The sequence below is a fragment of the Nomascus leucogenys genome, chromosome 21, assembly GCF_006542625.1.
Source record: "Nomascus leucogenys isolate Asia chromosome 21, Asia_NLE_v1, whole genome shotgun sequence".
Classification (NCBI taxonomy): Eukaryota; Metazoa; Chordata; class Mammalia; order Primates; family Hylobatidae; genus Nomascus; species Nomascus leucogenys.
The window spans coordinates 8712951-8785039 of record NC_044401.1 but is presented as its reverse complement, the minus strand read 5'-3'; the positions used below and the strand labels follow the sequence as shown (position 1 = coordinate 8785039).

Genomic DNA, 72089 nt, shown 5'->3' with positions numbered 1-72089 from the left:
GCCCCACTTTCATTTGTATATTTTAGTAATCTTCTCTCTTTTTGCTTAGTCCACCTACCTAAAGGTTTGTCAATTTTGTTGATCTTTTCAAAGAAACAACTTTTGTTGTTTTTCTGGATTTTTTTCCTATTTTCTATTTCATTCATCTCTGCTCAACTCCTTTCTTCTGCTAGTATTGGGTAATTTTGTTCTTTTTCTGATTCCTTAAGTTATAAAGTTAGGTTTTTCATTTCAAATCTTATTTTTTTTTTTTTTAAAATGTTTCTATAGCTATAAATGTTCTCCTTAGCATTCCTTTTATTGTATCCCATAAGTTTGGTATGTATTTCCATTATCATTCATTTCTAAATATTTTTAAATTTCCTTTGTGATTTCTTCTTTGATCCATTGGTTGAGAGTGTGTTGTCTAATTTCCTCAAATTTGTGAATTTTTCAGTTTTCCTTCTGTTATTGATTTATAACTTTGTTATGGTCAAAGAAGATACTTGTATGACATCTATCTTTTAAAATCTATTGAGACATAATTTGTGACCTATGTATGTTCTATCCTGGAAGATGCCTCATGTGCACTTCAAAAGAATTTTTATTCTGTTGTTGATATATAGAGTGTTCTGTATATGTCTGTTAAATCTAGGTAATTTATTGTGTTGTTCAAGCCCTCTATTTCCTTATCTTCTGTCTAGTTGTTCTATCCATTATTGAGAGTGGGATATTGAATTCTGCAAATATTATTGTAGATATTTCTATTTCTCCTTTCAATTCTGTCCATTTTTGCTGTATATTCTTTGATGGTCTGTTATTAGATATGTAAATGTTTATAGTTATATCTTCTTACTATATTGAACAATTTATTAATATATAATGTCCTTCTTTGTCTCTCAATCATTTTTGATTTAAACTTTTATGTCATCGGACATTAATATAGCCACCACTGCTCTCTTTTGGTTATTATTTGCATAGAATACTCTTTTTCATTCTTTCACTTTTAACCTATTTGTGCCTTTAGAACTAAAGTAAATCTGTTGTAGAAAGCAGATAGTTGGATTGTGGCTTTTAAAAAATCCATTCTGCGTATGTATGTCTTTTGTCTGTGTCTCTCCAGTTTAACCTATTACATTTAAAGTAATTGCTGATAAAGAGGGACTTACTTTTATCATTTTGCTATTTGTTTTACATATGTCTTAAAGCTGTTTTCCTCTCATTTTTTGCATTAATGTCTTCTTTTGTGTTAATTTTATTGTGGTGAAACATTTAAATTTCTTTCTCATTTCCTCTTGTCTACTGTCCTTCCTTTTCAACTTACAGAACTTCCTTTAGCACTTACTACAGGGCAGTTCTAGTGGCAACAAACTCCCTCAGCTTTTGTTCATCTGGGAATGCCTATTTCTCCCTCACTTTTGAAGGACAGTTTTGCCAGATAGAGAACTCGTGGCTGGCAGGTTTTTGGTTTTTTTTTTTTTCCTTTAACACTTTAAATATATTAGCCCACTGTCTTCTAGTCTGCAAAGTTTTTGATGACAAATCTGCTAATAATCTTACTGGGAATCCCTGTTTATAATGAGTTGCTTTTTCCTTGCTGCTCTCCAAATTCTCTTTGTCTTTGTCTTTCAACAGTTTAGATATAATGTATCCTGGTATGGGTCTCTTTGAGTTCTTGCTACTTGGATTTCATTGAGTTTCTTGGATATTTATACTCATGGCTTTTATCAGATTTGAAGAGTTTTCAGTCATTATTTTTTCAAATATTCTATGTGCCCCTCTCTCTTTTCCTTTTGAACTCTTATAATGAGTGTGTTTGTCTGCTTGAAGATGTTCCATGGGTCCCTTGGTCTCTGTTCAATTTTCTTTAGTATTTTTGTTCTCAGACTCAATAATTTTCATTGTTATGTGTTTAGGTTTCCTGATTCTTTATTCCACCTGCTCCAATCTGTCTCTGAGTTCCTCTAGTGAATTTTTTATTTCAGTTTGGGTACATTTCAGCTCCAGAAAGTTTCCCAAAAGGGAGGAAAGAGAAAAATTGAAGTGTATGGGGAGAAGGAAAAGGGCCCCAGTCTTTTAAATCCCCTAGAAGTCACTTCAATCCATGAGAAACTGGCTTAGAACAATGAGAGGAAGTGTAACACCATTAGCTGCCACCGTTGTGTCTGCTTTTGTGTGATCAGAAGCCACAATCAGTGATCAGTGCACAGATATCCAATATTTGGATGACAGGGTAATTTTTTGCAGGACGCTCTCCTGAGTCCTATACCATAAGCCATTTGCAGGCTATTTTAGGAACACAGGCATAGTTACCTGCCTCAGGGGTAAGGAGTGTTGAATGGGAAGCTGCTGCTGTGCTAAGAGCTGTAATTGACCAAAATTTAAGACAATTTACAGTCCAAGCCATCCCTTGGAAGTTGTAAGCAGTCAGTAGACTCCAGAGTTCCAAAACAGCCATATGAAACAGATTCTGTCAGTGCAGTACTGTTGTCTAAGTGGGGAGACAGATTTCCAGAGCTTCTTGCTCTGTCATCTTCCTACAATCCTCTCTTTAATTAATTCTTGCTTTATTAAAGTATATCTTGTTTTTCCTAGGGTTTATGCTCTAATGTCTTTTATGTGTAGTTGAAATACATTTTTTTCTTATTTATTAGTTTATATATTTATAACTAGTAGAATCATTGCTTGAAGTATGTATACCTTAGGCCAATCTTCAAAGACTTTGAAATATAATATTATTATTATCATTATTTTCCAACTATTCTGTTTAGAGTCAAGGGTGGTGTGTTTGAAGTTTTTATTCACAATAACCTCAATTTTTGTTAATGGTTAATTTCTGGTTTTTACATCTTTGGTTAGAGGGTGATATCTGTAGTCTACCTTTTATAGAATTATGACTATTTCCTTTATGACAAATTTTGTGACTGTTTCATGAGCATTTAAACAGAAGATATGCTCTCTGTTTCTTAGTACAAAATTTATTACAAGGTTATTGTTATTTTCTCCTCGTATTTTATTTCTGACTTTTTATTTTGTATCATTCACCATTTTTTTTTTTTTGGTGCAAAAAGCTTAATGCCAGTTATATCGTAACTGATTTATATATGTCCTTAATAATTAAAAGTTACCACTTTTTCCCATCTAATGCTATTTAATATTAAATTCTGTTTGTCAATATGATTATGGATAATATTGTTTGCATTTTTATAATGTAAATATATGACATTAATATTGTTAATGTTAATATGTTGATACTAATGTTAATATTGGTATCATTAATACTGTTATTAATTATTGTTATTTGCATTTTTTTGAATTATTAGGTGTAGTTTGGTCTATCTTTAGTACTCAATAATTTTTTTTGAGAAAGTTGATATTGGTTTGGTATTTTGAACTGGTCTGAAAGTTTTTTATAATATTTGAAATGTATTACATCTATACTCCTAGTCTGTTTTATTACTAATGAATACTTTTACATTTATTTCTTTTTTTTTTTATTATTATGCTTTAGGTTTTAGGGTACATGTGCACAATGTGCAGGTTTGTTACATATGTATACATGTGCCATGTTGGTGTGCTGCACCCATTAACTCGTCATTTAGCATTAGGTATATCTCCTAATGCTGTCCCTCCCCCCTCCCCCCACCCCACAACAGTCCCCAGAGTGTGATGTTCCCCTTCCTGTGTCCATGAGTTCTCATTGTTCAATTCCCACCTATGAGTGAGAACATGCGGTGTTTGGTTTTTTGTCCTTGCGATAGTTTACTGAGAATGATGTTTTCCAGTTTCATCCATGTCCCTACAAAGGACACGAACTCATCATTTTTTATGGCTGCATAGTATTCCATGGTGTATATGTACCACATTTTCTTAATCCAGTCTATCGTTGTTGGACATTTGGGTTGGTTCCAACTCTTTGCTATTGTGAATAGTGCCGCAATAAACATACGTGTGCATGTGTCTTTATAGCAGCATGATTTATAGTCCTTTGGGTATATACCCAGTAATGGGATGGCTGGGTCAAATGGTATTTCTAGTTCGAGATCCCTGAGGAATCGCCACACTGACTTGCACAATGGTTGAACTAGTTTACAGTCCCACCAACAGTGTAAAAGTGTTCCTATTTCTCCATATCCTCTCCAGCACCTGTTGTTTCCTGACTTTTTAATGATGGACATTCTAACTGGTGTAAGATGGTATCTCACTGTGGTTTTGATTTGCATTTCTCTGATGGCCAGTGATAATGAGCATTTTTCCATGTGTTTTTTGGCTGCATAAATGTCTTCTTTTGAGAAGTGTCTGTTCATGTCCTTTGCTCACTTTTTGATGGGGTTGTTTGTTTTTTTCTTGTAAATTTGTTTGAGTTCATTATAGATTCTGGGTATTAGCCCTTTGTCAGATGAGTAGGTTGCAAAAATTTTCTCCCATTCTGTAGGTTGCCTGTTCACTCTGATGGTAGTTTCTTTTGCTGTGCAGAAGCTCTTTAGTTTAATTAGATCCCATTTGTCAATTTTGGCTTTTGTTGCCATTGCTTTTGGTGTTTTAGACATGAAGTCCTTGCCCATGCCTATGTCCTGAATGGTATTGCCTAGGTTTTCTTGTAGGATTTTAATGGTTTTAGGTCTAACATGTAAGTCTTTAATCCATCTTGAATTAATTTTTGTATAAGGTGTAAGGAAGGGATCCAGTTTCAGCTTTCTACATATGGCTAGCCAGTTTTCCCAGCACCATTTATTAAATAGGGAATCCTTTCCCCATTTCTTGTTTTTGTCAGGCTTGTCAAAGATCAGATAGTTGTAGATATGCAGCATCATTTCTGAGGGCTCTGTTCTGTTCCATTGATCTATGTCTCTGTTGTGGTACCAGTACCATGCTGTTTTGGTTACTGTAACCTTGTAGTATAGTTTGAAGTCAGGTAGCGTGATGCCTCCAGCTTTGTTCTTTTGGCTTAGGATTGACTTGGCGATGCGGGCTCTTTTTTGGTTCCATATGAACTTTAAAGTAGTTTTTTCCAATTCTGTGAAGAAAGTCATTGGTAGCTTGATGGGGATGGCATTGAATCTAAAAATTACCTTGGGCAGTATGGCCATTTTCACGATATTGATTCTTCCAACCCATGAGCATGAAATGTTCTTCCATTTGTTTGTATCCTCTTTTATTTCATTGAGCAGTGGTTTGTAGTTCTCCTTGAAGAGGTCCTTCACGTCCCTTGTAAGTTGGATTCCTAGGTATTTTATTCTCTTTGAAGCAATTATGAATGGGAGTTCACTCATGATTTGGCTCTGTGTTTGTCTGTGATTGGTGTACAAGAATGCTTGTGATTTTTGTACACTAATTTTGTATCCTGAGACTTTGCTGAAGTTGCTAATCAGCTTAAGGAGATTTTGGGCTGAGACGATGGGGTTTTCTAGATATACAATCATGTCATCTGCAAACAGGGACAATTTGACTTCCTCTTTTCCTAATTGAATACTCTTTATTTCCTTCTCCTGCCTGATTGCTCTGGCCAGAACTTCCAGCACTATGTTGAATAGGAGTGGTGAGAGAGGGCATCCCTGTCTTGTGCCAGTTTCCAAAGGGAATGCTTTTAGTCCTGAGTGACCTACAAAGGGACTTAAACTCCCACACAATAATAATGGGAGATTTTGACACCCCACTGTCAACATTAGACAGATCAACGAGACAGAAAGTTAACAAGGATATCCAGGAATTGAACTCAGCTCTGCACAACGTGGACCTAATAGACATCTACAGAACTCTCCACCCCAAATCAACAGAATGTACATTTTTTTCGGCACCACACCACACCTACTCCAAAATTGACCACATAGTTGGAAGTAAAGCTCTCCTTAGCAAATGTAAAAGAACAGAAATTATAACAAACTGTCTCTCAGACCACAGTGCAATCAAACTAGAACTCAGGATTAAGAAACTCACTCAAAACCGCTCAACTACATGGAAACTGAACAACCTGCTCCTGAATGAGTATTGGGTACATAATGAAATGAAGGCAGAAATAAAGATGTTCTTTGAAACCAACAAGAACAAAGACACAACATACCAGAATCTCTGGGAAACATTCAAAGCAGTGTGTAGAGGGAAATTTATAGCACTAAATGCCCACAAGAGAAAGCAGGAAAGATCCAAAATTGACACCCTAACATCACAATTAAAAGAACTAGAAAAGCAAGAGCAAACACATTCAAAAGCTAGCAGAAGGCTAGGAATAACTAAAATCAGAGCAGAACTGAAGGAAATAGAGACACAACCCTTCAAAAAATTAATGAATCCAGGAGCTGGTTTTTTGAAAAGATCAACAAAACTGATAGACCGCTAGCAAGACTAATAAAGAAGAAAAGAGAGAAGAATCAAATAGATGCAATAAAAAATGAAAAAGGGGATATCACCACCGATCCCACAGAAATACAATCTACCATCAGAGAATACTACAAACACCTCTGCAAATAAACTAGAAAATCTAGAAGAAACGGATAAATTCCTCGACAAATACACCCTCCCAAGACTAAATCAGGAAGAAGTTGAATCTCTGAATAGACCAATAACAGGCTCTGAAATTGTGGCAATAATCAATAGCTTACCAACCAAAAAGAGTCCAGGACCTGATGGATTCACAGCCGAATTCTACCAGAGGTACAAGGAGGAACTGGTACCATTCCTTCTGAAACTATTCCAATCGATAGAAAAAGAGGGAATCCTCCCTAACACATTTTATGAAGCCAGCATCGTCCTGATACCAAAGCCTGGCAGAGACATAACGAAAAAAGAGAATTTCAGACCAATATCCTTGATGAACATTGATGCAAAAATCCTCAATAAAATACTGGCAAACCGAATCCAGCAGCACATCAAAAAGCTTATACACCATGATCAAGTGGGCTTCATCCCTGGGATGCAAGGCTGGTTCAACATACACAAATCAATAAATGTAATCCAGCATATAAACAGAACTAAAGACAAAAACCACATGATTATCTCAATAGATGCAGAAAAGGCCTTTGACAAAATTCAACAACCTTCATGCTAAAAACTCTCAATAAATTAGGTATTGATGGGATGTATCTCAAAATAATAAGAGCTATCTATGACAAACCCACAGCCAATATCATACTGAATGGGCAAAAACTGGAAGCATACTTTTACATTTTTAAAAGCAACTTAGAACTTTATGATGTTATCAAGTTCAAAAAATAAAATTATTAATATACTGTCTTCACTGAAAGATGAGGAACTTAGGATATGTTTCCTCCCAACTCCCAGTTTGTCTTAATAAGCTCTGGGTATTTTGTCTAGGTCTACTATCCTCTATTGCATCAATTCTAAGACTCATGTTTTAACATATTACTATCTCTGAAATTGGGATGTTTTAAACAATAGCATGTTAAAATAGCTGCTGCCTTGTGATGGTAGTGATGAAGCTGTCTTTGCCTGTGCATTCAGGTATTTGGCATGACTGAATAAGTACAACTTCTTGACATTTCAGTCAACACACCACTTAAGGACCATCTGAGGAGAGAATAGATGTGTTACTTGTCTGAAAATCTTCCTTTGATGCCTCCTTTTAAGAACAGAACATGACAGCCTCAAATTATACAGAATTGATATCAATAGCTTAGAAAAAAGTCCTGGAGACAGCAGAGAAACTCCCTTAAGAAATTAGGCATCATCATCAGTTCTTTCAATGGTGCAGAGAACTATTCTGCGTGGAAAACTTCAAACATCTACAGCAATGAATCAAATAGTGATTCAAAAGATTCTGGCTTGAAATGGGAAAATGTTTTAGGAATAGCTTTATTAATTTATTTAGCTTATTGTTTCCCTTTTATGTTATTAGAGAGTGATACATGATAAATCAGTCTTTAAGCACTCTTTAAACAAATATAAAAATTCTAAGTAATAAAAAGGCATTGTTTTTAGTTAGCAGCGTACTTTCTTAGTGGGATATAAAATTGTGGTGCCACTTGGAATTTATGCTGTCATAATTTGTTAACTTGGAAGTTCCTTTTAAAAAATATTTTACTATATATAGTTTTTTTTTCAAGAATGGTTTGCCTTTTAATTTATTAATCCCAGTTATCACAACTAATCAAACTTAATTTGTTCATGACATAACTTCCTCATTCATAACTTTTTAATGCTAATTCATCTATCAGCTGGAAGCAGTCTTAAAATGTATTTTTCTTTTTTGAAAGAGTTTTGACTGATAAATTTCCTGAGGTTTGGTATATATATATATATTCAGCATCTAATAATTATTTACTAACTCCAGATTTTTTCTATTCATCTTACTACTCAAAGAGGTTTTGCATTTTTTATTACTTTCTATGGCCATTTAATACAAGGGACAGCTTGTCTGGAAAATAATTTGAGTCACCCTTTTTTTCCATCAGAAATTAATCTTTTTTGTTTCATTACCAAGAATTACCAAGAAGTTAAAGGTTTCCCTGCTCTCTGTTAAGTGTGTGTGTGTTTTCTTTGTAGGTAAGCAATTTTTTGAGTGTTTGTATGCCTTTTATATAGGCCCTTTATTTAAGGTTCCTGTGTACTCATATTTAAACAGAGTTTAACATTCCAGTTGGGGCTAATATTTGCCAAAAAAAAATAGCATAGATCGAATCTTCCTTACCTAATCCCTCTTTTCCTGAACAATGTTTGAATGCCATCTTTAACTTATTCTGAAGGGCTGGAAGCTACTTTAAGGATATGGAAGGAAGGCAGGAGCCATAGAAAATTGCGGTGAGGGAATTTTGTGAGTGTGTGCTTTTCCTCTACATTGCTTGAAACTCCTGCTTTGAGAGCCAGTTCCACACAGATACAATTACTACTGTCTCCTGTTTGTGAGGAGGGAGTATCAGTTGAATTTTAGTCTCTTCTCTTGTTTTAGATTAAGCCCCCTAATTTGGTGAGAAATCTGGTTAAGTGAAGTTCCTTGAAAGCAGCACACAACTTTTCTCTAAAGCTGTGAAATTGGTAATTAGAATTTTTTATATTTTATACTTATAAATACTATATAATATTTTGTATGTTTTATATTTATGTCATACGTTTAACATACAATATAAACTTTTAACATTTTAGATTTAATATTTTGTATATATGTTAATATATATATTCTGCCCTGCAAAACCAGACTCCACACAGCATAATCAAATAAACCTTTTATTTATAGGCAAAGGATATAGTACAAGAAGAAAAAGAGAACACAGATGACATCAGGGGTCCAAGAGACATTCCATACTTAAGCTTCACAATGTCCTTATTTGCACACATATACCACACTGCCTTCATTTTCTCCAGCTGAGAGATTTTGTGTAAGAAATCTTGACTTCTGAGAGTTCAAAGTCATTCCCAACAGGGTCTTTATGTCTGTCTGGTCATATTATCAGCCAGGCTTACTTAATGTGTTAGGCCAGTTGGAAACCGTCATTAAAGAAACTGACCCTGGTGATCACCAGAGTACTTTCAGACTATAAACAACCCATCATAAATCCCACTGCCCTTATCTTGGCCAAGAGACAAAACTGGACATTCTGATGACCCCAGAGATTATGACAATGTTTTCTGGTCTAATTAAACCGTAGTCTTCATATACTTTTACCACACCTCCTTCCTCCGATTAGGAAGCTAAGTGGGTAAGAAAGAAAAAATAAAGGCAGAGCATAACGATGTCACCCATCTTTGGCCTCTTAGCTGGAGCTGATCCTTGCATGGGCAGTAGACTATAAGTATGTTAATTATTTTTCCTACTGCAGAGTTTCTTCACGTTGGAATGGTGAATAGGTACACATTTCCCAAAGCTCAAAGTGCAAGTCTAAGGATATTCTCTAGTTTCAGTCTTGGTGAAATATTCTTCTATGAATTCATTACTTTTTAGTTTATTTCAGGGAGGGGATGATGTTTTTTAATGAATTAATACAAGTGTCAGCATCTTTCTTGGACATGCAGACAATTTCTTAAAGATAGGAGAGGTAAAAAATCTTCAGGAAAAACTGTGCCTGAACTGTGAGTATCCCGAAGCCATTGACCATGTTAATGGTGGAGCCAATATGAAGTACTTGCTAAATCATGTGGTGCTTGAAAGGAAGAGCAATGTTATAATTCCATCCTCCTAAAGACTACATAACCATCATCACTCATCATCTCTCCCTGGTCCCTTCCACCTGCCAAACCCCTATAAAAACCCATAATTGATGATACATATTAGTTTATAATTAATGGTGTACCTAACTGTTCTCTACTAGTCTGAGCCTCTGTACAGAGAAATGTCAGTTTTGTATTCCTGGTTCCTGGAAAAGTACATATAAAATAGTATAAATACAATAAATGTTTGAATTATCATATAACTTGAGTCTAAACTTTAAATTAGTATCCTGTATTAAGAACTGGGTTGATCAAATGGTTCTTTGCACATATCAAGGCTTTCGACTATTCCCAACCAGGTCTTCCCAAATTTGGGCATATTCCTGCCTCTGCCTACCCTGTTCTAATTTGGCACTCTAAAGATAGTTCATAAGAAGCAAGCCAAAGATAGAAAAGAGAGCTAAGGCTACAGGAGGAATTTACTCCTTAACATTTGGGGGAAGGAAAATGAGGCTTGTCTACAGCAGGGACTGGCTGTCTTCCAGAAATGGTTTCCCAAGGTGTTCCGTACCTCTCTTTTTCTTGGATATCCTTTTGCATTATAGATAGCCTTGGGAAGGGTGTCACTTTTATCATATCAGTTACACCTAATCAGTTGTAGTCATCTGAGAGCCAGAATTATTACTGATAGAGGGACCTGGGAAAGGAGAAAATGACCAGGAGAGAGGAAGGTATGCTTATTGCAGAGGAGAAAAGCCAAAGAACGTTTGCCCATGGGCAGTCTTAGCTATTTAAATCACCCACTTCTTCACCCGGCTCCCTTGGCACATGTATCAACCCATGGATTGGGAGGTGTAGGACCATTCTTTTGCTTTCTGGAAGGAAAGCACTGACATTTAAGCTCTGTGCGGTCTGCTCAGGGGCTGCCCAGTTTGTCCAAGCTTTAGGATATCAGAGAGATTACGCATTTGTGGTCTCAAGTTAGGAAACTATGTTGAAGAACAAATATATGCCTTATTAGAGGGACTCTTCAGATGTTTAGGATGCTCACAATCCTTGCCAACCTGATGGCCTTGGAAGCTCCAGTCTGGCTGCAAGGAGATGATGAGGGGTTCTGTGTATTGGAGGTGATGACCTCATTGAGTCTCAGCCACAGCAGTGCATTATGCAGGAAAGAATTCAATGGAGTTATTTAATACCTTTCCCTATTCCCACAAAAATCTGGAACTAGGTTCTGAACTGAGAAGTCTGGGTTCCCTGAGAATTGGACATCAATTCAACCACAGGAAGCCTCTAATTTTAGCACTCTACTCACAGAGGGCCAACAAAAATTCACAAACATCACAAACTTTGGAACTTAGGTGTCTAGTCCTCTCTGTCATTTTGTAATGAGAAACTGAGGCCCACAGGTAAAACATCTCACCTCCAGTCACACAGGTAAGTACATGGCAGGGCAAGGACAGGCACTTAGTTTTCCCAAGTCCAGTGGGTTTTTCATGATACCCATTGATTTCTGTGACAGCTGGCCCTTTGCCCCTCATCACCAAATCTTAACTCTTTGGACTTTAATAATGTGCAAAATTAAGAGGAAGTCTGGCATCAGGAGCTTTACACAACTCAGAGAGAACTGAGGAAAGTAGTTAGCATGTTAACTGTGCCTCACCTTGACTGGAAGTGAAGAGCACTCACCAAGCCACAACCTGCTATCTGCACACCCCACACCATGAAGTAAAGGACAGCCAAGGAAGAGAAAGGAAATAAAAGCAATCTGACAGGGAGAGCAGGGAGCGAAACGAACAGAGGTTCTTTCCAAGGGCTGTCTATTTTTCTACAATCTCCACACATTCAGTACTGAGATACATTAAGAAGGGCCCACTGAGGCCATCATTCACCCTACTCTCGGGCTGCTTCCATCCTCCAGGCTTCTAGAAGTTGAGAAAGTATGAGCTTCATTATTAACTATATTACAGAAAATGGGACCAGCTGGGTTGTGCCCACTCCCGTGTCTGGACCTCCTGCCTATGTAGCAGAAAAGGATCTTTCTGCTGAATTAATATTCACCTCAGAGCCCTGGGAGATGTCTGATGAAAAGTAGTTTTTGAAGAGTCTTGTGACAACCAGTAATTTCGGCAAAGCTGTGGCCTCAAGAGTCTTCTAGATTTCCCCAACTCTACAGAATGCTTTTCTTTTTAAATACCATAATCCCATAATCTTTCTCTAAAATTATAAAACTGTATTTTATTTTTCTCATTTATTTGGGAGTTTGGTAAGAAATGTTTGGGAAGAAATGCTTTTATGGAGAAACTACTCAGATTTGAAACTACCTAGTCTATACTACCAGAAGACAGAGATTCAGGTTAGCTAGTTTGCTAATCCTCACAGTTTCAGAGATACACCTTGTATTTTTCCTGATTATAGGCTTTGAGGACATTTACCAATAGCAGCCTCCTCTGAATGTATTTTGGTCCTTTTGCTAAGCTATGGCTTATGATGATCTATGACTTCTCTGCCTGCTCATTAGAGGAAGAAAAGCTCAGATGCATTGCTAACTATTACTTCAATGCCAGTGGAACTGGAGAAATGCTTGAAAAAGTAATCTCAGGTTGTAAAAAAGTACTATCTTTTTTTGGTTGCAGGAGCTAGAACCCTATTATTCTGAGAGTAAATTTTCTATTATTCCTATCTAATTCAGTTTCTTGTGAGATGAAACTCCTTCTTTTTTTTGGTGGGGGGACAGGGTCTCACTTTGTCACCCAGGATGATGGAGTACTGTGGCGCGATCACGGCACACTGAAGCCTCGACCTCCTAGTCTCAAGCGATTCTCTCACTTCAGCCTCCTGAATAGCTGGGACCACAGACACACACCACCGTACCCAGCTAATTTTTTGTATTTTTTTGTAGAGACGGGGTTTTGCCATGTTGCCCAGGCTGGTCTCGAAGTCCTGGGCTCAAGTGATCTGCTCACCTTGGCCTCCCAAAGTGCTGGGATTACAGGTGTGAGCCCCTCACTGCTCCTGGCTCCCTCATTATTATATTTCCTGAAGTTGAGGTGATTTGGGTCCTTTACTTAGAAATTGTCATCACACAATTTCAGGAACAAAGGTAAAGAAATCCATTTTTATTGGCCACTTTGGGCTATGCTTCATCCTGGCAAAAATTTAAAAGCAGTACACTTCGACGTGGCTCACTTTCCTGCACACCTCAAGCAGCTTGTATGGACTGTCCAAGAAAAAATGAGGAGGAAAGTGCTCCATCAAGGCAGAGGGATGAGATGGGAGCATAATTCACACACTAAGAACTGAGTTCTAAAGTCACTTGAGCTTTCTGGAGCTCAGTTGCCTGTAAAACAAGGAAGAATGAATGGTCTTTATGGAAAATGAATGTCAGAATAAGTGATTTGTCAAGTTCATTGAACTATAAATTCCATTTTTACTGTCATTTATTTAAAACAAAGTTCAGATATAAAGAAAAATCTGAACATACAGTAGGCACACATAAGCCTATAGCAAATATTCACATGTGGTTTGAATGCATTTATTAATCTCTGTACTTATTAGAATTAATAATAATACTAAAATGATTTGGAGAATTAATGATTAATAATAGTGGAAAACAGCCTTCCCATTATTGTTAGAGAATGGTGCCATCATGATGCTAAATGCCTATCTGAGGGGAAGCTCATAAATATTACTTGACAATATTACTTGATAAATATTTGTTGAAAAAAGAAATGTAGTAAAGAAGCAAGGATGGCTGGGCATGGTGGAGCATGGCTGTGGTCCCAGCTAACTTGGGAGGCTGAGGTGGGAGGATTGTTTGAGGGAAGCCGAGTTTGCAGTGAGCCAAGATTGCACTACTGCCTGGGTGACAGAGTGAGACTTTCTCCAAACAAAAAAAAAAAAAGAAAAGAAAAAAGAAGAAGAAGCAACGAAAGGAGGGAGGAAGGGAGAAAGTTTACTTTGATATGCCATATGATTGAAACAAATGCTCTTTTTTCAAAGACAAGGATTATACTCCTTTGCATTCCAGCTACTTTAGTCCATTGTAACTTGGTAACCTTTGCCTTGAAAACAAAAAGAATCCCTGGATATAATCTCCTTCCTTGTAATTTTTTTATAAGATGCCAGTATGGTAATAGGTCCATTAGCAAGTAGGTACAGGCACATCTTATTTTGTTATACTTCTCAGATACTGCATTTTTTACAAATTGAAGGTTTGTGGCAACCCTGCATCAAGGAAGTCTGTTGATACCATTTTTGCAATAGCATGTACTCACTTTATGTCTCTGTGTCACATTTTGGTAATTCTTGCAATATTTCACACTGTTTCATTATTATCTCTGTTATTAAAATCTGTAGTCAACGACCTTTGATGTTACTATTATAATTACTGGGGGCACCACGAACCACACTTATATAACACAGTAAACTTAATAAATGTTGTGTATGTTCTGATTGCTCCAACAACCAACCTTTCTGCCATCTTTCTCCTTCTTCTCAGGCCTCCTTAGTCCCTGAGACACAATATTGAAAGTAGATCAATTAATAACCCTAAAATAGCCTCCAAATATTTCAAGTGGGAGGAAGTTGCAATCTTTCACTTTAAATCAAAAGCTAGAAATGAATAAGCTTAGTGAGGAAGGTGTGTCAAAAGCCGAGACAGTCTGAAAGCTAAGCCTCTTATGCCAAACAACCAAGTATAAATGCAAAGGAAAAGTTCTTGAAGGAAATTAAAAGTGCTACTTTGTGAATACATGAATGATAAGAAAGTAAAACAGCCTTATTGCTGATATGGAGAAACTTTGAGTCATCTGAATAGAAGATCAAGCCAGCCACAAAATTCCCTTAAGCCAAAGCCTAATTCAGAGCAAGGCGCTAACTCTCTTCAATCCTATGAAAGCTAAAGGGAGGTGAGGAAGCTTCAGAAAAAAAGTTTGAAGGTAGCAGAGTCTGGTTCATGAGTTTTAAGAAAAGAAGCCTTGTCCATCCATAAAAGTGCAAAGTAAAGCAGCAAATGTTGATGTAGAAGCTGCAGTAAGTTATCCAGAAGATCTAGTTAAGATAATTAATGAAAGTGGGTACACTAAACAATAGATTTTCAAAAGAGATGAAACAGCCTTATATTGGAAGAAGATGCCATCTCAGACTTACATATCTAGAGAGGAGTAGTCAATGCCTCACTTCAAAGCTTCAACCAACAGGCTTACCCCTTGTTAGAGGTTAATGCAGCTGGTGACTAAGTTGAAATCAATGCTCATTTACCATTTCCCCAAACCCTATGACTTTTCAGAATTATGCTAAATCTAATCTGCCTGTGCTCTATAAATGGAGCTACAAAGCCTGAATGACAGCATGTCTATGGACAACATGGTTTATTGGCTATTTTAAGCCCTTTTTGAGTCTTACTGCTCAGAAAAAAGAATCTTTTAAAAATATTGCTGTTCAGGCCGGGCATGGTGGCTCATGCCTGTAATCCCAGCACGTTGGGAGGCCGAGGCGGGTGGATCTCCTGAGGTCAGTAGTTTGAGACCACCCTGACTAACATGGTGAAACCCCATCTCTACTAAAAATACAAAATAAGCTGGGTGTAGTGGCGGGCGCCTGTAAATACAGCTACTCGGGGGTCTGAGGCAGGAGAATTACTTGAACTCCGGAGGCAGAGGTTGCAGTGAGCCAAGATTGCACCACTGCACTCCAGCCTGGGTGACAGAGCGAGACTCCGTCTCGAAAAAAATATATATATATATTTTATATATATATTATATATTTTATATATGTATATAAAATATATAAATGATCAGTTCCAGACCACCATAATATATATTATATATATATATATATAGCTGTTCATTGACAATATACCCAGTCACCCAAGAACTTGGATAGACATATACAAGGAGATTAATGTTTTCATGCCTGCTAACACAATATCTATTGTGCAGCACAGGAATCAAGGAGTCATTTGCACTTTTCGTAAGGCTATAGCTGTCACAGATTGTGATCCCGCTAATGGATCTGGGCAAAGCAAATTAAAAACCTTCTGGAAAGGATTCACCATTCTAGATGCTGTTAAGAACATCGTGATTCATGGGAGAAGGTCAAAATATGAAGATTAATGAGTTTGGAAGCTAATTCCATCCCTCATGGATGATTTTAAGGGGCTCAAGACTTCACTGGAGGAAGCTCTGCTATAGATATAGTGGAAATAGCAAGATAACTGGAATTAGAAGTGGAGTCTGAAGATGTTACTGAATTGCTGCAATCTCATTACAAAAGTTTAATAGATGAAGACTTGCTTCTTATGAATGAACAAAGAAAGTGATTTCTTGAGATGGAATCTACTCTTGCGTAAGTTGCTATGTACATTATTGAAATGACAACAAAGGATTTAGAATATTACATAAATTTCATTAATAAAGCAGCACCAGGGTTTGAGAGGATTGGCTCCAATTTCAAAAAAAGTTGTACTACGGGTAAAATGCTATCATACAGCATCACATGCTGCAGAGAAATCTTTCATGAAGAAAAAGTCAATCAAAGTGGCAAACTTCATTGCTGTCTTATTTTAAGAAATTGCCACCATCACCCCCAACCTTCAGTAACCACCACCCTGATCATTCAGCAGCCATCAACATCAAGGCAAAAAGATTATGATCATTAGCAATTTTTAGCAATAAAGTATTTTTAAAAGAAAATTTGTGCTTTTTTAGACATAAAGCTATTATACACTTAATAGACTACAAAAGAGTGTAAACATAACTTTTATATGCACTGAGAAACCAAAAATTTTGTGTGACTCACTTTATTGCGATATCCACTTTATTATGGTGGTCTGGAACTGATCCTGTAATATCTCCATGGTATGCCTGTGCTGTACAGGGGATAAAGTGTGAGGGGTCAAGAATTTTCATGCCAGAAATTCCATAGCAGCCTACTAGAACTCTGAAAGTATCACCTCTGGCTGCAGTGCCAGATTCTGGTGAGGATTTCCTGGATCCCGATTTATATCTGAAAAAACACTAAAAATAACAGAAACAGGGCAGGAAGTGGCTATGATAACAAAGCTGGGCTTGGTACTTTCTCTGGCTTTTGTGGCCAATATTACTGGACTCCTGCGGTATCAAGTTTCATAAAAGAAACTCATACAAAGCAGAGATATCTTAATTATTTTCAGGCTGGCATTTCAAAAAGTATCAATTTAAGTAAGTATTAAAAGTTATTTGTTCTTTGTTTTATCTTTTCAGATGTTTCCTGAAAACATTTGTGGTGTGATCTTTAACAGAGTTTTCACTTACCAATTAATACAAAAATAAGAAAAAGCTTTAAATACATATTTCATAAAATTTTGTATGCCAAATAAGGTCCTTTATATAAGAAAAGGAAAATAATATCAATTTTCAGTACCATTATTTAGCACTAGAGCCCCTCCAGTTAGAAAAACAATTCTTTTAAATGTCTTTATGATTTAAGGTTTCAATAATAACTCATGAATAGGTGAAAGTTTGCTATTTATTTAATCTTAGAAAAACACTGAAAGAAAAAGGCAGGAAATGTAGTACGCAGTGTGGAGGAATGGAGCTGGCCACATGTGGTTTTAGCAGCTGCAGAGGAAACTGGCTGAGTCTAAGGTTACATATTTCTGTTCAGTAAGGGTATCCATGGTGATAACTCTCATGATGACGGTAGTCATCCTGGTAACCATCCTGATATCCTTGGTGGTAACTATGGTAACCATAGCCTGCATACTCATCTTCTGGGCAGCGCATCCCCAGTGACTGCTGAATCGCCATTTCCTGTCTCCGAAGTTGCATCGAATCAATTAAATCGTACACAATCACCATGGACCACATTGGGGAAGGATACCAGGATTTGACATTTCCGTCTTTTCCAACTAGAAGCATGGAGAAGTACTCCGGGCTCACTTGAAAATAGTTACGAATGTCTTTCACCAAATGGGCTGGTACATCTTCTCGCTCAACAACAGAGCTCCCTAGAATAACATTGGAATAGTTATTGTTAGTGGATTAAAGAGTCAGAGCCCATGAAAACATTAAAGTGTGAGGAAATTACTGTGAGAATAGGGAGGACGCATGAGCCTCTTCTCTTTAGTTCAAAATCTAATTAAAGAAGTTTGCTGGGGCTTTTTCTACTAGAAATTAAATGTTCCTGCTATTCTGCAACATGATTAGGGTCAAACTTTGGGGCACACGATGTGTCTCTTGTAGGAATGTTACAAAGTATAAAACCAATTCCTTAATTTAATCATGGGAAGATTAATTTCTTTAAAATTTGTCACTAACAAGGATTATATAGTTTATATTTCTAAGTTTATTTCCAATTAGCTTAGTTACTTCTCTGTAACTACAGCTTTCCTTTTGACACATCTTTATAATAAAAAGCTTATTTCATTGTTAAAAGTGAAAATACCAATTCTGTTAAGATCTAGATGAATATTTAAACTATTGTGAATAGTGAAAAGAATAGAGGGGAAGGAGAAAAGGAGCTGACACTTTCAAGTCTGCTGTGTTCGGCATTCTGCCAAGTATTTTACACACATTATTTAAAGAGCTTGGTCTTGGAAGAAAGTACTGGATTTGCTTTCTGAAACCTTCAGTCAATAGTCTTTTGTTTTGTTTTGTTTTTGAGATGGAGTCTTGCTCTGTCACCCAGGCTGGAGTGCAGTGATGTGATCTCGGCTCACCACAACCTCCACCTCCGAGGTTCAAGCGTTTGTCCTATCTCAGCCTCCCAGGTAGCTGGGACTACAGGCGCATGCAACCATGCCTGGCTAATTTTTGTATTTTTAGTAGAGACGGATTTTACCATGTTAGCCAGGCTGGTTTCAAACTCCTGACCTCGTGTTCTGCCCACGTCGGCCTCCCAAAGTGCTAGGATTACAGGCGTGAGTCACCGTGCCTGGCTTCTCTGAGCCTTTTAGTGTAAGTATCTTTCAGCTTCTCTGAGTCTTTTAGTGTATGTCCTTATCTGTTGAAGGGGAATCAATGAGATATGACCTATGTGCCTCACAAAACTATTGTGAGAATTAAATGATATAAAATAGAAGAAAATGCTTTGTAAACTATAAGGGCCTATACGGACCCCCAAAAAGCATTATTTTAGTTAAGAAAAATGGATATTTTTACTGTTACTTGGAATGGTTTATATTAGAAATAATATTAGTCCCTGTACTCCACACCCCTTCCCCTACATATCCCGTGCACACACAGGCACACATGCACAAGTGCATGAAGTGGGAGGAGGATTCAATGAACTTTGTTCACCTTAGACATACACCCACTGCTTGCATATAACTTAATGTAATTTAACTGAACTTAACACTAGTTCATACTGTTTCAAGATAACAACACATTACCATTGATTGGGAACAGTTCTAACACTCCCCCAACTTCCTCTCCAACGCCTAAAAGCTTCAGAATGGTTATGTGGCGCAGACCTGAGAGAAAAAAGAAAACCATAGAATTAGAAGAAAGGATTAGAAGTCATCTTTTACTTCAAAGCGCTGATATGTGACAATTAAAAATCTCTTAAATTTAAAAATAATATAGAGCATAACCTGAAGAAGAAGAATAATCCATTTTAGATTTTCACCATAAGGAAGCAAATACTTTCAAAACCTCAAAGAAGATGAACTGTGATTCTCATTCTACTAAATGACAAAAAGAAAAGAAAAGATGAAGCCATGCCGGGCGCGGTGGCTCATGCCTGTAATCCCAGCACTTTGGGAGGCTGAGGCAGGCAGATCACGAGGTCAGGAGATCGAGACCATGCTGGCTAACATGGTGAAACCCCGTCTCTACTAACAATAAAAAAAATCAGCTGGATGTGGTGGCACGTGCCAGTAGTCCCAGCTACTCGGGACGGCGAGACAGGAGAATCGCTTGAACCCGGGAGGCGGAGGTTGCAGTGAGCGGAGATTGTGCCACTGCACTCCAGCTTGGGTGACAGAGACTTGGTCTCGAATAAAAAGAAAAGATGAAGCAATTCATTGGAACATTAAAATATCTGAGTTGATCTAAGCTAGTTAGTGTTCTGAATTTATAACAGCTTTTAGGATAACTTAACTTTCAGGGAAAAAACTACAGACTCCATCAATTGTGATGGTTAAAGAAATTGAAATAGTTCTGCTTCCTCACACAAAACTGTATTGGCTTAAACGGTATGTTTTTACCACTAATTTAGAGGATTCAAAGGGAAGACATTTAAGCAAGCACAGCTTGCCTTCATATCCTCTGCTAAGGTTTCAGGACAGGAGGGAAGGTCATGCCTTGGTAGCTTGTTGGAATTCTTTTGAAGATGAAGTGGATCTGAAGAGATTCCAGAGAAAGAAAATAGGAGGACATTTATGCAGCCAAAAAACACATGAAGAAATGCTCATCATCACTGGCCATCAGAGAAATGCATATCAAAACCACAGTGAGATACCATCTCACACCAGTTAGAATGGCCATCATTAAAAAAGCAGGAAACAACAGGTGCTGGAGAGGATGTGGAGAAAAAGGAACACTTCTACACTGTTGGTGGGACTGTAAACTAGTTCAACCATTGTGGAAGTCAGTGTGGCGATTCCTCAGGGATCTAGAACTAGAAATACCATTTGACCCAGCCATCCCATTACTGGGTATATACCCAAAGGACTATAAATCATGCTGCTATAAAGACACATGCACACGTATGTTTATTGCGGCACTATTCACAATAGCAAAGACTTGGAACCAACCCAAATGTCCAACAACAATAGACTGGATTAAGAAAATGTGGCACATATACACCATGGAATACTATGCAGCCATAAAAAATGATGAGTTCGTGTCCTTTGTAGGGACATGGATGAAACTGGAAAACATCATTCTCAGTAAACTATCGCAAGGACAAAAAACCAAACACCGCATGTTCTCACTCATAGGTGGGAATTGACCAATGAGAACTCATGGACACAGGAAGGGGAACATCACACTCCTGGGACTGTTGTGGGGTGTGGGGAGGGGGGAGGGACAGCATTAGGAGATATACCTAATGCTAAATGACGAGTTAATGGGTGCAGGAAATCAACATGGCACATGGATACATATGTAACAAACCTGCACATTGTGCACATGTACCCTAAAACCTAAAGTATGATAATAAAAAAAAAGAAAATAGGAGGACAAAGGGGCTGTCAAGCTATCATATCAAGCTTTCATAGTTTTAAATAAAGTCCCAACCTAGTCAGGATAATAACTTGGAACTAATAATAAGGTTGTTGGTGCTGTTTATTGTCCAGGAGAGAAAATTGAACACTGCCATGGGAGGGCACTTCTAAGGAGAAGCTAAAATCTAGGCAAAATGCTATTCAAAAAAAATTTTTTTTCACCTTTACTCTTTTCTCAGAGAAGTGAAGTATTCTGTTCTACATATTGGTTAGTCATGTTTTCAAAAGGGAAGATCATCAATTTAATTATTCATTAATTCATAAATGTGAACGTGACTTGTTCACATTTTGGGAATAGTACAAGAGGGTTTGCTTTCACAATGTGACATAGGATCTGTGTGCAGAGATTTAAAGATAAAGTACCACCAAATAGCTGCTACGAAAGCATCTTTGGAAAATTAAAAAACTGTGGCTTTATTTATATTTTTCTTGTAAAGGTTCTTAACTGCTGTAAGAATTTCTATCTTAACTGACCACATTGGTGGCTATAAATAATTTAAAGTGTGCTTAAGAATACTGGCACAATCAAATTTATATGTTAATATAAAGTCTTAAATTATTAACCTTGATAATAGGAGTACAAATAAAAATTTCTGAATTTTCTATTGTTCTTACTATTAATGAGCTTGGTTTTGGCCTTCCTTTGAGTTATTTCATATCTTAAAATTAAAATGTACTTATAATTTACACATACTAGGTCATAACAAAGACCTTGGCTCTGTTAATGCTTTACAAAACTTACACTCCTCCCGTTTTTTAAAAAATCAAGCACAGTTCTGTAACTAGTAGATGATTCTTCCTCCTAATAGAGGCATCAAAATAATGGTGATTCATCTATGTTCTAATGGAGAATTTTTTAATTTGTTGCCCTTAGCTACTTCCCCCTGCGCCTGCCCCTGCCCAATGAATCTCTCAAAATTCTCCTTCTGCAGAGGTATATCTCATACGAGATTTCACTCATGACTTCTACTTTTGAAATTGTAGTCATCTCCTTGATTCATCATTGAACTTAGTAGTAAGTTCTATATACTATTCATTTTACTGCCTGTATATCCATATCCAAAATGACATTAGCTCTTTCAGGACACTAGAATAAAAATGTTTGGTAAATAAAGCATATATTTTTTTTCAAAATACTGAGCGATTCACTACAAAAAAACAGTAAACTATGTTTTTCTTTGGCCTGCTTGTCTTTAAAATAAGGTTTTATTTAAGAGATCTTGCTACTTTCTTAGTGCTCAGTTATAGACAAAAATCCTTTTATTAAAAAAAATTCATTCACTAAGTCTTCTGAGTTTTGAAGATAAAAATCATTTTTAAGAGAAGGGCAATATAGTCTGCTTCAATTAATATATTATTCCCAGAGCCATTCCTATTTTAAAAAAGACATTTAATCTATGGAGTATCCAGTGATGGTATGTAAGTAGATATTCAAGTATTACCTAAGTGAATGATAATACCTAAGTGAGACAATTTAAAAAAAAACCTGAAGACAAATGATACAGATCATTAAAAGTAAATCAGAAGATATTTTCAAACACATGAATGAAGAAGAACTAGAGAGGAGAGAATATTGAGGGAAAAAAAAAATCCACAGTTGACTAAAGCTCCAGTCTAAAAGCAACTTTATACTCAATATAATAGAGTATGTGTCTGGAAACCTGAACAGTCTGAACTAGGAATCATTTTGATGATCTAAGGTTCTATGTTCCATTTTAGAATTGACCGGGAGGAGAGTGGTATGAGAAAGCAGTAATGAGGTGGCTTCCCACTCACCAAAATTGCATGCCTGACCACTGAGGGCAGAGAGCTGCTGTGAATAGGCCCAGTCTTCATCATTAGGAGCAGAGATCACCAGCAACCTCCTCCTCCACCGGAACCTGGAAAAAAAAGCAGGATACCATTACTGCTTACTGCTTCAAACAATAAAAACCAATGTAGGAAACCAGAGTGACTTAGGCTAGCAATTTTTTTCTGTGCCCAGAAAAAAAAAGAAAAAAACACATGCTTAGAACTGTCCCATAGCTTCTCAAAGCCATTAAACTGCATTGCTACACTCTTGTAGTTTTTCTGTTGTAACTTCACAGTCTTTCTGCTTTGGCATTTGCATGATGTGTCAAGCATGAGTCTGTGGTCACAATGCCTAATGAGGTCACTTGGAGAGAGACAAACTCTCAGAGGCAATGAAGACAGGCCAAAATTGTGCATTAAACTGTAGCAATGGAAATGAGAAACTCAGAGGACAACTGAAGAGAACTGGTCTTAGTAGAGTTACTGCTAAAGTTTAGAGGGGGTTAAGAAATGAATATATGGATAGGAGATAGAGTAGAAAAAGATAACTGAATTTTAAGTAGATTACAGTGACAGGAAAGAGGAAAATAGGAGCGTGGTTTAAAGGTTCAAAGAGGATTCCTGGAAAAACAAAACCCTACGTTCCTTCCTCAGTAGCCAGTGGTTCTTCCAGAGGCAAATGCAGTTTCTAAAATGTACCCTATTATTAATAAGAGCCAATGCTTACAAAGTACTTCTATGAAGTGGAATGATATTAAGCCTAGAACCATAAGATTTTAGAATATATAGTAAACTTAGTTTCTGTTTTTACCGTTCCAACACAGTAGACTAGTAGAAAAAGCTTTTGTCTTTTTGGGTGTCGTTGAGCACGTCACTCAATTCACCAAAGTCTCAGTTCTTCCTTATTTTTTTCTTTTCTTTTTTTTTTTTTTTTTTTTTTTTTTGAGACAGAGTCTCACTCTGTCACCCAGGCTGGAGTGCAGTGGCATGATCTCAGCTCACTGCCAACGTCCGCCTCCCAGGTTCAAGCGATTCTCCTGCCTCATCCTCCCAAGTAGCTGGGACTACAGGCGTGGGCCACCACACCTGGCTAATTTTTGGTATATTTAGTAGAGACGGGGTTTCACTGTGTTAGCCAGGATGGTCTCGATCTCCTGACCTGGTGATCTGCCCGCCTCGGCCTCCCAAATTGCTGGGATTACAGGCGTGAGCCACCGCGCCCGGCCTTCCTTATTTCTAAAATCAAAAACAGCAGTATGTTGTTCACAGGAATATTACAAGAATTAAACTCTCAAACCTATCATTGCAAGTTATCCACATGATGACATGGATATAGAAGATTATGTCTTAATCTGCAGGCTTCTGGGTGTAGAACTTTATCCATTAACAGACGTTGACATTATCCATCACAGCACCATCAAATAACCTATTCAGTCCTTAGTCTTGTGTATCATTTTATAGCTCACTTTCACCAGTGCAATACGGTTCTTCATTAGAGCCCAGTGAGGTTGCAGATTATTTTCCCCATTATGCAGATAACAAAACAAGGCTTAGAGAAGTGAATAACTTGCCCAACTAGTAAATCTAAGAGGCATTACCAAAATACAGACACTTCTCCGACTCCTGGTCCAGTGGTTTCCCTGATCTACTACCCTCAGACACTGATATTTTGGCTGGTGCTATCAGGGTCTGCAAGAGAGTATAAAAGAGAGAGGGTATGCATCTAATGGGGAACTGTATAGAGTTGTCTCAACTTCCATCTTCACTGGAGTTTTGCTTTTTGCCTTCAGTGCAGGTGACCGCAGGGTGTGAGTGCACTCACAGAGCTGACAGCCAGTTAATTTTATTCATGGCTTCGATCCCTGTGCCCCTTCTAGCATCAGGAGTGAACATGAGAGTTTTCAACCCCAAAGAAAATGGCCTCTTGAGGGAATAGTGGTTTAGGTGAATAAGAGAAAATGATAGTTTGATGAAATACAACCTCTGAATGGACGCCTGTCGCAAGGCTCGCCAAGTATTGCTTGCTGTGACATTACATTCACTTCCTCTGCTTGTTTTTTTTTTTTTTTAAAGGGAAAGAGAAACTAAAATCTCTACTGAGGACAGGGAGCTGAACGTGTTTGGCACAAAGGACAAGAGAGGAGCCTCTGAGACTGTCCAAGGTTTCTTACGAAAGGGAACAGTAACTACTGTCAGATCACAAACACAACAGTCTCAGGTACTTCTCCTGCTTCCTTAGGAGGCATGCCAGACCAGCGCTGGCCACCTAGCCAGCATCCAAACCAGACCAGCCTTCCTGGCCTCACACAGAGCTGTAGGGTGTCTTGGAAGGAGCTATTTTGGGTGAGGTCTATTTTGGTTTGTTTACCTATGTGCACACTGAATGCAGTCCTGATTGGAGAGGGATGGGATCTCAGACTCCCTGTCCCAGACACAACTAAGAGAAGGTCATTTCCCCAAGTCATGATTCAGCTTCCCACAGACCTTCACATTAAGATACAAGGTCCCAGCTCACGACACCGAAAGAAACTTCCAAAAGATGTAACAAGAGTTGTGAAACTGACCCAGACCCTTATTTTAGACAAATTGTTTTTCTGTCACTTTAGCTTCCCAGTAAATAAAAACTTTACAAGCTATGAATGTGTTTGCTTCTCTTAACTGGCATGCCCAAATTAGTATGCATTTGCCCACTCTTTGGGGTTTCTGTCTCAGGGAAAGGTGATTATACCCTGAACCAAATGAGTGCTATTGAAGGCTAGACTGGCTTCAGGGTCTGGTCAGCTGAAACTAGCCTGTGTAAACCCATCAACCACTCAGCAAATTTGAAGGAAAATTCCCATTTGGATACTGGTTTAATCGCAGGACTGTAATGTTTTTTTGTTTTTTTGTTTTTTCATTTCTCTTTGCCTGGGTTTCAATTCTGGAGTATTTACTAAATCTCTTTCTGGTAACTCTTCCTTGATGACAAAGTTCTCTATAGGACCAGAATAACTGACCCTAGGACTACTAATAAGTAGCATTTATTGACTACTTGCTTTGTACTGGGTCCTGGGCCATCATTATCTTTAGTATTGAATGTACCCTTCACAATAGTCTTAAACAAAAATACACTTATTATTTTCATTTTGCAAATGAGAAAACTGAAGCCCAGAGTGGTTAAGTAATTAGCTCAGGGTCACACAGCTAGTCAATAGAAGAACCTGGAATCAAACTTATTTTGTCTTGCTTGTGCCTTTAAGTAGTACACTATTCCGCTTTAATCCTTCAAATAAATTACAATTATTAGCAGAATGATTTTATGAGTTGTGACCACAAGTCAGGCACCACTATGGGACATCCAAATTGTAATTATATACATCTCTGAATATCCATAAAAGATGTACATTCCTATAGTAGTAATGAACATAAGAGCCCATAAAACTCTTACATTAGGTGGAAAATACATTTACATATCTTAGGACCCTATCTAGTTCAAAAGACTTTATAATATTTGTACTTTCTTAAGAATAAAAAAATACAAAATTTAAGTAATCAACCTACAGGAGTATTACAAGCTTTAGTGAATGAAGAAAATTGAGATAATGTCAGCTTTCCCTTTCAAATTTTGAAACCCTTGACATAGTGGTTATAAAAAGACACTCTACCTAGGGATGGTGAGAAGAATCTCTGAGGATGTCTATAGCTGCCAGTCTCATGACAGATCTCTGGTTTTAAGTAACATCAATGAATTGGATGATAACTGTCTACTTTATAGGGTGGGCAACCTGAGTTTACTGGGATAGATCACTAACCCTGGAAGATTTAGAATTAAGAAGAAAAAGTTTCCAAAGAATCAAAATTATAATAATATAGTAATAATTATATATATGTTTGTATATATATATAATTCTGGTTATATATGTATATATATAAAATATATTATTGTGAAGCTTAAGAGAATTTGGCATAATAAAATGACAACTTGAAACTCCAAATTAGAATGTGTAATTAAGTAATTGGTTTAGGCATGTGGGTAAGTTGAAATCTTACAGCGTATGCAGTTTTTAGAATATCTGAGAGAACGTTAGATTCACTGTATTTGTAAAATTAACTTATTAGCTTACAGATCTTTAAGTACTCAGAAAGATTGTTTGTTTAATTTCAAATAATTGAAAGAAATGTATTAAATGTATAACGCCTACGTGAAATGATGAAGTTGTTTAATTACTGGGTTTATAAGCAAGATCAAACATTATTCAAAGCCCTCTTAAAAGTGATGGCAAAAATTTGCTTGGTTATAAATTGGAAAATAAAATTTAGAAGCCTAATTCAGAAGTTTGGGAACTGAGGTCTTGAATTTTTAACTTGAAATGTATTTAACACTGTTAAAAAATAAACTTCTGAAGAATTTCTACCTTAAAAAGAAAAAAGAAAAGCACCTCAAGAGCAAAAGAAAAGCTCTTAGCATAAATCTTTTCAATTATCGTCATTGGGAGTGATGATCTTGGATCAGAAGTTGGTGTTTTAGTACCCCCGAGACCAGACAAAGAGCCATTGTGCAGTGAAGCTCAGAGCCCTTTCTCAGTGGAGGCTGCCCCTACGGCTGAGTTGATTTCAAGTCCTTATGAAGGTGTGTGCCTTCTATTTCCATTTCGGATACTTGTACTGCATTGAGAATTTGGATGAAGGAAGAGCCTTGGGTTCCTTTCAGGGCTGAAATTCTGTGGTTTTAAGAGTATCTTCCTTTGCTTCAAATTCTAGGCCTTTAGTTTCAGAACTAATAATAATTCACATCATATCTTCTAAAGGAGCATAAGATAAGAAGGTAGATTTGGGGAGTCAAATTTTCCCAGGGTACTGGGAATCATCCTAGAGATGACGCTAGCTCAGTGATGAGAGAAAGTTACTTAATCTCCATTGGCTTCAGTTGTCTCTCCTGCAACATGACAATAGTCACAGTATTTAGATCATGGGATTCTTGTAAGGGTAAAACTAGGGAATGAAGGTGATGTGCTTGGCACAGAGATTAGCACACAAAAAGTGTTCACAGGTATAATTGCTATGTGAAATGGAGATAGATGGAGATAGAGCTGCTTGCTATCATTTTTAATTTTATGGGTGAGAGATCTTTGAGGCAGGTTAATTGAAAAGGATCAACATAGCTAGTAAGTTAGACTCAAAACTTGGATGAATGATAAGTTCTGCACCCTTTATATATCATGATGTTACATCCTAGAAGACCTAAGCCTCACAAATCTGTAGAAATTCAGATTATCCACTTACTAATCATATCCTTCTTAATGCTCTGTCTCACATATGGAGAATGTGCTTTTAGAGACATGAGTAAAGATTCTGCTTGGAGGCTTAAGCCCTAAATGTGTATTACATGCTTGCTCGGTTTCTGGAGCCCCTTAACCACACAGTATAGTTGGAGTGGTGTTTATACTGGGACCTCTGTAAGTTTGTTGTGTATCGTTTTCTGCAGCTTTGCACCTCCTAGGGCCCCAAAGTCTCTACAGAAGTTTCATCCTACATCAGGAGAGGGGAGGAGAAGGGAGAAAAGTGGATTTGGCAGAGGCGTTTAAACCAAAGTAACTCCATCTTAAATAGGAGCTGGGTAAAATGAGGCTAAAACCTACTGGGCTGCATCCCAGACGATTAAGGCATTCTAAGTCACAGGATGAGACGGGAAGTCAGTACAAAATACAGGTCATAAAGACCTTGCTGATAAAACAGTTTCCAGTAAAGGGGCCAGCCAAAATCCACCAAAATCAAAATGGCGATGAGAGTGACCTCTGCTCGTCCTCACTGCTACACTCCCACCACCACCGTGATGGTTTACAAATGCCATGGCAACGTCAGGAAGTTACCCTATATGGTCTAAAAAGAAGAGGCACGTACAATCCACCCCTTGTTTAGCATATCATCAAGAAATAACCATAAAAATGGGCAACCAGCAGCCCTCGGGGCTGCTCTGTCTATGGAGTAGCTATTCTTTTATTCCTTTACTTTCTTAGTAAACTTGCTTTCACTTTGCACTGCAGATTTGCCCTGAATTCTTTCTTGCATGAGATCCAAGAATCCTCTCTTGGAGTCTGGATTGGGACCCCTGTCCTGTAACAGATTGAGTTGTTTTTACACTGTTCTCTAGGTATGCTCCTCCCCCATGGACACTGGGGTTGCCACAAGATGGCCTTCAATAAATGACAGTGTCGAAAAATTCATGAAACTGGGTCAAGAGGATTTCTCCTTTTGAGGTCTTAGTGGGGCTTTTGTTGTTTCCTGCAGAGTTGGAAGGAAGCGGAAAATCAAGCACAGTGTGCCAAATCCTGTTTGGAACCCAAAGGGGCCTAATAAATAAATATGTAAAATGAAAATGCTACATGCAGAGATCTCCAGATTTACTGACTGAGTAAATTAACTTTCTTGGGAGGTCAGGATTCTATTTTCTGTACCAAAGAAAGAGAAAAAAAAACAGACAAACAAAAAAAAAACAGAGAAAAGACCTATCCAGAGCCATCAAATCAACACTGATGCTTGGAGCTGAAGCCAGCCAGCCTTGTAGCCAGAGATACTTCAACAGGACAAGACTAAGCTCAGTGGCCACAGATGGGTAGGTTTTTCTCCAAGGAGGGTTACTCTCTGTAAACACATGTGAGAGATCTGTGTTTCTTTGGCATTTTCATGAGCTCACTCAGAACAAATTTGCACCTTCCTCTTTAGCGACTCCAAAGGTGATGTACCTGGATAGGAAGTTCTCCAGGGACTGCTTTTTGTCCTCTTTGCAAACAATGCCCTCCTTCTTCTGCTTCTCCATATCTTTGATTCGGGACTGGAAAGTATCGATCAGATCAAACACAGACTTCATTGTTATTGGCACCTCATAGTATTGCTGTTTAAGAAAGAACAGAATGCATTTAATGTACAAGTGCATTTCTTCTCTCTGTTCATAGGATAGAGAACCTGTGAGAATTCAGAGAAGCTCTGGGGAAATCTTTGAAATCAGAGCCTAGAAGACTCATTGCTTCATAAATGGTCTCCTGCAATAGTACCCTTTGCTGATGTTTTGAGAGTTGGAATCCATGAAACAACTGCCTCTTTTACAAGGAATTCTTAACTACGCTCCTTTTATTGGAAAGGGTCCATGCCTTCCTCACCATACAAGTCCTAGGTTCACCTCTCTACCTTTGGGACTAAGCTGGTTCTTATTTACTAACAACTGGAGAAGAACTGAGAAACACTGTACCTAACACAGGAAACTAAACGGAATGACATGTTCGAGTGTGTAACCTGAGCAATAAGAGTAGTTTTCCACCAAGGCCTGTTCTGTGGTCCCAGGGATTATTTTACTGAGTAAGCATGACTTAATATTAAGTCATGTTTGTTTACCTATTCTCAGAAATAAGTTGGGATCCAACTTAAAGACAATGAAATTCAGATTCCTGAATCACAGCTGCCTGGACCTACAAAAGCAACCTGAGATGGATTTAGGGGCTGGCTGAGTGTAATCAGCATAAACTGGAGAGCAGTCTGGACATGGCTCGAAGCTCTGCCGTCTGTGGGAATTCAGTAAATCACGGAATGTGAGAGCTGGTAAGGACCTTAGAGATTATCTGGCCCAACCTCTCTCATTAGAGATGAGACAACACATGTGCAGAATTAACTACTGATGCCATTTCTCCAGATCCAGAAATATACTGCATGTTGGGTCAGCTATTCTGATAGCATAGACAGCCTTTTTTTCCCCTGAAGATTCTCAGACAACATGGTACATGGATGACTTTTTCATGAACATTTTTTATGTTCCCCATTTCACATGGTTTCAGAAGCCTGGAATTTTAAAAGAACATTTTGATAAGTTGTTTTAAAAATTGTTTAGGGAATGCTTTAAAGAGGTATTAAGATAAACTTTAGTAAAATGTATTTTCAGTGATATAGTCCCAGTATGCCAGAATTGTTAAGACAGTGGGTTCTGGAGCCAGCCTCTGTGGGAATGAAGTTCAACACTAACAGCATGATGACCTTGGGCTAGTTACTTAACCATCTGGGCCTCTGTTTTTTCCTCTGTGAAACAAAAATAGTTAGCATTTATCTTGGACATGTGAGGTAAGGATTGCAAAGGGTTGAAGAAAGTGCCAGGCATAAGGAAAGCACTTGATAAAGTGACTATTTTTGTTATTGTTATTATTACGTGGTATAGTTTTTCATGGTTCAGAACCTTTTCTGTAAGCATAGAAAGAAAGTAGGTGTAAAACCCCAAACTTTTGGCCGGGTGTGGTGGCTCACACCTGTAATCCCAGCACTTTGGGAGGCCGAGGCAGGCAGATCACGAGGTCAGGAGATCGAGACCATCCTGGCTAACACGGTGAAACCCCGTCTCTACTAAAAATACAAAAAAAAGTTAGCCGGGCGTGGTGGCAGGCACCTGTAGTCCCAGCTACTCCAGAGGCTGAGGCAGGAGAATGGCGTGAACCTGGGAGGTGGAGCTTGCAGTGAGCCGAGATCACACCACTGCACTCCAGCTTGGGCAACAGGGCGAGACTCCGTCTCAAAAAAAAAAAAAAAAAAAAAAAACCAAAAAAACCCCAAACTCTTGTCCACATTGGATCAGGAGGCACACTTCTAGACCCCTCTGAGATAGGCCTATGTTAAATATGGGTTTCTTGAAGGCAGAGACCACTCTTCACATTTTATCTCCAGGACCTCGCACATCATAGCTATTTAACTAGTGTCTTATGAATGTAAAACATTGGTGTTAGAAAAGAATTTAGTCTGAGTCCAGTAGCTGGGCTGTGGGAAGTCACTCCAACTCAGTCTTTGTCAGAGACCGCATTTCTGGATGTAAATTCATAGAACCACATGGAAAATTTGGCCCATCTCAAAACTTTCCCATTTATAAAATAATTTATGCTTACTCGTACATTGAATGGACTCTTTAACAAAACAATTCAGATTTGCTATTCTAAGAAATAGTACTATATTATTCAAAATAAGAAACTGTACCTTGACTCTCAGATCCACGTCTGTTAGCACCATGAAGAAGTCATTGTAGGTCATTCCGTACTCTTTCCTCAGCTCGCTGATGAGATGCTGGTCTACCAAGTCTTCATCATCCACCACTCGCATGGGCTTCTCATTATCTTAAGGGAAATAAAATGTGAATGAATATGGGTGTGGCAAGGCAGAAATCATGGGAAGTGAATGGGTGAAGGCTCTGGGCCTAATCACACCAGCCTTCATTAGTTTTATATATTCAACTCACGTTGTGTTTGAACAAAAGTTTTCAGACTAAATTAATAAATGTAGAAATAAACACATGAATAAAGTTTTGAAAGCTACTTTTCTATAGATGATCAAGGCTCCATCTCTGTCCATCCTGTTCATAGCAAACAGGAATGAAGGAACAAAGTGAGAGTAGAGACTGCTGAGTCATACCTAGGAGAAGACTGCAACTCACCCAGGGAGTGAGTCTTCACCCTAACTCATTGGGGAACTGGACCTACCTAGACACTTTTGTTAAGTTCTGTTTCCATTAAACATAATTCTGAGTCTAAAACCTGTGTCTGTGCCTCTTTTTTGGTATAGAATTAACTTTGGGACCCAGTAAGCATGTCATATCTATAGAGAAAAATAGAGTTTCTGTTGAAACCTAGTCACAGGTTCATTTGGGCTCCAAAAGAAGTATTCATAATGCAAATTTTGTAAGTGAACACAGTTAAAACAAAATGTGACAATTTATGGAAATTTTAAATTACTATATGTTTTTTCAATCATCAGCCTCCCCAAATAAATCCTTATAATTCAGAATGGTTCCAGAAGATGTCGCTGGATTAATGGGAAGCATGAAAATCAAGATACCAGTGGCTTTACATGGCAACTTGTATGTCAGGAAAGCATTTTAACGTTTTCAAGGACAGGAGAGCTTTATTTACTTCTTCCCGCTCAAACAAGTCACAGTATATCTCTCAACCCTACCTAAAATAATCCCCTATATTAAAAACAAATGTGGAAAAATTCATGTTAGCAAATATATGATAACAGGAAAATTACCAATGAGAGCCTCTCACTTATTACCAACATCACTACCCAGTAAATAGCACTGTACTACAATACTATATCACAGTAAAAACAACCACAATTTTGCAAATAAGATGCTATAATTTGAGTACCACAGACATTACTCTTCATTAATAAAGGGACAATTACAATTTAACTGTTACTTTTATTTGATTAGGATTGTTGAAAGTGTATAAAGAAGGAGCTTTATTTCTCCAAAGCAAATCAAAATGAGAGGGGAAAGAATCAATCTGTTTTCCTTCCCGAAGTCATAACAGTGCTTCATGCAGGTGGTCCAAAGGAAAAGGAGCTGAGAGCCTAGATGAGAACCAAGCACTGTCTGCAACATAAAAAGTGATAGGCCTCATGCATATAAACTATTTTTCAAATGTACATTTTTGTTATTAGAAAAAATTTAAATTAATTTATAATTATTAGATATATATTTTTAAATATATCTTGTTGAGTATTAAAAACAAGTTGCAAAACAAAATGCATAGTATGACTTTATTCCTGGTTATAAGGAAATAAAAACAAAAGAAGATACATTCATATGGAAATACACATAGGAAAAAGTCCACAGGAAAAGGTGAAGTGAAAACTTTTATTGTTTACTCTGCATACCTATGTTATTCAAATTTTAGCAAGGAACATATTTTACTTTGTGAATAGTAATAATAAAGACAACCATTCAAAAACTGCTTTTTAAAAAATGTTCTTAACAACTAATGTTCTGATTCTAAGACTTTACAAACCAGATTTTATCTTGTACTTGGAAATTATAATTTTTAATTCCCAACATACATTCATTCTTGCTTTTGTTCATTCAACGAAATATTTATCACTAATGTCCAGAGTTGCTTCTGTGCTGAGTGCTAGATTCAGAAATCAATAACTCGGACAGAGTTCAAGCTCCTAATTAGAACCAGAATTAGACCACTAGCATCTACTTAATGGATAAGTCACAAAATCACTGAATGGCTCAGATGGAAGGAAGTTGACGATTGTAGTAGATTTTTAATATAATACCAATTCTTCCCCCCTCCCTATAGCTATACCCTTTGCCCAGTAACTACAGCTTCTTCATATGGGAAATGGGTTGAGCTGTCCTGCCTCTTGACTCTGAGCTCATCTATATCACTTGCTTTGGCCAATGGGATATTAGCACAATGACACAAGCAGAAGCTAGAAATGGGCTTATACATTAGGGATTGTTCTTGCTTCTGCCATTGCCATGAGAATATGCCCACATCAGCTTGCTGGAGGATTAGTCAAGCCAAGTTACCCTGTTCTCATTCTAACCAAGGCTACCCAGGTTAGCTGACAGTCCACTGACCCCCAACATGTGTACAAGCCCAGCCAAGATCAGCAGAACCTCCTACCCAACCTGTAGCTGACTGCAGATGCATGAGCAAACCTAACCAAGCCCAGCCCAGATCAGCTGAACCCTAGAAACTTGTCACTAAATGAATGTTTACTGTATGTGCCACTAAGGCTTGTGGTCTTTGCTACCTCGCCTTATTATGGCAATAGACAACTGAATATAGACATTATCTGGCTCCACCCCATCACATGATTAAGGTTGAAACTAAGGAAACTGTAGCGGACACTGTGGTGTGCTGTCCAGATGCTACCTTCACAACTAAGGTTGCTGTCAATATAAGCAGCTAGATCTCTGACAATTGATCTACTTAGAAAGGAGCCACCTTTCCCCAAGTCACACCCCTACCATGGGACAGCTCACATTCAATGGTTGATGCAGTAGAAGATGGGATAGATATAAAACCTATCCCCATTGTCTCAAAGTGGACAGTTTGGAAGGTCCAACTCTATTGCAGCTCAAATTTTCCCTGTCCAGTCTTGTATCCCTCACCCTTCATAAGTATTGTTTCTGTGTTAACTGCCTGCAGGCAAAACTCAGAGTCTCAGAATCTGTCTCTCAGAAAACCCAGTCTGTCACAGACCCTGAGAGGAGGAGTGACTTGCTCAAGTTCACATTGCAGGTTAATGATAGAGTGAGGTTAGGACTCAGGTGACATTACCTCACTCCCACCCAGTGTTCTCTCTGCTATGCCAAAATGCCTCACACTCAAGGGTAGAGAGGACCCAGGACCAAGATTAAAGGCAAACTTTGCTTTGCTAGTATATGGCAAGAAACCAATTTCAAAGCCTGTTTTCTTTCAACCAAAATATTTTCTGAAATATTTCAACCAAACATTAGAAATAAAACATTTTGCACTCCCAGATTACAGGAATATCTACATGTTTGTGCTGAGTAGGAGAATCTGCCAAAGCAAAACAATGAAAGTCCTAGTCAACACTGCATCAGACTAGGGTGGTGGCAACTCTACAGCAGGACACAGTCCACTCTAGGCCAGTATGTGTGAAGCTACATTCTGTCTCAGCTCCTGCTCCCACCACCGGTCTTTCTTGAGCTCTGCATTCTATCTAAATCAGGGCTCAGTGTTGAGGTTCTCTTTAGTCTGGAAAAGCAACATAGACTTGGCAGGTTCTTGTTAAATTTATCCAAACTCTGTTTAAGCTGACTAATGATTGTAAGGATTACAGGGCTTAGAAAGAAAAATTCTTTTTTTAAAAAAAATTACTATTATTATTATTTTTGAGATGGAGTCTTGCTCTGTCACCCAGGCTGGAGTGCAGTGGCGCAGTCTTGGCTCACTGCAACCTCTGCCTCTGAGGTTCAAGTGGTCCTTCCACCTCAGCCTCCTGAGTAGCTGGGATTACAGGCATGCGTCACCATGCCCAGCTAATTTTTTTGTGTGTATTTTTAGTAGAGACGGGGTTTCACCATGTTGGCCAGGCTGGTCTCGCACTCTTGACCTCAAGTAATTTGCCCACCTTAGCCTTCCAAAGTGCTGGGATTATAGGCATGAGCTACCATGCCCAGCCAGAAGAAAAAAATCTTTAGGAAACATTCTCTAAACTGTCTACATGCTCCTAATCCAGCTGAAATGCTTCATAGATTCAAACCCATTTGCTGGGATTTGGACCTAAGATTATTGAGGTGAGGGATTCCCAGGGAAGGTGAACTCTGTTATGTGCCGATAAGGTCTGGCCCTAGTAGTGGGATATCTGCCTAGAGTGCTATTCTTTAAAAATTCCAATCCCAAACATCAGCAGTCAAATTCAGGTGGTATTAAATTTTTTCATGTATTTGTCCTTTCGTGACTAACTATAGACAGCAATGACAATGCAGAAAATTCAGCTTCAGTTATAACATATTAAACACTAAATGTGTGCTAGGCATTATGCTTAAAGCTTCTGTCTGTAACTGCTTTCCTTGTGACATCCATGGATTCTCCTCCTCCAACCCTCTCTTGCCTAAGTTTGGGCAATTACACTAATGCCTGGACTACTTTAGCCTCTCGCATTGCTTCAAAAGTTCCCAATCTCTTCTAGCAGTTTGTAAAAGTACGATCCACTATCCACCTTCATCACAGTCACCAGGAGTGCTTGTTAAAATTACAATCCTTGGATCCAGATCAATTGACTCAGAATTACCGGTGGTGAAGCCCAGGAATCCGCATTTAAAAAATTTCCTGGGTAGTTGTTATGCACTCTAAAGACAAAGAGCTACTGTCCCAGAGGAGAAAATCTAAATCCTTGTCATAGCATACAGGATCATTATGGCATTATAATCTTATCTATTAACTCTTCCTCCATACATTATGCTCCAGCCCTCTATTTTCAGTCTGCAGGAACGTACCGTCTCTTCCTAGAATGCTATCCACATGAGTACTTCTTATTGTCTGTGAAACCTGTCTTTATCTCACTTATGCACTCAACATTTTGGCATTCTTCTATAATAATGCTAATCACCTTGCATTGCAACCAGTTGTTTACACATCTGTCTTCCCCCTAGATATGAGTAATTTAACAATGGAGACTGAGTTTTGGTCACATTTTATATCCTTTCAGCCTGGCACAGTTCCTAGCATACAACCCGGGCATTCAGTAAAGATTTGGTAATCACTAGAACTCTCCCATAAGAAGGATATCATATGAAAAAGATAGTAATAAGGTATAGATAAGGTGAGTGATTCTAGGACTGTGCAGAAAACCCACCATAAAACCTTCACACTTTCCTTTGATCTTGTGAACCCGCAACACAGTCTAATGTAATTTGAGAAAACACATTCATAAGTATTTTTTTCTAAAATTGGTTTTGCATGCATTAGGTCTTTTAAATAAAACATATTTGTAAGGCATTTAAAATATAACTATTCTTTTCAAGAAGTCAGTAGGGGCCAAAACTCTCTTGGTTGTGCTTTACATAAGCCAGGAGGTAGATGCCAGCAGAAGCTAAATTGCTTTTATTCTCAAGAACACTGCCAGGAGTGCTGAGCAGTCCATGGCAGGTTATTTCAGTTAGGATAACCTTGGCCTCCAGCTTGGAACTTACTTCCTTTTGATTGGAAATAGGTAAGTTTAAATTACTTTGCAATTGATCTGTTTACTCCTCTTTTACTCTATAAGTGGGTCATTTTCCTATCTACTACCCCACTGTGAGATGAGTGACCTGATTAAATTGATAGGTGGGACTACCCTGGCCATTCCTGATCACTTGTTCTCTAGAAAGAGCAACTTGTCTTATTAATCAAGAGTGGGTCCTGTCCAAGTGATTTGCTGTCCTACAGATTGACTCCATCAAATCTTAAAGTTATAAATATATTTGAAAAATATATTCAGAAATATTTAGTGACTTCACATGGTTTACATATAAAGTTTGAATTCTTTGTCTTGGTATTAGAAATCTAATTTCAGGTGCCAAAATACATTTCTAGCCCTCTCTTCACCTCTTATCCTCTACCCAGCCTTCTGCTCTAAATCAAACCTAATAGCAAATCAGAATCACCTGAGCAACATTTTAAACTATAGATTCCTGGACCTCATTCCTAAACAAATGAGTCATTATCTTGGAGTAGAAAGGGGAGGTGGGAGTCTGAATTTTTTTCCAATATATATAGAGTACCTACGCACTGAGATGAAAAAAATGACAGCTCAATAGAAAAATGGGCAAAGAACACTAAAAAGGAAATATAAATGCTCCCGAAGCATGAAAAGGTGTTCAATCATACTCACAAGATGAGAAATGCAAATCAATATTACCCTATACTGATACCATTTTTCACATATTACACTGGTCAAAAGTATCCAAAAGTTTGATCGCACACATTAATTGGAGAGGTCTGGGGAAATAGACATTTAAACATTGCTGTTGAAATTGCAACATGATTCAACTTGTATGGAGAGAAATCAGGAAGCATCCACTCAGACTACATTTTCTATTTAGTCTAACAATCCTGTTTCTTAGACTCTATTGGAAAGATGCACTCACAATTTAATCGTAACCTTGTTCATATATAGCTCTATGTATGTGTGATATATGTATAAGAACAAAATATTGAAAATAGTCCAAGTATCTATGGACAAAATGTTTAAACTATGAGAGAATCTCACAATTTTTTGATAAGAAATGGGGAAGATTGCTATATACTCATAAAGAAAGATCTCCTAGAAATATTTTAAGTGAAAAAAGCAAGATGTGGAACAGTATATATAATATGCTATATTTTGTATAAAAAGAAAAATATATAGGTATTTATTTGTATTTGTCTAAAAAAGTACTAAATGAATAAATAAGGAATTACAAAAATGATTACCTGTGGGTGCAGGGAGTAGCAGGGTAGAGGGGTCAGGAAGGATACAAGACTTGTCTCTGTACACCTTTTTATATGGCTTTGACTTTGAAAATTTAAAAAAAGTATTTCTTTGAAAAATTAAACAAAAACAAAAATACCTTGATCGAGTCATTACCCTATCAAAAAAAAACCTACTCATTTTTCAAGGTCCCTCCATTAAATCAACCTACTTTTTAAAATTCTCTGATATTTTCAATACCTTATCTGATAACTACAATGGGAAGAGCCAATCCGTCCACTACATTCTTCAAATACTTGTTTTGTACATTTGACATGTCAGGCACTTTTCCCCCTTGGAATGTCAGGGATTGGTCTTGACACTGATATGCTTGATATTGGAGGCAGCAAGGGCCGTGGACTAAGAAGACTGAGTAGGTTAGGAGACAGGCTCTCTAGTCTCTAGGGCACAGAATGATTGATAAGTAAAGACTTATCAAAGCAGAGGGGGACACACAGCCACTGTGTGGAAGTCTGAGCACTCATCCAGCCTCTCCTCCCAGCTCAGTGTTGCAGGGTCTAGAGAAGGCAGCTGCCAGGCACTGTCACCACTGACGAAAGGAGAAGTTGGGGGCAAAGGGTCTGTTTTTCAGGACTGCCCCAGAGGCAAAGCAGCATTTTTGAATTGTTGTGGATCCTGATGACTGTGAGGCTTCTCCAGAAAGAACAATTCTCTTCAACAGGATCAGACAGAAAGGGTATTTTAGACTGATTTGTATACTATCATTCTCATTTTATTTATGGATTTATTTATCTATTTATTTTGAGACAGAGTCTCACTTTGTCACCCAGGTTAGAGTGCACTGGCATAGTCTTGGCTCACTGCAACCTCTGCCTCCCAAGTTCAAGCAATTCTCCTGCCTCAACCCCCCAAATAGCTGGAATTACAGGCATCTGCCACCATGACCAGCTAATTTTTGTATTTTTAGTAGAGATGGGATTTCACCATATTGGCCAGGCTGGTCCCGAACTCCTGGCCTCAAGTGATCAGCCCACGTCAGCCTCCCAAAGTATTGGGATTACAAGCATGAGCCACTGCACCCGGCCTACCATTCTCATTCTAAAAATTGACTTATGAAGTCCTTAGATAGTAAGAAATCAACATTTTCTCTCTCCTTGTTGCCATATTCCACCTCCATGAACTTTGCCACCTCTCTTGATTACCCTCAAACTCTCTTTTCTTTGAAAGAAGCTATCAAAAAACTTCCCTTGCCCTATTAAATGTCCTGTGTATTCTAGCTCTTAAAATTTGGTGATAAAATGCCAATGTTAAAATATTTTTCCTCTCTAAATATTGCTAAGAAAGAAACACGATTACTGTGCATTTCCCCCCACTTCTTTCTTCATTCTGCAATGAAGTGCCTTTAGCCAGCAACTTTTTCCTATCTGACAAAATTTGCCTGTAATCCATTCACTAAACATACACACCCAACATTCCTATCCTAGACTGACATTTTAAATATCACTAACAAGAAAGAATGCCTTTATGTGTTAGGCCATTTTAAACCCCACATGCAATATACTCTGTGATGACAAAACCAGATAGGCATTGGAATTTGCTCAAGCATAAATAACTTTATTTACATGAAAGCCTAAAATATTAAGGTAAGTTTCTTGGCGTTTGTAGGTTCATCAGTGATGTCCAAATACTTTTAGCAAGATGGACCATCTGGTGAGTACGGCCCACACTGTAGTTGGATGTGTGCCCCTGCTTTCAAGGCCCAGTAAAAGTCTGGAATAGTAGGCAGAGCTTGATTTATTTTTAAGGAAAAGTAAGGCCATCTGATAGATTTCCAGCTGAAAGTCAGTCAAGGCTGGAGTTTTTTGGTTCACTGAGCCCATGGCTCATGCCAATTCTTTTTTTCCCATGGCTGACTCCCAGTCTTGGCTGAAAGTGCTACAGCCTTTCCCATAAGGGTAACCTGGGACATGACACAGGGAAAGAGAGGCCTTCCAGGAATTAGATGAGAAACAAAATACAAGATCTCCCACCCTAAAATCAGGTTCAGGCTACCATTCAGTGACGACGATGCCCAAATCATAATACCTGATTTCCAATAAGGCAGAAAAAAAAAAAAAAGACCCGCAGCCCATCTACAGTTCATATTCAATCCAGATGTCTAGAAAACAGTAGGATTATGCTAAAAATTTGCCAAGGCAGTACCAGATGCTTATAATGAGACTATATAGAAGTTGAGGTGAAAGATGTAATGATTTTTCCAAACTTCTCTGAAATAAGGAATGAGAACACTTTGTGAAAGGGTTGGCAGGTAACACATTTGACACTGGGAACACCTGGTTTGTGAGGGCTTTCATCACTATCCAGCACCAGTCTTTGTGCTGGATTGAGTACTTACTTCCTTTCTGGACATCTGGAGTGTAATTAAGCTCACTGCCCTCATGCTATTATTTGACAAATCCAGGAAACAAATGGTTGAATCCTAGTTAGCCAATAAATATGTGGCTTTGTAGTATTAGTCTCTTGGGCTTCAGTTTTATCACCAAGAATAATAATGCAGCCTGATCTGGATGAGCTGTTGTGAGGGTTCGTGTGTGAACATTCTGTAATCAGCACAAAGCAATAACAAGTATTTTGCCATTATAGGTGCTCTAGTGACAAGTGTGACAGCTCATTGATCTCCAGATGACTACCAGATCAAATGGTAATGCAGAGGATGACCACATAATGGTGCTTATTACCTGACCGGCATTTCTGTGTACTATCTTATTTCATCCTGTGAAATAGATATGATTATCTTCTAAACTAAGACTTAGGAGTAGCTTGCCCAAGGTCACACAACAAGTAAATTGTGACCCTGGATTTAAATCTGTCTGTCTCCAGAATTCATTTTGTGTCTTTTGTTTGTATGATCATTATTGTTGTTTTGGTTAAGAAATTCCTTTTTTGCTTGTTCTCCCCCTAAATTATACATACAGTGCAGGATAAATGTCCAAAAATAAATCATCAATCCACAATAATTTATGATGGGACATTGGAAAAGATGCTATTTATTTTTCTTTTGTAGCCACCTCAGAGGAAGGTGGGCTATGTGAAGTAGAGAATGCATAACTGATAGCTCTAGAGATCTGCTGTACAATATTGTACCTATAGTCATCAATACTGTATTGTGCACTTAAAAATGTATTAAGAGGGAAGATTTCACGTTAAGTGTACTTACCACAGTAAAAAATATGATTTAGAAAGCTAGACCATATTCAAATCAAGTTGGCATTATCGTGACATAATATAACTGATATGTCTTCAATTACACCAAGATCATACGTCAGAAAAATCTGTGTGATAATGTTATGTGTATTGAAGTTAAATGTTGACTAACAAATAATTAGTTATATATTACTAAATATATTTTATATTCTTTCAGGTGCTTTAAGATGAAATATACTTTATGGAAACTATGCAGAATATGCAAGCAATGGAATATAAAGGATTACTCTAAGGGATTTTTTTTTTTGTAGTTAAACCACGAACAACAACAAAACAGCAGAAAATGCATATAAGAAAAAAAGCTTTTTAAAAAATAAAGCCCTAGAGATGCAATAATTATAAAATAAACTGGGTGAGTCATATTTTGGGCTTCTGACTATGAGGCTTAACTAATCACAGTAAATCTTGCAGCGTTCCCAGGAGAACTGCAATGAGTTAGATCTCAGCTGCCCAACACTGGGCTGTACGCCTCATGAGTCTCACATGCACCATTCATATGTAAAATTGCGAAAACTCTAAATTCAGCCAAATTCTTCTACTCTCCAAAAGGACTTGGGTGCAGTTCAGTCCATATTTTCAGTGACTTTTCATTTATCTTAACAGCTTCTCTCAGTTCTGGTTAATTCCTTCCTCAGGCTTGCCAGAGTCAAGTACTTCCGAGAGTCTGGCAAGTCCCATCTGTAATGAGTCACCTGCAGCAGAGAGTCTGCAGGAAGATCAGATGGGGCTGCTCACAGGCAAGAAGACTCAGTACCCAGAAAAAGTGTCTGAATGCCTCTCTGATTCTCTCCCACACTGTATTACTTTTCCCATTTTCTTCTACCTTACTGACTTTCAGACAATAGAGTGTTTGCGTATTTTTCTTTTTTACGGTGCTGAAAACTTAAACCAGAACCATCCTGGAATGGCTATTTAAATAAGCAGGCAAACTGACCTGTGTTATCACAACCAAAGAGCCCTCTGAACATCTGCATTTTCTTTTGGATCCCCCATGTACCTCTCCCATAAAGTTTGTCCCACCTTAGATATGAGAAAAACAATAATATAATTAAAATGTTTAAGAGAACCTAGCTGAAAGTGGTCGATTTTCATGGTGCTGTTGTTGACAGGGCCGAAGATGGTGATCACAGAGATTTTCCTGGTGGCCATCTTGCAGAAACTTTCCAGATATTCATCACGTTGTTGCACATACATATTGTTCTCAGCCTTGGGAGCAGTGATCAGCTGGAGGTGAGTGAAGACAAACAAATACTAATTTATAGTGATAGTTTCACACTGGGGCAAAACCCAAAGAGATGATTTGGAAGAGAGGGATGGTAGTGACTGCATCTAAGGTACAGATATTCTGCTGAACAGTTAGCATAATTAGGGCCAAAAAGGGCCATTTGAAAAGGCCTCTTTTTGTCTCCAAGACAGCTTAGAATTTTCTACTCACTTCCATTATTTACCTCCATTACTAGTCTCCATGTATCTCAGTTTTCTTATTTGTGAACTCTGCAAAAGAATACTTATTTTGTAAGGCTGCTGTGAACATTACATGAATACTTGGCATGCAATAATTGTTCAATAAATGCTATTTTCCTTCCTAATTTTGATCTTCATTATTGTCATTGGCTGATTAGATATTGGTTAATTCAGTGGTTACTACTATTATTCACATTTCACAGGGTTAACAGAGTTTCATAGCCAGGCCCTGGGCACTACGAAACATTCTGTGATTTAGGACTTTAATTAGAAAAGCTTGCAGAAAGGTTTTATGATGACTTTTAGGCCTGCGTTTTGTCACATAGAATATATTCATTGTCACATTCAGCCTGCACAGAGTTGGTGGTGTTTGTCTTTTGATATTGCAGTTTTCCAACAGGATGTTTTTTACTCCAAGTTTAGCCTTCTCTTTAGTTCAGACCTGGTATTTTTCACCTAGCCCTCTGTCTTTCATCCTCATTCTGTGACCCCTGTATTCTGGGGAAAAAAAGGAGGAAAGACAAAGCAATCAAAAGAAATACTTTAGTCACTAGAAATCTGAGAAAATGTAATTTATTTTGGATACAGTGAGGATAACCCTATTTTTAAGAGGTCCTCTTGAATCTTTTCTCTGAGAACATCTCACTATTTTTATCTAACCTAATACAAAAGCTTCCCTACTCTCTTGATTAATTTAGTTGCCCTTCCCTGAGATTTCTCCAATTTTACCAGGTCTTGAGCTGAAGCTAGAACTCTGTTCCACACTACACAAGCTAGTGGGCATAGTGCTGCTTACCTTGGAGGTGGGAAGATATGAAATTTTATTGTGATGATGACCAGGTCTTTGTTGAGATCCTTGATCCCAAATAGATCACCAGGCTGATGTCTGCAATGAACGCTGTCTATTTGCCCTTTGTTGCATCATCCCTAAGCTCAGAAGCAAACCTCTATAAATCATTTTTCTGTAAACAACTTTTGCATTTGACTAAATACAAATTTATCAGCCAATTTTCTTGCATTTGGCTACATTCAAATGTATCAACCAATTTTCTATTTATCCACCTAACCTTATAAGCTATTTCTGAAATTTATGACTATTCGCTTGGCATTTTTCAGAGGGCAAGTCACCAGGCTGTGTACCTCTTCCAAATATTTTATCAAAAATGGTTAATAAATCTGGTCTCAGCTTGATCCTGCTGTTTATTTTTCTCTATCAGAGATGTCTGTATTGCTACCTGCAGGCTTTCCCTTCTAAGAATTCTCCCCGCATGACAAAATACTCTCCCTCAAGGAAATTAAACTTGTTCAATAGCCTTTGAATGGAACGTTAACAAAGGTTTTCTGGGATGAAGTTTTTGTTTTATTTTGTTTTTCAGATCATAATTAATTTTAAATAGACATGCTTTAGTTTATTTTTCATGTGTTTCTATGCCTGCTCATATGGACATTCTGGATAGGAAATGTTTGTTTTAGGAACATAATTTTTCAAGGGGAAAAACAAAATTTCTCCAAATTTATTCATTGATTCACATTAGCCTTAAAACAAGATTTAAGGCAGCTATAAAAAGATGTGGTGATGGTATTTTTAGTTGCTTCGTTTGTTTTTAATTAGCTTTATGGCATATGGAAATATTTCTTCAGATCTGGATGGAAGCGCAGATACCTAAGTTTTATTTTAAGTTGGTATATTTTAGGTCTTTTTGTCTGACTATTTTGTGCTCAAAAACACACTATTCTGAAATAAATAAAATGAATGTCTAGGTAAAAACACAAAACAGTAAAAACAAAGGTAAGAGAAAGGGACTTACTTTTCACGGTTTTGGACTCCCTATTCTAAATTAAGGATAAGCCATATTTAGAATATATTTAGAGGAGTTTCTAGGGCAAAGCTGCTTAGATGTTAGATGACAGAAAATTACCTGTTTCTGTAGCTTCAAATTCATACATAGATTCCATTTCATTCATACCATACTTTGCCATAGACCCTTACAATCCGTGGACAGATCATGGTATGACAGGATTTTAAGAGTCCTCAACCCTCCTCTAGTCTTCTCCCCCTTGTGTATATTAAGAATGTCAGACAGTATGTAATCACACAGAACCTTATCCTCCCCTGTGTGGTAGGTTCTCCCACATAGCTCTATACATAGTGGCATGAGGCCATGGATACCCAGTGGGAATCTCATTTAAATAAATACGTGCCTCTGATGTTTATTTTCACTGCAGACCCTTTGCCCAAGAATGCCTTTAATCACCAGTGGGGTGACATTCGTTTTGCAGGACTCATTCCCTAACTTCTGGCCCTCCACATTCTGGCTCCGGGCTCTCTTTTGCTAATGTCCTCCTATACCTCCCTTACCTGACCTCTTTACCCCCTACAGCCAGACCCAGTTTAAATTAGGAAATGAAAGGAATCTTGGGCAGAGAGGCACATAGAAAGAATAATTGCAGTCAAAGTCAGGGGGCTGTCATTTCCGTCCTAGTTCAGCTCCCAGCCAGCTTGTAGCCTAAATAAATCCACTTATTCTTCTGAAGCTCAGCATTGTCATTGTTACAATGAAACAACTTTCCTGCCAACCTCATCACGTTGTGAGATCTGAGCAAAAGTAAATATATCTGTATATCTTTATAAGAACATAACATGAACTTATTACAGATTGATTTATTCTTAATAAATAAATATGTGTCCCCCAAGCACATACAGGTATGTCGCCTCTGAATAATTCACCCACAATCCTCTGCCTTTGCCCAAGTCACTCCTCCTACCTCAGAAACCTGCCCCCTCCCTTCTCTAAATCTGATTCTTTCTTTCAATGCATTATCCTCCTTAAAGTCTTTTCTATCATGCAGGGATCACTTCCTCCTTTTAATTTCTGTTCTTATTGTGTGCCCCACCCACTTGGAATTTAAGTATTTCCTTCATCTACTATATAACTGTCACATCTCCCCAGGCAGAATGTAAGTTCCTCAGACTCTATTACTGTCCTGCAGATGGTGGGGGCATAAATGCTGGCCAACACTCCTCAGGTTATATAGATCACCCCAGTCAGAGGAGAGGAGAGGGACTCAGGAACAAAGGGGTTCCCTGGTTGTTGTGAATGTCTGGGTGCAGGCTGCAACTTTACCAGTTGGTAAAAACACTCTCCCTTACATTTAATCTGCTCCCCAAGTTTGCAACAGAGAAAACAGAGAAGACTGACCATCTGAACCCATTTCAGGGACTCTTTCCCTATGTTTTGACATCTCCATCCCATTCACTGTCTAGTTGGGCAGTATTTCAGACAGTGTTTAAAATGAGAACCATTTCCAGTCCCCTCTTCCTAAAAAGAGCAGCTTAGAGCTCCTCAGTAAACACTATTTTCTGTCACTTGGCCTCTTTCCAGTTTGATGGCAATAAATCAGGGCATGTATCATGAATTTAAACCTGTGTTGTATTTCTTTTTCATGGCTTCTGTTCCAACTGGTGTGTTGGCTCCATGAGCTTCAGAGGATAAGGAAGCCTGTTTCCATAAGTAAAGAGAGCAAACAGCACTGGAAAAAAGCTAGAGGGAAGATATTTTAAGTCTCAGATTATTCAAAATACTGCGTTAGGCTCAAAACGCTAGATTTTTTTTTTTTTTTTTACAGGATTCTGAAAAATAACTTTCAAGCTAATAGTCTGCCTTAGTACAGCAGGAAACCTTAAATTCTTTCCTAAAATTAAACCAAATAAGTAGATGGTTGTCCCAATACACAGATGTCTGAAGTAAAGTTGGAAATATTAACCCACTTGAATTACAGGAGATTCAGTCACCAAAGAATTCTTAAACTTGCACTTGAATTCATTCAATTCAGCATTTGAGGTCCCTTGTTAATTGACACATGAATAGATCTCAGAGCGCAGAATGATGGCTTGTCAGCTATACTCCCCAAAGTACAATGTTTTGGTGATAAGCTTACCTATACTCTCACTATCGTCAACCTCAAACGGACACCAAACAGTTTGAAGGATTAGGTTAACTGGAATCCAATCTATTGTTTTTGACTGACTGTTTGGAAAGCCAGGGAATTGAGTGCAGAGGACTAGCTGTGTATTAAAGGCAGAAACTCCACATTTGTGCTTAGCAATCCTTTACCACTTATCTGGATGACTCAAGGTTGAAAATGAAATTTTAAATTTATTTGTATTCATATGTATTAATTTTTTAAATTCATATCTACTAACTGGCAAGATCATTCCTCAGTTTCCCCTTCACTTTATGGCATATCCCACAGGAAGTTCATACCCAAAAGAATTCAGAAAGGGAGATTGGCCTGAATTTGAGCTTTCAACTCAAACAGATCTGAGTTCTAATTCTCACTTCACCACATATTAGCTATATATCTTGGGTAACTTCAGGTTCTGTTGTCTCATGTGTAGAAAGGGGTTAATAAATCATTCCTGGCTCACGCCTGTAATCCCAGCACTTTGGGAGGCCGAGGCGGGCAGATCATGAGGTCAGGAGATGGAGACCATCCTGGCTAACACGGTGAAACCCCGTCTCTACTAAACATACAAAAAATTAGCCGGGCGTGGTGGCGGGCGCCCGTAGTCCCAGCTACTTGGGAGGCTGAGGCAGGAGAATGGCGTGAACCCCAGGGGGCGGAGCCTGCAGTGAGCCGAGATCTCGCCACTGCATTCCAGCCTGGGCGACAGCGAGACTCCGTCTCAAAAAAAAAAAGAAATAAATAAAATAAAAAATAAATCATTCCTTGAGGGATTGTTTCGAGAATTAAACCACACAGTCTCGGCAAAGTACCTGGCAGGACGTGCCCTTCTTCATTAACAGGTTAAGAGGCAGGAGGTTTGAAAGAGTGAACACTAATCTAAAAATAGGACACCTGGCTCCACCTGCAGCTCCTGTGAAGGCGTATAGGAAGCCATCCGCCTGTGACCTACATACACCATTGCTGTTAGCGTTTCTGTAATTGTTAAGTAGCAGTTACGTGATATGTCCGCATCTAAAGAATGGTATAAATAAAGACAAAGCACTAAGGGTTTACAATAAATGGCAGTTAAGTACCAGGTTACTGAAAAGCTGAGAAGATGAGCTGAAAGTCCTGCACAATTTCTTGGAATGTAAACCTGCTTTCAGTTTGAGTATACTGGGTTAAGTTAAGGCCAGTTGGAGGTAGTTGTTCTCAGCCATACTTAAACAGCTTGAGAGCGCTAAGCCTTAATGAATAGTAATTGAATCACTGAGCTTCCTAAGTAACATTAGCCAAGTTTGATGGGAAAAGCGAGTGAAAAAGGCTAAACGGCACCGACAATGTTTTTCACCCATTGGTCTCCTCTCTGGTGAAAAATTCTTTTCTCTCAATCTTTTGCTTTGGTATCATGTTTATTTCATTTGGTCTTTTCTAATCCATTCTTACTTTAGACATCATTAGCTCTGCAGAAGACACATTTCTGATATGATGATCAGCTGGGCGCACATAGGATCAAAGTCTGAAAAGCCTTCTGTTAGTATTTTCTTTCGAATAACAAACCTGATTCTCTCACTAGCCCAAAGAACCAACACTGCCAGGAGCAATTCCAGCTGGTTTCTGTTTTGCCTCACATGACATCAGCAGAAGCTGTCATTTGAGTTTCATTTGCTAGAAATTTATAAGCAGGGATACTGTTAAAAGCAGGAATGGCCCAGCTGGGCTTTCAGATCTCCGACTAAGGGAGTGGGGAGAAGGAGGGAGAAATGAAAAGTATGACTAATATCAGGGATACACTGTGAAAACCTCCTTTTTTGACTCACAAGCTAGCAGCAATGGGAAATATTTGCCATACGGGTGCACAGTTACAATCCTGACATTTTACCCATGATTTTTTTTTTTAAACCTGACCATGAGGAACATTTTGCCTGCCCTGTTGGCTAAATGAACAGAGTTGGGTGATGTATTTTAGTGGCTGGACAAAGTTGTAGGTACTCAAGACAGCATTGGAGCAAACCACTAATTCTTTCCCATGCCCCAAAGAGAGCAGTTTGCCCCCACAGGCTCCCTAACAGACATTCAAGTATCAGATAGAGTTTTACTCTGAAATCTGATTTCTTTTTCGTTCTAATGGGAACATTCCCATTTAAATATCCAAGCGACCTCATAACCTAAGTTTATATAGACACGTTAAGGCTCTGGTTAGATATTGCACCAATATACAAAAAATATATAACAAAACACACACAGGCATACACACAAATCCTTAGACTCAACCAAAGCTAGGTTTTGCTCTAATACACAGACCTACTATCAACGTAAACAGCTAAGAGAATTTGGGATATGTCCCACTCATGATAAACATCACAAAGAACTTTGCTCTGAGTAATATTTCAAATGCACATTTAAACTTTCTGAAACAACATACGATAAATGGGCACCAGAGTTCCTCTGCCCAGATCATTAACCAAACTTTAGGCTAGCTTGGAAAACGTAAAAGATCCTCTAAGAAATGCCTTGAGAAAAGAGTGTCTGTCTCTTTTGGTGGCAGAAATGCAGGGTGTGTAGTCACCTTGTGCCTTCAGGAGGATGGGTGCTGCCCTCAATGGCATGAGTTGATTCTCTCACCCAGGCATCTGAGAAAATCATTCCTGACTCACATTACCCAACATCAATTTATTGATCTTTTACTCAGAATTAATGGTAACAATATCCTTTTCCTCCTTGACAGCCTGGAGTAAAAAGCTAGTCTTAAGATCCAGGGGTAGAAATTTTGGAGGGGCAGTAAAAGAGGGAAAGAGAAGACAAGAAGAGGAGAAGGAGCCATTTGCATATCACTGATAAAAACTGCCCTTATATTTGGCTCATTCCTGCCCAAAGCCCTCATTTGGTGGTGGCAAGTGATGGCCAAAACAGAGAGTTGCTGAGATGAATCTGTGACTTACTCAACATGAGTGGCACAAAGAACTGCAGCCTGAGGGCAAGTAGGGACAGCTTGTCTCCTTTTTCACACACTGATGCACAGGCACATGCACATACACATTTTACAGAGCCCCCGGAGAAACTGACATCTAGATTTTAAATTCAGGTGTATCTCTAGAGTACCAGAAATTGAAGCAATTAACCCAGTTCCCCACATTCCACCCTTTGGCTCTTCCTAGTAGTTGGACAGAAATGGGAGAGGTAGGCTTTAAGGGGAGAAGATTTCTGCTAGCTCATTTTAAAAGGATCCATGAGGGTCATACCAACAAGGACTCTTCTCTACTCTCAGTCATACCCACTCCCCACCCAGGCTGTCTCACTTTCTTCTTTTAGCACTCCAATGTTGATATAGACCTAATTAGGGAAAGAGGGGACCTCTGCTATTGTCCCATAGACATGATTCTATTTCCTAAATCAGACAGAGAGAAACCCTTTTACTAAGATGTGACTGAAGTCAATGCACTCCCTTTTAGGAATTTCATTCTTTTCATCCTTTGGACTTAGTAAAAGGGAGCTTTGTCTAGAAATATCCCTTGGAAGGCCGGGCACGGTGGCTCACGCTTGTAATCCCAGCACTTTGGGAGGCCGAGGTGGGTGGATCATGAGGTCAGGAGATCGAGACCACGGTGAAACCCCGTCTCTACTAAAAAATACAAAAAAAAAAAAAAATTAGCCAGGCGTGGTGGCGGGCGCCTGTAGTTCCAGCTACTCAGAGAGGCTGAGGCAGGAGAATGGCGTGAACCCAGGAGGCGGAGCTTGCAGTGAGCTGAGATTGCGCCACTGCACTCCAGCCTGGGTGACAGAGCGAGACTCTGTCTCAAAAAAAAAAAAAAAAAAAAAAAGAAATATCCCTTGGAAGAGAGTGGTAGAAATGGGGGAAGGGTCCCTACAGGCCTAGAAGAAGCTGACTAGCTGACTACAGGTGTTCTCCTGGGCTCATGTGTAGTGTCCCCCAGCCATTGACTTCGTACCACAGGGCCATGAGTTGTATGAGCAGAACTTCATAGGGCACTAAACCAGAAGGAGCTACTGGCCTGCTGCCCTCTTCTGCCAGACTTCTGAGCTTCTTGACACAGTACAGTTTCAACCACAGTCTGGCATCTAGCAATACGATTTTTACAAAACTAACAAGACAGACATTAACATGCCCTGCCTCAGCCCATAGAACAATGCCAAGCAGAAGGCTACTTACAAGGAGTCTTCGCTTGCCTTCAAAGGACCCCAGCAAGTCGGCCACTGACTTCTTGGGACTCTGCGTGAAGTGTTTGTTGGTGGGTTTCTGATAGCCATCCTGTTCTGTTTTACCTCCTTTTTTCTTCTTGTTCTTCTCTTTCTCTTGCTTGCTCTTTTTCTCAGACTTCTTCATTTGCTTTTCACTCTTAAGTAACTTGTCTGCGTTCTCATTCTTCATCTTTTTTTTCTTCTCCTTCTCGGGTTTCTCAAGCTTTTCATGCTTTTTAGATTCCTTTGCTTTTTTAAGGGGAACATTCCCCACCTGCAGCTCCTCCTCCAGCTGAGAGGCAGTAGGCCGGCTGAGGTCATACTTCTCCTCATACTCGTTACTAAGAATTTTGTCCTGGGCCTTCTTTTTGGGAGGTTTCTCCTTTGCTGGCTTGGGAGGACCTGGCACCACATTTGGGTCTCGGTGGCCATGTTCCCGCCTGTCCATGCGGTTGTCCCGGAAACGGCCTGGGCCAGCAGCCCTTGTGCTGGGCTCTGAGACGGTGGTGGGAGGGGCATTTGTGAAGCTCTCCAAGCTGGTGGCCTTGCTGGGCCTCCTGGTTGTCTGTGGCCTCTCCCTGTGATGATCCTTCCGGGACGGAGGGTAAAGATTCTCTGAAACTGAGGGTCCCCTGGCAGTGGTCACCTCAGTGGTTGTAGGAGGCCTGTGGGAGGGTGAGGGGGTCCAGGGCCTCTGCGTGGTGGGAAAGGCAGTGGTGGTCATAGGTCTTGCAGCAACTGTTACCGCCCGGGACGTGGACCGAGTCACCGTTGTGGCTGGAGCAGGAGGAAGGGTGGTGGCTCTGGGGGTTGAGGGAGGTTGGGGCAAAGCTGGTGTAGTGGCGGCCAGTTTTCTCAGGACCTTCACCCGACTCTCTCTGGTTGGTGGCACTTGCGCTCTCCTTGGGTCCTCTTTCTTCTTCTCGCTGCCCAGGCTTGGCCTTCCTGCTCCCCCCCCACCGTCCTTCCCCTCCGCCACCACCTGGCCCTCTACACCAGAGGCCTTACATTTCTGGACAAAGCCCTTCTGCCTGATCTTCTCGATCCTACGGATGGGGCCTTGGTCGATGACCTCGTACATGGCTTCCAGCCTAACGGGATATGGGTAGCGCTCCTCCACCTGCAGCGTCTTCTTCAGCAGCACCATGCCAAACTTGCCCTTCTCCAGCTTCAGGAAACTCATCAGCTTAGGGATGAGGCTAGGGTCCAGAGGCTGCTCCACGATCTGGCCCTCGCTGGTGATCCTTCTCACCTTGCCTCCTTCTTCACCTGCCTGGTGGAAGAGCACAATCTGTTGGATGTGCCTCTCCGCCAGCTCACAGTACACATCGTCCTTCAGCAGGCTCATCATGAGGCGGTAGTAGCCTTCCGAGGCATGAGGGGCTGAGATGACCCATACTCTGTTTTTCCCTGCAAAGCTGGCAAGGATGTTGGGAGAGCTGGACCCCGAAGGGAAACGCAACATTCTTGACCGAGCTGAGGACCCCTCATCTCTGATCATCTCACGCGGGGAGCTCCTGGTTGCTGGTCTTTGCTCAGGTCTCATGGGGGCCCTATCGATGTCTGAGCCCGCTGGCGGCTCTGTTGGGCGAGCCAGTCTCAACATGGGCACACTCCTCCTTCTCTGGAGAGGCTGAAGGTTTGGTTCCTCCAGAGTGGATCTCTCAATTCCGCGAGACCTCCCAGTGTGCCTCAGAAACCGAGCTGGCCTACTGCTGTCCGGAGAAACCAAAGGCACTTTCCGCCCTCCATGGCTGCCTCTAATAGTGGCATGGGGGTGGGGTTCTGATCCACACACTAGCCACATGGCCAACAGCATAGTGAAACGCGGTCCCATTCTCCATGTCATTGTGTAATCCACTTTGCGATGCATGGAGGTCATAAAACAAAGGGGAAGGGGAAAAAAGAAAGAAAATTATTTAACTGGAAACAGAGCTGGTCATTTTCTTTTTCTGTATCTCAGCCAAGGGGAGGGGAAAAGCGTGGTTAGAAAGAAGAAGGGAGGTCAGGAGATGGAAAATGGGATGAGATCCTGTTACTTTCAAGCCCCTATAATTTGTTAGTGTTTAACAGAGACAATTACATTAAGCAGGAAATCCAATTCAGTTTCCCAGTCAGCATGCTTGCACTGTTTCAACTAATGCTCTGGATGCTCCAGAGAAAATGCAAACTAGCATATTAATTATGACAACATTCACATTTCATTCCTTCAAAATAAGCAACAAAGAAACAAATAAACAGATCAAAGACAGAAAGGAGTACACACTTACATGGTGGCTCATAGAGATGGAATGCAGAGGGTTGCAAAAGAAATCAGAAGTTTGGTTCCCAGGACAGTTTCCTAGATGAACTACTTTTCCTCCCAGCCCTCTTTCTCTTTACCGAGGGTGAGCAATACAAAAGGGGTGTGCTGCAGCTCCAGCTTTCAAAGTACCGCCACAGATCCACAGCCTGTCCTGATCTGAGAGCTGAGCCGATGCCTTTTCTTTCTGGCTGTGTCTTTTTACCTTCTGGACAAGTAGGATGAGGTGAAAGGAGCTGTCCTTCTAAGTCTTTGTATCTCCATTTGTCTGCAGTTTCTCCTCGGTCTCGTGTGTCTGTGTGTGCCAGTCCCTTGTGCTGACACAGGACGTCCCTTAAAGTCCAGTCCTGGCGATTTCTGAATCTCACTCTTTCCCTCTTTAAAGTTCCAGGATCCTTCTTATCTCCCTTTCCCCCACAGTCTGGCTTAGTCTCTTTGTTTCCGGGCGTAAAAGCACTGGGATTAATATGTTTTCCAGGCTGAGGGAAAACACAGGAATGTGATGTCAAAAAGGGACTTTTTTTTTTCCTTTCCCTATGCTTCTCTCCTCCCTTTATTTCTCCCTACCTTTTTCCTCCTCTTTTTCTTCTTCTTTTTCTTCTTTCTCTTGCCTGGATTCAGTCCCAGAAATGTTAGGACTACCTCAGTTTTGCTCCAAACCAAACTCACACAACAGCAGCCACTGGAAATCAAGGAAACTTCACTAAGAATTTAACAGATCAGCAAAACACCGCCTCCTTCCCATTTTAGCACGTTCAGAGCGGACTCAGTGAGGAGGGAGAGGGCTGTTCTTTGGGGTGGGGGAAGTTTTTAAACTCCACACATCATCATAAATCACTTTAGAATAGGATGACTGGTGACTTAACCCCTTCCAAACCAAGTCATCAGGGTAACTTCTTTTCCAGTCTGTTCTTACACTGTACTTTGGAAAGAGAAAATCCTCAGATTTTTGCATCAGGCTACATGCTTTTCTTAGAGACAGATACTCATTTGGGTCAGGGTGCTTGGCTGTGCAGACACAGACAGTATATATGTATTTATAGTCCCATGTGTATATTTTTGTATCTTTCTCCCTGCTTTGTGCTTTTAGTTTGAGGTTGGAAAAGCCCATGGAAAACATGACTAGGTTGTTTTTATTTTATGCTAATTGGGGATCATATTACTGTGTTCTTGGTCCTAGTTTCTCCCCGGCATGGAAGGAAGCTGGTAAAAGGTTAGAAATGCAGGCAATGGCTGCAAGTCGAGATTGCAGTTGACTATTACATCAGGGAACGGGCATTATGATCTCTAGCTTCAAAGCTCTGGCTGCAGATGGTAGACTAAGGGCTCCCTTGGAGGTCCCAAGTGTGTGTGTTTGTATGTGTGTGTGTGTAGTGCAATATTTTCCTCTGCAGAGACTTTAGATGTCTGAAGGGCTTTAGGCAATCCATAGAAGTAGACTTATCAGGTTCCAAAAGAGAGAGTGAGGCAGCTTTGGGCTTCTACCTCCTGAGTCTGCCATAAGGATTCAGTGGAAAAGGAAGGGGCCTCAGGTTACATGGATATTTCTTCCGGCCATGCTGGGCGAGCTGACTTTCCACGTCACTATTAACTGCCCACCAACAGTGGCAAGCCAGGGTTCTCAGAAACCTCCTTGCAAGCTCAGTCATGCTAATAGCATCCCTGGCTGGATCAAACTTCATCCCTAGTTGTTATGCCTTGATCAGCCCCATCTTGCCCTGGTCACATTTGACTTTTTTCACATAAGCTATGAGCATGGAACTGAGAAAGTCCTGTATAGAGGTTAACTACCGAGTTGCCCGGCCACACCTTGAAGTCCCAGGGGTACCAAGAAGGATGGCCAGCCCTGCTGTGGCATTCTCTCAGACACTTGTAAGGATAATAACAAAAGTGGGCTTCAGGCAGAGACTCTCTGTCCACTGGAGTCATAGATTGCAGCCTTCATGGTATTCACCTGTTGGGTTGATCAACCCAGCCTTGTGCTAAGTTGGAGGGTCCTAGATGTTACTTCCTGTCTCATAATTTTCTAATGCGTCCTACACTATCCTTACTGAGCTTTCTCCTTTCTGTCTTTTCATTTCCTTTTCTCTTCTCTCTGCTTATAACAACTACCATTTATTGAGCATTTTCATGTGAAGCTTTGGGCTTAGTATTTTTGTGAATTCTTTTATTTAACCCTCACAGTATCCTTAGGAAGTAAATAGAATGATCCTCATTTTATAGATGAGCAAACTGAGGCTTGGTGAGTTTAAATAAATTGCCTATTGTCCCAAAAAAGGTAAGCAGTAGCTCTGAAATTTGAACCCAGGTTTAGAACAGCCTACAAAGCGTGATGCTATCCTGCCTCTCTCTTTAATTTCTACTCATACCTTCAGTTTTTTCCCTTCCTTCAATTCCTTTTTGCATTTCCCACGTTCATAGAAGAGTTTCATTTAATTGTTCAACCAGAGTACTTACACTTTTAGAGTCCTAGTGTCTGGGATAATTGCGTTAACTGTACTTTTTGCTTTTCTCAATAGGTCAATAGGTCCTTAAAGCCCTTTATTATTTTTCTCGAATAAGTAGTGACTTACACAAACCTCTCCAGGATGTGCACAACATTTGTCACCTGTGCGCTGGTAAAGCTGAAATACAGCCACTTTAGCAACCTAGAATTGACCCTGAGGAGCCACCCCAACCCTGAGTTGTGCCTGTCTTCCTAGGACCTCAGGCTTTCTTCCCTCTGTGAGCTACAGTCACCAGATGGCGCACTAAACACACACACCAGAGAGGAACTAACTCCACCACCTCCGTTAGTCCCCACCCCACAACCAACACCTTCCCCCAGTCTCTTCTCACACACAGATACATACACACACACTGGCAAAGTGGGGCTTCTCATGCTTGTTTTCATCTCAATGCCTAAACGCTTGCCTGGGGCTTCAGAAAATCCTCCTGAAGAAGTCTTGGAGGCACGGACCTAATAAGAGCAATGATAAATTCTCATTCATTCATTTCCAGGGAGACCTATAATGATTAATGGCTTGTAATAATTCTCAATTCCAAGTCTGTTATTTAAAAGCTCCATATTTTCTAAGTCCCCCATTTAGATCTTTCTATTTTTCTGCAACTGAAGAAAGAAACAACCAATTAGTGTTAGGGGTTGGGGGAGGGCGGTGGGGGTTGGTGATATCCGAAAGGAAGACGTTGATGTTGAGTCAGAAAAAGTTAAAAGGAAGAAAATGTTAAAGTAGACTTTAGAAATGCTAATTTGGGAATTAATTGACAGGAAACTACCTGACATTGGTTTTGTAGTAATTTGTGGGGAGGAAAGGAAAGAATGTACAAACCAGAACTGCTTTAGAGAAACTAGGGTGGGGATAGTTATTTGATGAAAGCTGGAGTGAATGTAAGAAGGCATCCAAAAAGGAGTGTGCTAACTGGTCAGACCCACACTAATCCAAGACTTCAGCAACCTGGGACCAAGGCTCGGGGTAACACCCTGTGCCAGGCACACTAGAGAAACCAGGGTTTCTGTCACACGCCGTTGGTTCTCTTGCACAAAGTAACACTCAGAGATGCTACTGAACTGAATTCTATTGCTCAAAAAAAGCATTTGCTTAAGAAGAAACAAGAATAAAAAGAAAAGGAGGGAAAAACAACATGCTGTTCAGTGTGGTTTTGGAGGGAAACCACCTCTCTTGCTCTGTGATCATCAGTATCCCCAGCAAGAAAATTAGCCGAGCCATTTTATCACACCTTTGTGGCAGAGGCACGGACAATACTCACACTGAGGAGGCTGCTACGTGTTTTTCCTTTCCATTTGCAGAACTCGATCAAATGTTCAGTCTTAGGCTGCTGCATTCGTGTCCTTCAGAATGAAAAAAGAATTCTTCTCTTTCTCAGTATTTTCAATGTAGGACAGACTAAAGAAATAAGTTGCCAGGTCAGAGAGAAAGCCAAGGATGACTATTAATGCAGGGTGCCGCTGCAGCTCAGGTGATACCGGTGAGCTGGGGGGTTCCCAGGTGCCGGTGGGACCTTGACCCCAGCCAGTGTCCAGGCTCTTGACACTGTCAAAAGAATGAATTCAAGGATATTCTAATCTGCCACGTCAAGAGTCTCCTCAATTATGTTGACCATGCCTTTTATGGGAGCTGCCGGGGACCTCAAGCCCCTTCAGTCTCAGTTATGGCCATTACGGCACCGGGTGTCCTCCTCTCCCTTCAGAGCTGAGAGAAATTCCTTTTCCAATGGCCCTCCTGCTTGCAGTGAGGACAGGGTCTGGGTGGGCTCCCTTGGCTGGGACAGTCCTTTCCCCAGTGTCCTGACTTCTCACACTTGGAGCAGCAACCGTTGCCTGCAGGTTTGCTGTTGAGCCTGTTTGGTCTGCAGTGAAGCGTCTTCCTGGGTGACCCTGAGGTTGCAGGGCACTGTTTAGAGTGAGTGACTGCTAATCATTTGGGCTGGCTGTCTATCCCATTTTTGGCCATTCTGGGTCATTTCATCCATTTTAGCTCTGTCCCTATTATTGAATACCCCACAAGCCACATCAAACATTTCATTAATAGGTGTGTAGAGTCCCAAAGCCAATTTCTGTAATGTTCTTCTTATGTCAGGTGCTGACTGGCTAATAAAGTGTGTCTCTAGAAAAATTTGGCCAGCATCAGTACTGAGATCAATATTAGTATATGTTCTTAGGTCCTCCACAAAGGCGCCCCTGAAACAAAGCTGAGCTTTCATCCTTTTCTTGTTTCTCTTATTTTATTATAGTTCGCAGGCTTAGTGGTATATTGTTCCATTACCTCCACCAAACAAGTCACCATATGATTTTTCTTCGATCAACCTGGCCCTGTTGATAGTTCCAGTAAGGGTCATTGCTAGACACGGATGTGGCCCCCCACAGTGTATCGTTCAGGATCCCCAGCAGACAAGTTATAAGCATAAGCCTGGGTGCTTTTTCTTTATTCTTTTTTTTTTTTTTTTTTTTTTTTTGAGACAGAGTCTCGCTCTGTCCCCCAGGCTGGAGTGCAGTGGTGTGATCTCAGCTCACTGCAACCTCCGCTCCCGGGTTCACGCCATTTTCCTGCCTCAGCCTCCCGAGTAGCCAGGACTACAGGTGCCAGCCACCACACCTGGCTAATTTTTTTTTGTATTTTTAGTAGAGACAGGGTGTCACCATGTTAGCCAGGATGGTCTTGATCTACTGACCTTGTGATCTGCCCACCTCGGCCTCCCAAAGTGCTGGGATTACAGGCATGAGCCACTGCGCCTGGCTCTCTTGATCCCTGTTTTTTCAGGATCTTATTAGGCCATAGCTTCCGAAGCTATTTCAAGCTTCATTTTGCTAGTCATGTGAAACTGCTGCTTGGAATTTTCTAATCTCCTCCAACCACCCTGTATCATTCCTTTCTCACAGGGAGGTTCTGAGAAAGCATAACCCCCAAAAGAAACACTCAGTATTGTCCATGAAGTGTCAACAAAGTCACACGTTTAATCCAAAATTGAAGGAAACTGTGTACTTAAAAATAAAAATAAAAGTTACCTAATGGGAAAATGGTCAAAGCTCTTGAGAACAGTTGTTAATGTTCTTTCTTTATGCATTTATTTTTAATTACTTAGAGTTTGCTGGGGAATCCTTGTAGGCACCTTTTTGTCCCTGTAGAAGGTTGCTTAATTAAGAAAATGTCCATCTCCTAGCTAGAACAAATTAAAGATCTTGCCCTAGCAGAAATTAAGGAGCTGTGTGAATGGCCCAAAGATTCATTTTATTTTATTTTTTATTTATTTTTTTTTGAGATGGAGTCTTGCTCTTTCACCCAGGCTGGAGTGCAGTGGCACGATCTCGGCTCACTGCAAGCTCCGCCTCCCGGGTTCACGCCATTCTCCTGCCTCAGCCTCTCCGAGTAGCTGGGACTACAGGCGCCCGCCACCACGCCCGGCTAATTTTTTGTATTTTTAGTAGAGACGGGGTTTCACCGTGGTCTGGATCTCCTGACCTCGTGATCCGCCCACCTCGGTCTCCCAAAGTGCTGGGATTACAAGCGTGAGCCACCGCGCCCGGCCTAAAGATTCATTTTAAATCTCCAGAGTGAATGATTTAAAGTTCAAATATTTATTGGTTGTTATTTCACGTAAAAGATGTGAACTTGTGGGCATATGAATTTGCTGCTTGGGGGATTAGTGCTTGGGTCTGGAAGGGGTGGATTTAAAGTCTTTATCATTGGTTATTTAATGCATACAAAAGATTTACATCAATTGGATTTGAAGGAGAACATTCTGATTGTACCTCTCTCCGTGCCCTTAGGTATGGCCAAGAAGATAAAGATGATACAGTTTTTTTCTTTGTTTCAACCCTTCTCTCAAATGTTTGGCAAAAGTGCAGACTTTGCACCGGGAATGACACAGAACCAAGCAGCTTCTCCCCCTAGAAGTTCACAGCCTATTGGAGAAGATAAATATTATACTCTCCACAGCATTGCTGCCAACTTTCTCTGCATGTAAAAGTTCAGTGCTGACTATGGCTGCAGCCAGTATGCACAGAATTCATTTCTGTTGGAGAATTTGCCTCTTCAATTCCTTGGCAGGCTTTCCATAGAAAGAGGCTTGCCGTGGCAGCAACTGTGTGTCACCTATAAGATCTTGCTTGGTATGTCCTTTTGGCTCTGGAGTCCCCAGGAGTCCCAGATACTCTTGTCTGGCAGACAAGTGTTGTATCTCGTTTTCCCAGTCCCAATTTTGGCCCTGCACCTGTCCTGCTAGGATTGCCCTGTCCTTTAGTGGTCAGTTCACTGTACTGACCTTGCATGGCAGGTCTTGACCACATCACTCAGAATATCACCTTACATCAGAAAGTGTGAACCAACAGGGTGGCAGCTCATTCATTCGACAAATATTTACTCAATGCAAGGCACTATTCTACTCACTAGGGATACATCAATGAACATTCCCTAACCCCAGGGAGCTTACATTATAATGGTGGGAGACAGACAATAAAAATAAAAACAAATATACCTAAGCCTACATACGTACTTGAAAGAGTTTTTTTGTTTGTTTTTTTGTTTTTTAAAGGGAGGGAGTAAACGTTGATGAAGGGGAAGAGGCCATTTTAGACACCCTTATCCAAAGAAAAGGATTTTAAGTGAGAATGGAAAGCAAGTCACTCAAGTATTGGGGGAGGGGAAGAACATTCAGAGTAGAGGGAATGGTGAGTGCACAGGCAGTGACACCCGGGCTATTTCACAAGCGTGTTCCAGAAGAGCAATGTTGGCGGATTTTGAGCAAGGATGTGGCAAAGATTGATATGTGACTTAACAGGAATGCTAGGAATGCTGCCTGGAGAATGGAGTGTGGCGGCAAGAATGACAACAGTTAACCAACCGGTGAGGAAGATAATGTAGTGGTACAAGTGAAAGGTGCAGTCTATCGAACCAGCGTGCTAATAGTGTCCGGAATTGGTGGGTTCTTGGTCTCACTGACTTCTAGAATGAAGCCGTGGACCCTCGCGGTGAGTGTTACATACAGTTCTTAAAGGCGGCGTGTCCGGAGTTTGTTCCTTCTGATGTTCGGAAGTGTTCGGAGTTTCTTCCTTCTGGTGGGGTTCTTGGTCTTAACCGCTCAGGAATGAAGCTGCAGACCTTCGCGGTGAGTGTTACAGCTCTTAAGGTGGCGCGTCTGGAGTTGTTCGTTCCTCCTGGTGGGTTCGTGGTTTCGCTGGCTTCCAGAGTGAAGCTGCAGACCTTCACCGTGAGTGTCACAGCTCATAAAGGCAGTGTGGACCCAAAGAATGAGCAGCAGCAAGATTTATTGCAAAGAGCGAAAGAACAAAGCTTCCATAGCCTGGAAGCGGACCCGAGGGTGTTGCCACTGCTGGCGCGGGCAGCCTGCTTTTATTCTACTATCTGGCCCCACTCACATCCTGCTGATTGGTAGAGCCGAGTGGTCTGTTTTGACAGGGTGCTGATTGGTGTGTTTACAAACCTTGAGCTAGATAGAGAGTGCAGATTGGTGTATTTACGATCCCTGAGCTAGACATAAAGGTTCTCCAAAGCCCCACCACAGTAGCTAGATACAGAGTGTCCATTGTGCATTCACAAACCCTGCGCTAGACACAGGGTGCTGATTGGCGTGTTTACAAACCTTACAGAGTGCCAATTGGTGTATTTACAATCCCTGAGCTAGACATAAAGGTTCTCCACTTCCCCACCAGACTCAGGAGCCCAGCTGGCTTCACTCAGTGGATCCCGCAGCGGGGCTGCAGGTGGAGCTGCCTGCCAGTAACGAGCCGTGCGCCTGCACTCCTCAGTCCTTGGGTGATCAATGGGACTGGGCGCCGTGGAGCAGGGGGTGGTGCTCGTCGGGGAGGCTTGGGCCACACAGGAGCCCACGGAGGGGGTGGGAGGCTCAGGCATGGCGGGCTGCAGGTCCCGAGCCCTGCCCCGCGGGAAGGCAGCTAAGGCCCGGCGAGAAATTGAGTGCAGCGCCGGTGGGCTGGCACTGCTGGGGGACCCAGTAAACCCTCTGCAGCCGCTGGCCTGGGTGCTAAGTCCCTCACTGCCCCGGGCCGGCAGGACCAGCCGGCTGCTCCGAGTGCGGGGCCCGCCAAGCCCACGCCCACCTGGAACTCCAGCTGGCCCGCAAGCGCTGCGCGCGCAGCCCTGGTTCCCGCTCACGCCTCTCCCTCCACACCTCCTTGCAAGCTGAGGGAGTCGGCTCCGGCCTTGACTAGCCCAGGAAGGGGCTCCCACAGTGCAGCGGTGGGCTGAAGGGCTCCTCAGGTCCTGCCAAAGTGGGAGCCCAGGCAGAGGAGACGCCGAGAGCGAGCGAGGGCTGTGAGGACTGCCAGCATGCTGTCACCTCTCAGTAGCACGGTAAGTGCAGAAAAGTCACTCGATTTGGTATATATTTTGAAGACAGAGCTGACAGGAGCAGTTTGGGGCAGAAAGAATCAAATGTTTTGTTTGAAATTCCTGTCAGACGCTGATACAGATGTCAAGCAAGCAGTTAGATACATGAGTCTGGACTTCGAGAAGGACTGAGGCTGGAATTATAAATTCGAGAGGCTATTTAAAGCAAGCTTGCCCAACCCGTGGCCCATGGGCTGCATGCAGCCCAGGGTGGCTTTCAATGTAGCCAAACACAACTTGTAAACTTTCTTAAAACATTGAGTTTTATTTAACTATTTTTTTTTTTTTTTAGCTTATCAGCTATCGTTAGTGTATTTTATATGTAGCCCAAGACAATTCATCTTCTTCCAGTGTAGCCCAGAGAAGCCAAAAGATTGGACACCCCTGATTTAAAGCCTAAGGCTAGAAGAAATTACTCAGGGACTGGTAGAGGAAGAAAAAGAGTAAAGGACATGAAAGAGGAACAGCTAGTGTGATGGGGGAAAGGCAGGAGCACGCAGTGTTTTTCAGTAGCCGGCAGCTGGGACCATGTTACTTCTTTGGCCCTTTCTCCACAGGTCCTTGCTACATGTGTCCAAATTCAGCTTATTCATCAGTGTCCAGGCCCTGCATCACCTCCTCCACAGGGTTTCCCTGATGCTCCAACCCAGACGGCTCTCTCTTCTCTGAGAAGCAATTCTGTAGAGCATCACTCTTCTGATCTTTTTGTACTTCACGCATAGGTTCGTGTTCTTCTAAGCAGATCTTTAGCTTCTAAGAACATGGATTAGTGTTACATTATTTTGCATCCTTCTTGTGGTATATAGTAAAGGTGCAAAAATTTTAAGTGCATGTCAATCAAATACATTTAAAAACAAAGACGGAAAAACCCTAGAAGGCAACCCAACTATGAATTATCACTTTAAAGAAGGAAAGAAAAGAAGAAAAAAACTCGACACTGCTATTGAACCAGGGAGTCTCTTTAGCCTCTATGTACTAAATAGTAAGAGTGGAAACAGAAGACATATCACTGTAAATCATCAGAATTAAACCTGTTTTGTTTTTTTTTTTTTTGAGACAGAGTCTCACTCTGTCACCTAGGCTGGAGCAGTGGTGCTATCTCATCTCACTGAAACTTCTGCTTCCTGGGTTCAAGTTATTCTCCTGCCTCAGCCTCCCGAGTAGCTGGGATTACAGGCATGTGCCACCATGCCTGGCTAAAGTTTTTTGTATTTTTAGTAGAGACGGGGTTTCACCATGTTGGTCAGGCTGGTCTCGAACTTCTGACCTCAGGTGACCCACCTGCCTCGGCCTCCCAAAGTGCTGGGATTAGAGGTGTGAGCCACCGTGCCCAGCCTACATTCACACTGTGCAACCATCACCACTATCCATCTGTGGAACTTTTCCATTATCTCAAACCGAAACTTGTTACCCACTAAACAATAACTTCCTGTTCTCCCTTTTCCTTAGCCTCTGGTAACCACTATTCTGCTTTCTGTTTCTTTGAATTTGACTGTGAATATTTATTTTTAATGAATGAAATGTGCCTACCACAATGCTAATACTCAGTTAATGGTGGAGGAAATACCTGCGCAAGAGCAGTCATAAACTCTTAACTTCCAGCCTAAGGCAAAAGGCTATCAAAACAACATAGATGGCATGCATCTGTAGTTCCAGCCAAGGGACGCTGAGGTGGAAAGATCACTTGAGCCCAAGAGTTTGAGGCTGTAGTGAGTTAGGATCACACCACTACATTCCAGGGTCAGAAGGAACTCAAGGGTCAGACAAAAGTGCTAAGCACCTAACACAAACAGAAATTACTGAAAAACAGGAGATTTACCTGTTAAGTGTTAAGTATTACCATGCCAATTTGTCATGAAATCAGAAGCCAGGGCAATATGTGCACTTTGTGTCTTCTGTTTGCTATCAACTCTATGGCTACAGTAGTCTTCCAGTTGGCCTTCCAACCAGCAGACTCATCCTCTCTAATCCATCCTCCAGTGGCCATCACTATAATTTTCCTAAAATATCAGTATTTCATTCCTGCTGCAAATTCCTCAACAGTTTTCTTATTGCCCTCAAGTTACATTTCAGCATCTTAATGAGGCTCACAAGCCCTCCCATGGTCTATTCCACTTGTATCTCGTTGGCTTCCCTACACTCTTGCATGACTACTCTTCAGGCCAGCTCTCTCATCAATCCTAGGACACCTCCTCTCTCATATCTTGGCATTCCTGGTTATAATATTCCTTCCATCTGGAAAGCTCCTCGCTCTTCACTCTGGATCTGCCTGTTAATTTTTATTTACCATTCAAGACTCTACTCAAATGTCATGTCATAACACTTAGAATAATTTTCTAGCTTCTCCCCAACCAGACTGAATTTGGTGCCCCTCTCTATACCTGTATAAGAACCTGTGGGTTTCACTTTTTAATGTGTATCATTTCTAGTCTGTTCCTCTACTCTAAATGTTAAGCAATTTGAAGGTAAGGACTGTGTCCTCACCATCTAGCACAGTTTGATTAGCAGATGGTAAACTCCCAATTACAATTCATTGAATGAGTGAATGATTTAACAAATAAATGCAAACTCATAAGCTTTGTATTCAAGGCAGCATTTCAGAGTAAGCAGAGAACTGTTTTCTAGTTTAGTCAGAAAAGGAAACTCAGTGATTAAGCAAACATTGATAACTGTTAAATATAAATGTGAGAATCTCTGACTATGCCTAGGTATTTGTATTTTATTTCTTTAAACTCACCCAAAATTCAGCATTACTTAAATATATTACATTTATATTTATATCTATATCTATCTACACATACAAGCAAATATATATGTTTACAGATATACACATATCTGTAAATATGTATATATACATATAATCTAAACACACAAGCAAATATGTATATATTTGTGTGTGCAGATAGATATATACACACATACATATATATATATATACATATCTGTAAATTGCTGTACCTATAAGGTTCACACTTAGTGTTGCTATTATCTCATTCTTGCAAGGAATAGTTTTTCTTTTCAATGAATACAATGAGATATTTTTTACTCCATGGCCCTTTCAAATATGTGCCAAGTAACCAATCAGATACTGTGAAATGACGTAGTGTGATTTCTGAGCATAGGTCATAAAAGACATTGTGACTTCTGCTTTTCCCTTCTTGGATAACTTGTTCTGAGGGAAGCTAACTGCCATCCTGTGAAAACACTCAAGTAGCTCCTTGGAGAGCTCCATGTGTTAAGGAAATGAGGCTTCCTGGCAACAGCCAGCACTGACTTGTCTGCCTTATGAGTGGGCCGTCTCAGAAGCACATTCTCTAGCTCCATTCCAGGCTTCGGATAACTATAGCCCTAATGAACTTCTCAACTGCAACCTCATGAGAGACCCCAAGACTGAACCACTCAGTTATGCTGCGCCCAAATTCTTGACCTACAGAAACTGCGTGAAATAATAAATGTCTATTGCTGCTCTAAGTTTGGGGGTAGTTTTTTATGTAGCAATAGGTAACTAATATCCTTGATATATATGTTGGGGAGGTTCACACATTTTTAAAAACATAAAGAATGTTTAAAAGCAATTGAAAGTAATAAAAAATTCATAGAATTGACTCTGTTGCTGGGTTGCAAAGAAGACATCAACTTGAGTAACCTTTTTATTATTATCCAAACCAGGATTCTGAGAGTGAAAGAGGAACACTTTTAATAATTATAAGAGAACACCAGATATAAACTGATACAGTTACAGGAAAACCAGGACATGCAGTCACCCTATATGTCATCTGACCTGAAAAGAGATCGGCCAGAAAAAAGCTCACTGGGTATAACCAGTGAAGAATAGTGTAGCCAGCTCAGGCTGTGAGAAGCAGCCCAGGACACCAGAGAAGAGGCCTGGGAACTTTTTGGACTAAAATGCAGCATGAAATCAAAAATAAAATCTGGAGAATTGAGTAAAAAAAGATGTTGCTTTCTCAAGTGAGCAGAGAACTTCAGAAAGATAACTCAAGGCTCCCCGGGCCTAGAAGTTCCCTGAGCTGGGACATAGGTAGTGATCCTGGCAGTAACAGTGGAAACCTAATGATGGTCTGAAGTTGGATCCAGCTGAAAGGAGTAATGAGATGCCTACAATGTAATATCTGAATGGAGCTTGCTACCCTGAGATTTCCTCCTATAAAGAAGTTTTTGAGCTCTAACCACCAGATGAGTATGACACAGAAGATGCCCTGGGGAAGTCTAAGAGGAATGCATGGCTTCAGGGCTGTGATCATCAGGAGAAAACCACTTGGGGGTTTGAGTGTGGGCTGCACAGATTTACTGGAATTATGAAGCATGCTAGACACACCTCACAGGGCATATTGAATAGTGAACATTCCCATATATGAATGGAGAGCAGAGCCACAGAGCCTTTGCTTCCAGTTAAACAGCAGCTTAGTAGCATGATTTGGAAATTGGGAAGCAGTGATTCCATTAATTAAGGGTTTTAATAACTTGGTTATTAAAAAGTTTGCCTGGGTCTAAACTTGGAATAAGATGGATAGTATTTGTTTTTACCATGTTGGGCCTAAATCAACCTGGCTACACAAAGAGTTGCTTTTTTTAAGAAAAAAAAAAAGGCAGAAAGAAGATGTGGTTTAAATTTTATTTTAAGAACAAAATAGCTTATTTTATATATATATATATATATACACATACACATATATACATATATACACATATATACATATATATACGTATATACACATATATATATTTTTTGAGACAGAGTTTCGTTCTTGTTGCCCAGGCTGGAGGGCAGTGGTGCGACCTCGGCTCACTGCAATGTCTGCCTCCCAGGTTCAAACAATTCTCCTGCCTCAGCTTCCCAGGTAGCTGGGATTACAGGCACGAGCCACCACGCCTAGCTATTTTTTTTTTTTTTTTGTATTTTTAGTAGAGGCATGGTTTCACCATGCTCACCTCAGGTGATCCACCTGTCTCAGCCTCCCAAAGTGCTGGGATTACAAGCATGAGCCACCACACCTGACGCTTATTTTATTTTTTAAAAATTGTAGCTTTAATTTTATTCGTAACTTAATGGTATCTCGAAATAGATGACCATTAAAACATGACATATGTACACCTATACATGGTGAGCGAGTATATCTGAATTATTGAGATTTTTGTACGAGTGATTATGGTAGAAATACAACATAAAACAATGTCTTAAATCCAGAGGTTATTTTTGAGTTTTTTTAAACAAATATTTTATTATGTGCAAGTGAATAATATCCACCCAATTTATTGATATGACACAGGTAGTTGGGGAAATATTTGAAACTGTTTTACAAATATTCAGAACTTGACAAACTGATGATTTAAAGAACCAATTTATCTCCTGTTTTTCAATTACAACACAGCCAGTTAAATGTTCACTCGACTATTCAAATTCAACTTACTTCTGTGAAAAGAATAACCCAGTTGCTTTTCTTTCTTCTTTTTCTCTACTGTGCTTTCCAGCATCCTTTCAGCTATACTTTCACATGCCCAAATATTAGGGAATATTTCAGCTTACTATAAGGAAAATGTTCTATAAGAGCTATTTAGAGAAGGGGAGAGATGCTTGGGGAGGCAGAAAGCACCCTGTTGGAGAAGGTGTTAAATTAAAGTGGGAGGAGGGTCCTTAACAGAGAACTTAAGCATTAGGTGCCTTTTACAAAATGTATGAACTGAGATGTTGGTCATAAATATACAACCTTTGGGGCAAGGCGGCAAGTGTTTGAAGAATGGGTTCTGAGGTACCATTCTCTGTGGGAGTTTTTCAGTTACTTGTTCATCATTAGGAGAAAGGGCTTAGCCTCTGGCTGCCTTCCTTGCTTGCATAATCTTTTCATCCCTGAGGGCCCAACCCTAAGGCACTGGTTGCTTATTTGAATGAAGAGCATTTTAAATTCTGGACTTTGAATTTGTTAAAAGCTTATCTGGTTGGCTTGGTATCATTTTCTTCTATGTTGGTAAATTCATGCCAGATATATTTATTTAACACAATGACTTTTACGTGAGGCAATAGGACAAAGTCTTCAGCTACCCATCTTGTTCCTACTTCATTAGTTCTCCTTGCCTTGGGAATGGGTAGCCTACCCTCATCTTTGCCTCTGGCTCCAAACACATCCAGCGCAAACACTGAGAACTGCTCTGTGGGACATACCAAGACAGTGTCTCATGCTCTCTGGAGTTCATCATAGAAATCTGATGTAGACTACAAATATGTAGATCCTTCTCTTTGTGTTTGTCATCCAGACACCCTGTGAAGGCTGGCAAAAACTGTTCTTCTTCAACAAATATTCACTGGCATGTATTTGTGTAGTAAAATTATGTTTTGGGTTTGGAAATTTTTTTTTTTAAATGAACATCTGTTATTCTCTTTCAGTGGAGAGGTTCTCCACACAGCTGAACAGGGCAACTTGGCTTCATCCACCATCTATGTAAAGTCACAAATGGAGATTGTCATCCAGCAGCTTTTTGTTGATTGGCTGACCAGCTGCCACACATCTCCCACAGCTGGTTTGGCTCTGAAAGGCTCATGGGAGAAGAGACGGTCAGGGTCAGCTTGTTCTGTGCACACAACCCACGGGAACTCCAGGAGCAGGGATGGATGTTTTGATCAGCCATTACTGAATGCTAAAGTCATAGCCCTGAGTGGGTGTGAGGGAGGGAGAGGGGTTTGGTATGTGCCTTTTAGGATGTTGAATCATAGCAGCTTAGTTTTTAGAGCAATCATTTTTACCTCCTGGTGTCTCTCTTCCCTATTTCTATGATATTAAATTATAGAGAATGTGGCCTGTGTTAAGGTAAATGTACTAAAAAAAAAAAAAAAGACTGCTTTAGTTTTTCCAAAGAAATAAGATCTTTGGGTCCATTTTATGAGTCCCATATTATTTTGAGAAGGAAGTTTGTCTTCAATATGTCTCAGTACTCCTGAATACAAAAATACTTCAGGTTCCGTAGACCACTCCGGCTGTGAGCTTCTAGACCCTGGATTTCAAGAGGGCCAAAATACACGGTTAAAAGCACTCTTTCCAAATTCTTCAGCAAAATTATATTGATAGTCATAACAATACATCCTATATGCAGTTGTAGATTACTCTTCCTGACTCGAGGCACATTATTTCTGATTCACAGCTCCAGCCGAGTTATTATCTTGTTCAATTTCCTCCAATGGCTCACAGCTGTCAAAAGTACAGGTCACACTCTTTAGCTCAGCATTCAAGGTCCTCTATGTTTTGATCTTCTGATCCCAAACTACTTGTCCAAACTCATTGCTGACTACTGCCGTTAATGCCTCTTTCAATCCAACCAAATGCATTACATACTGTTTTGTTACTGTTGTTGCCCCTCATTCTCCCACTTCTGCACCTTTGCATGTTCTGTTCCCTGATCTCCTCAAATCCAAATGCCCCCTAATTGTCTAGATCCAGTTCAAATGCATCTGCTCCATAAAGTCTTCCCTGAGCCATCTCCAACTGGACCAATCTCTGTCTCCTCCAAATATCAAATCCCTTTCCCCATCCCTCTCTCAAAGCACCTATTAGTACTTTCTGCCTGGAGTTATATTAATAGCTCATAGTGCCAGCTGTCCTACCTTCCTCCAGCAGGGGCAGGCAGAACCTATGTCTAGTTTACCTTTCTACTTTTCTTAGGGCCTTACAAATAGCGCATGCTTGATATATTTTTGTTACAAATATAGCAATTAATATTTGTAGAGAACTTCAGAATTTACAAAGTGGGTTCATATTCATTACTTCACTAAATTTTCAAAAGTGAAAGTAGAAAGAACACGATTTTTAAATTACAAATAAGGAGAAAGGCAACTTTTAATCAGAATTAACTTTTACTTATTTATCAAACTATTATTTATATCATTATTAATGTCTGCCTCTTCTGCCATATTGTTAAACTCCATGAAAACAAGAACCATGCCTATTTTTTCACTGTTACATTTCTATTGCTCAGCACGTTGCCAAACATGGTGTTAAAAAGACAAACATGGTTGAAAGAATAAATGAGTGAATACCATCAGCCAAGCAGTGGGTTGAGTGTACTATATTTACTGTTTTACTCTCACAGCAGATATTATCTTCATTTCACAGCCAAGGAAATGTAGTTTCCAGGGCACACAGTGCTTATGTTTGTAGCTACAATTGAAACCCTATAAAACCCTTCAACTAGTATTATTTTATGGAAACCCTTATAAAACCCTGTTTATATGATTATAGTATATGATTATAGATAGCATGTGGTTTTCCATCACACGATCAGCCTCCCATGAGGTAGGTGCCTTTAAGTTGTTTTTCTTTTGTTGATGTTATTGTTGTTTACCCCAATTGCTTTCTAATTCCATTTTTAAAAAGAATTGTTCAGAATTACTGTAACTTGACTTAAATATTTGTCTTTGTAAATTACAGACACCAGAGTTAAAAATAGTGGAAAAGGTGTTAGTCACTATTGCCAAGTCCAATAGTATCATTGTGTGAGGGTAGTTGGGGGTGCATTCTTGGAAGAGAGGGGATAATTTTCTAAAGATTTCTCTACCTCTACTGTAGTTCCCTAATTTCCTCTAAAATAACTGTTTTTTATCTAAGAGCAAATAATAATTAAATTCTCATCTCAATTTATTTTGTGCTAAGTCATCCAGAGAAATATTCATAGTTACATTTTGGTGATTCTCTTGGAAGAGAGGAAATGAATATGTGCTGAGTGACCTCTTTGTCAGGCCAGAACTTTTTTTTTTTTTTTTTTTTTTTGAAATGAAGGCTCACTCTGTCACCCAGGCAGGAGTGCAGTGGCACTATCTCAGCTCACTGCAACCTCTGCCTCCTGGGTTCAAGTGATTCTCCTGCCTCAGCCTCCTGAGTAGTTGGGATTACAGGCGGCTGTCACCATGCCTGGCTAATTTTTGTATTTTTAGTAGAGATGGGGTTTCACCATGTTGGCCAGGCTGGTCTCAAACTCCTGACCTCAAGTGATCTGCCCGCCTTGACCTCCCAAAGTGCTGGGATTACAGGTGTGAGCCAGCATACCCGTCCGAATGCCAGAACTTTTAGGTGAATAACCTGATAAAGTAAATATTATTATCACTGATGTTATTTTTTATTTATATATTTATTTAATTTTTTATAATTTCAACTTTTATTTTAGATTCAGAGAGTACAGGTAAAGATTTGTTACATGGGTACATTGCATGATGCTGAGGTTTGGGGTA

At 39.9% G+C, this 72089-nt stretch overlaps 1 protein-coding gene across 2 annotated transcripts; it reads right to left on the bottom strand.

Moving 5' to 3' along the window:
- Positions 1–17568: 17568 nt before the first annotated feature.
- Positions 17569–54889, bottom strand: CCDC80 (coiled-coil domain containing 80). 2 transcript variants are annotated; one of them, XM_030801754.1, is made up of 8 exons: positions 53941–54889; positions 51642–53530; positions 43126–43282; positions 32060–32196; positions 29800–29948; positions 23063–23166; positions 19451–19531; positions 17569–18067 (listed from the first exon to the last, which is right to left on the bottom strand). In XM_030801754.1, the coding sequence occupies exons 2-8, from the start codon at positions 53517–53519 to the stop codon at positions 17721–17723; spliced, it is 2853 nt and encodes a 950-aa protein (XP_030657614.1). In that variant the 5' UTR covers positions 53520–53530; positions 53941–54889; the 3' UTR covers positions 17569–17720. The 2 variants fall into 2 exon arrangements, with proteins under 2 accessions (XP_030657614.1, XP_030657613.1); XM_030801753.1 differs by lacking the exon at positions 53941–54889 and having other exon boundaries at positions 51642–53552.
- Positions 54890–72089: the final 17200 nt, after the last annotated feature.

Coding starts and splice junctions, on each gene's coding strand:
- CCDC80 (XM_030801753.1), bottom strand. CDS start 53,552: ATGACCTCCATGCATCGCAAAGTGGATTACACAATGACATGGAGAATG. Junction 23,167..29,799: donor CTGGAGAACTTCCTATCCAG/GTACATCACCTT, acceptor TTTTTTTTCCAG/GTTCCGGTGGAGGAGGAGGT. Junction 19,532..23,062: donor TGGTCAGGCATGCAATTTTG/GTGAGTGGGAAG, acceptor TTTTTCTCTCAG/GTCTGCGCCACATAACCATT.